The sequence below is a fragment of the Prunus avium genome, chromosome 1 (assembly GCF_965620075.1).
Source record: "Prunus avium chromosome 1, drPruAviu1.hap1.1, whole genome shotgun sequence".
Classification (NCBI taxonomy): Eukaryota; Viridiplantae; Streptophyta; class Magnoliopsida; order Rosales; family Rosaceae; genus Prunus; species Prunus avium.
In genome coordinates this window covers 54,334,889-54,399,336 of record NC_142284.1, presented here as the reverse complement: position 1 = coordinate 54,399,336, position 64,448 = coordinate 54,334,889, and the positions used below count along the sequence as shown (strand labels likewise).

Here is a 64,448-nt window from a genome sequence, read left to right as displayed (position 1 = left end):
CCCCTGACCTCTCTTAAGAAATGAGAGTGCCGAACCACTCACACCAACCACCTTTGTGTATTATTTAGAGTGTAATTAACTTCAACATATTAAGGTAAAAGTTTTTTGTAATATGAATTTTAAGTTAAAAATTATTTTACTAAAACTTTGCAAAATTGTATATACAGCAAAATATAATTTTTCGTTGATAAATGGGAGTTAGGTGAGTTCGTCAAAGGAGCGAATTCAATCCCTACACCCGAATTCAATCCCTACTTTGTCAACCAAAAGAAAGTTGAGTTTTTCTATTTAAACCTCACACTTTTCTTTGTGCACCCCAATATTTAAATCATTCAGCTATTAAGTTTTATTATTGTGTAAAAAGACAAAAAAAGTCCATCCAACTTAATACTTAACCTTAGTACCTCTATACACACACTCCACCACTCTTCATATTAAGTTTTAGAAAAACACAAACTCCTCTACACCCTATTATCAGATTACTCTTTTCTTTCAATCCAAAAAACCTACTACACTCTCGTCTTCTCTTCATAAACCCTAAATACGGTATGCAAATAGTGACTTGTGGGTCGTCAATTGAGGTATGTAATGTGAGATTATTTCTTGGTTTGAACTCCTCCTAGAATTATTGAGGATGTTGTGATTAAAGATTTGTTGTAATTCTAAGGTTGAGATTAACTTAGAGTGGTGAGGGGTAAGATAGCGAGGTGTATGGTTGATGAGTTTTTTTTTTAAAAAAAATATTTTTTTATGATGGGTGTGTATTTAGGGGTAATTTGGAAAGATAGTGGGGTTTTCTTAGAAATTGAGAAAATTTGAATTAAAAGTTGAGGTGAACTTAGATATGGGGTGAACAAAAAAAAGTGCGGAATTTAAATAGAAAAACTCAAGAAAGTATAGTTTAAGGTGCACCTCGTAAAATAAATAGAGGAATAGAAAAAGAAAAAAAACCTCGTCCAAGGGCATCTCTGTCCCCAACCAGAGTCCGCATTATTCCGCAACCAAACACCTTTCCCTCCTCTCAATCAATCTTAACTAACCAAAATCTGAGAACACGATCTGTGTCTTCCTCACAGCGACATTTCCACTCTCATGCTCCCGATCCTCTGCACTCACTCCCACGCCTAATCCCCGGACTCTCCGATCTCCGCCCAAAAATGGAGCCGGACGTCAGCATCGAAACCAGCTCCATGATCCGCGTGGCGGTCCTCCCCATCGGCCACGTGCCCCCCGTCCTCCTGCGCGACTACCACTCGATGCTGCTCCGCCACCAGACGATCCCTCTCTCCGCCATCAGCTCCTTCTACACTGAGCACCAGAAGTCCCCATTTTCAAATCAGCCATGGGACTCCGGCAGCCTCCGGTTTAAGTTCATCCTCGGTGGGGCCCCACCGTCCCCGTGGGAGGACTTTCAGTCCAATCGCAAAACCCTAGCAGTCATCGGCATCTGCCACTGCCCCTCGTCCCCCGATCTCGACTCGGTCATCGACCAATTCGACTCGGCTCGCCGCGCCTACGCCTCTGCCCTCGTCGATCGCTGCTTCGCCTTCTGCCCCGGCGATTCTCAGGTCTCGAGAATCAGAATCTAGACTTTTCTCCATTTTTTCCGGTTCTTTTTTTCTTGTTCTTAATTTGAAACTTTTTGGATTTTTTTGTTGTAGTTGGAGGATGGGAGCAAGAAAGGGGGGAATTTGATGCTGTTTCCGCCAGCAGATCGGGCGACGCAAGAGTTTCACTTGCAGACGATGATGCAGGACATAGCGGCGTCGTTGCTGATGGAGTTTGAGAAATGGGTGCTGAAAGCTGAGCCTGCAGGGACTATTGTCAAGACGCCTTTGGATTCTCAAGCTACTCTCAACTCAGAGGAGGTTCATGTCTAGGTGTCCTATAGAATTTTAAGCTGTTGTCATTATTATTATTGTTAATATATAGTTTTGTTGTATCTGAATTGGAGTGGTGGTATGTGAATTTCTTTCTTTGTGCTAAATGTTATGAATTCTATCATTTTTTGGTACTGAAAAGTAAAGTGCAAAATCAATGAAAATGACAGGTTATAAAGGCGAAGAAACGGAGGCTTGGGCGTGCCCAGAAGACAATGGGTGATTATTGCTTGTTGGCAGGGTCACCTGTTGATGCTAATGCTCATTATACCACTGCACTAGAACTTGCTAGGTTGACTGGAGATTTTTTCTGGTATGCTGGTGCATTAGAGGGAAATGTCTGTGCCTTACTGGTAATAGCTCCTTCTCTGGACTTTTGCATGGTTACCTGTGTTTATTAACGTAGACTTGCATGGTTTTCTGTTTACTTATTGCTTTATTTCCTAATGACTGATTTATATATACATGTTGTTAGATTGATCGAATGGGCGAAAAGGATTCGGCCGTGGAAGATGAAGTTAGATTTCGGTATGGTAGTGTCATCTCGCACTACAGGAAGTCATTTATACAAGAGCATGCTCAGAGGTAATTCATAGATTCTGTTGTGTTTAAATGGTTGTTACTTTAGTTATGTACTTATTCTTTTAACAGTTACTTTTATTAATCTATTCTGTGCAGAGTTTCACCCTTAACTTTTGAACTAGAGGCTACTTTGAAAATGGCAAGGTTTCTTTGCAGGTAAAATTTGTTCATGAGCATTATATGATTTGATAAAGGCAGCATGTATTACTTGTATCTCTCGACTCTCACTGGATAATGTTCTGGCTCAAAAAAAGTTGAATTAGATCACAAATACTAATATGAAGAGAGTTATTATTTACACTATTTCATCTTACGGATTTATTTTTGGTTTATTTTGGCAGACGAGAGCTGGCTAAGGAGGTAGTGGGATACCTAACAAGTGCAGCAGATGGTGCTAAGTCTCTTATTGATGCCAGTGACAGACTCGTATTATATGTTGAAATAGCTCGGTTATACGGAACTCTTGGTTATCAGCGAAAAGCTGCTTTTTTCTCGAGGCAGGTAGCTCAGTTATATTTGCAACAAGATAATAGACTGGCTGCTATTAGTGCAATGCAAGTTTTAGCAATGACCACAAGAGCATATCGTGTTCAAAGTAGAGCTTCCATCACAGAAGATTCTCCTTCCAAAGTGAGTATATAAGTATTAAGCAAAAGATTCCGGGTCACGTTTTGCATTTCGGTCTGTCTGCATGCTTATTTCCCTAGTAACTTTCTTGTGTAAACGTTCTTATATGTTGTGTGGCTTTCATTGTTTGTGAGCCTTAGTAAGTTTTCAGCTGCTCATTCTGGTTTTATTTCCGCACAGAAGGAAATTGGATCAAGTCTTGCCGAGGGTGGGAAAATGCTCCACCAGTCAGTAGTCTCTCTATTTGAGTCTCAGTGGAGCACATTACAGATGGTTGTACTAAGGGAAATTCTTCTATCTGCCGTCCGTGCAGGAGATCCTCTTGCTGCCTGGGGGGCAGCTGCAAGACTTCTAAGATCATATTATCCTTTAATTACACCAGCTGGGCAAAATGGCCTTGCTAGTGCACTTTCAAATTCAGCAGATAGATTGCCCTCAGGAACTCGCTGTGCTGACCCTGCTTTACCTTTCATTAGGTCTTCACCAGTACCCATGCATTTTTCCTGTTAGTACATGAACATTTTATTTCTTATGAAGCCTAACAACAATATTATTTGCTGTGCTATAGGTAATTTTTCCCCATCGTCTTTATTGCAAGACAAGTATATAGCTGCACAGAGACCATGATACCTAGGAGTTGAACAAATAATTATATGTTTACCATAATTATTATATATATTATTTAATTCTATTCAAAGGCAATTAATATGCTTAATCTAGCAGAGCAGCAATGAAACAGATCTTTCTGATACATGAATTACAGACAAATCTGAAGTAAACTCATTTGAAAGGTCCCTTTTTTTTTCTTCTAATCTTAGACTGCAGAGCAATGACAAGTGAATACCTGCTAGCTCTGCCCAACGTAATGATTTTTTTATGGATGCTAGAGTTTTTCTTATTTACTTTTTGTTTCTGTCAAGTTGAGGCTACTTGCTTTAGAGCCCCCTTTTTTTTTTAACAATGTTTTATATACCTTTATACTCTTTGTGGAACTATAATGTGCTTAGATCCTGTGGTAGAGCTAAGAAGTCTTCTATTCTTATTGCCGATGAGTAACAATCTTTTCCTTTTTGTAAAAAAATCTCCCATATCTAAGGTGATCCTGAATTGAATATTGATGTCAAAGATACAGGCAAATCATCATTATGTTCTTCATTTAATTCTCATCAATTTTTCTAGGATTTTTCTAATTTATTAATACTTGCTTCTAGATTGTATTCTTTTCCTATGCATCCTTCACAAATGGACATTGTAAAGCGCAATCCAGCAAGAGAAGACTGGTGGGCAGGAGCTGCTAATACTGGGCCTTTTATTTATACGCCATTCAGCAAGGGAGATGCAAATACTAACACCAAACAGGAGCTGATTTGGATTGTTGGAGAACCAGTTCAGATTTTGGTCGAACTGGCAAATCCATGCGGCTTTGATTTGAGGGTTGATAGTATATATCTCTCAGTGCCTTCAGGAAATTTTGATGCTTTTCCAGTTACTGTAAACCTTCCTCCCAATTCATCAAAGGTGGTCACTTTATCTGGGATCCCGACTTCGGTGGGGACAGTAACAATTCCTGGGTGCACTGTCCACTGCTTTGGTGTTATTACTGAACACCTGTTTAAGGATGTTGACAATCTGCTCCTTGGAGCAACACAAGGACTTGTGCTTTCTGACCCTTTCAGATGCTGTGGGTCTGCGAGGTTGAAAAATATATCTGTTCCAAACATTTCTGTGGTACCACCATTACCATTGCTGGTTTCACGTGTTGTCGGGGGTGACGGTGCAATCATTCTACATGAAGGTGAAATTCATGATTTATGGATAAGTCTGGCTAATGCAGGTACTGTTCCAGTTGAGCAAGCACATGTATCACTATCAGGAAAAAACCAAGATTCTGTTATCTCGATTGCATCTGAAACCCTAAACTCAGCCCTCCCATTGAGGCCTGGTGCGGAAGTGACTTTACCTGTGACCTTAAGAGCTTGGCGGCATGTCTTAGCAGATGCAGATACCGCCGGCAGGAGTGGCTCTGGAAGCACTGTGAGGCATTCTAAGGATGGAAGTAACCCCACATTGTTGATCCATTATGCAGGTATTGATAAATCTATATAATACTCTCTATCTCTGTCACGCACACAATCTAGAGTTTGGCTTTATTAGCTTTGATATGGGGAGGTTAGGTTACCCACACCACATATACTCTCACAGCATTTGGTACTGAAAGCTAAACCTTTATTTTTGTTGTTGATGTGTTCCTACTAATTGCTAAGGTTAATTGTTGGAGTTTTTTCATAGTGATGAGTTACAGCTCTCTGTATCTCTGTGGCACCTTGTTCCTGAGTAGTGAGTATGAGTATGAGTGCCATTAACTTCTCTTTCTGACAATAATGCTTTACATTTTACTTCTCAGGGCCTCTGTCAAATATTGGAGATCCTGCAACAAATAAATCTGCTGTTCCCCCTGGCAGGCGCCTGGTTGTTCCTTTGCAGATTTGTGTTTTGCAGGGTTTGTCGTTTGTAAAGGCTCGTCTGCTCTCAATGGAGATTCCTGCGCAAGTGGGTGAAAACCTTCCAAAACCAGTTCATATAGAAGATAGCCCTACTGAAGCTCTTAGTTCTCCAACTAAGATGGACAGATTGGTGAAGATTGATCCTTTCAGAGGAAGTTGGGGACTACGCTTTCTTGAACTTGAGCTGTCTAATCCCACTGATGTCGTCTTTGAAATTACTGTTTCAGTCCAGCTGGAGAACTCTAGTCATGATCATAGACTTTCTGGAGATCGAGATGCTGCTGAGTATGGTTACCCTAAAACAAGAATTGATCGAGATTGCTCCGCAAGGGTACTGATACCACTGGAGCATTTTAAATTACCGGTTCTTGATGATTCTTTCTTTGTGAAGGATAATCAGGCAGATGGGGCTAATAGTGGCAGAAATTCAAGCTTTTCAGAAAGGAATACTAAAGCAGAACTTAATGCTTCTATCAAGAACCTCATATCTAAAATAAAGGTTAGGTGGCAATCAGGGCGGAACAGCTCTGGGGAGTTAAATATCAAGGATGCTATACAGGCGGCCCTTCAGACATCAGTTATGGATGTACTGCTGCCAGACCCATTGACATTTTGCTTCAGGCTTTCTAGATATGCCCTTGAAGAACCTGAAAATTCTAGTTCGCACAATTCTCCCAATGTTCAAGTTCACTCTGCTGCAGCTAAGGGTTCTGTGCTAGCGCATGAAATGACTCCGATGGAAGTCGTGGTTCGTAATAACACAAAGGAGAAGATCAAGATGAGTCTTAGCATCACATGCAGAGATGTTGCTGGAGAGAATTGCGTAGAGGGTACAAAGGCAACTGTCTTGTGTTCTGGTAATGTTCTATGATGATGTCTTTCTTCAATCACCTCTTTAATCCTGCCTAGTTTTTGTTTATTTCTGAAACTGTTTGTTTGGCAATCAGTGTTATTAGAACTTCCATTGCAATTTTCATAGATGGAATACAATGTGTTACTGATGTGTTTTGTGATTGATTTGTATGTAGGTGTTTTGAGCGGGATCACTGTGGAGGTTCCTTCGCTTCAAGAAATCAAGCATTCTTTCTCTCTGTATTTTCTTGTCCCGGGAGAGTACACGCTGGTAGCGGCCTCGGTGATTGATGATGCTAATGATATTCTCAGGGCTCGCGCAAGAACTAGATCCTCTGATGAGCCGATTTTCTGCCGCGGGCCCCCATATCATGTTCGTGTTGTTGGGACTGCATGATGGTTCTTCCCACTAAAAACATCAGCTGGATTAGCTCCCAAAACGTACTATGGTAGAGTAGAGGAACAATGCTTTCAGTTTCATTAAACAATGCCAGCTTTTTATTGGCAGCGGCAGGATTTATAGTTGTGTTCTTGAGATTCGCCAGGGAACCCTCCCTCCATTTTATCGACTTCTGAAAACAAATTCTTATTATTAGGGTGTTATCTGTTGTACATTTATATTCATATTGTAATTTTGTACAATGTTGTGAAATAAGTTGTCACCCTGTTCAACCTATCGATTTGGCTTTACTTTTTTTTACACTGAAAGACATGATTGTAGATTGTTAATGTTCATTTTAGCAGGTGATTATTGTCGTCGGACTGATCATTCGTGGTCTCTTTATTTTTTAACAAACATTTGTGGTCTTATCTTACGTCATGTTTAATTTCAAAACCAGATCAATGATTATTTCCTAAAGAATGATGTGTTGGTGTTAACTGAAATATCAAATGTTTAAAAGCATTATTAAAATACACTAATATGTCTTGGGTATCAAACACAAAATATTATTATCTAGATAATTAAGTAAGGAATTTGAAAACGATTTGTAATGATATATCTCAAGCTTTGTCTTTTATTTTCCCCTCATTCCAATATCATTTGTATATAAAAAGGTATAAAAAGGTATAAAAACCTTGGGTCAAAACTAAATTTTCATTATGATTTTATGTATGAGTTATCAAAACTAGTCTCTATTTTGAAATGCCGTTACTCAAAAACCTTGCACGACTCTTGTTTCCCTCCTCATTTCCCCGCCGCCATACAGTGACATAAACTGAACAACTGGTAAAATTCCCAGTGATCCACTGATGCTACAATGAAAACTCAGGGACCCAAGTCACTCCTAGCTCTCATAGAAACCTGCACAAGCCTTAATCAACTGAAGCAAATCCATGCCAAATCTATAATCTCAGGCCTTTCCTACAACCATTTCATCCTCACCCAAATCGCCAATTCCTTCCTGTTCCCTCAGTCCCTGAACTACGCCACACGCATCTTGGTTCGAACCCAAGAGCCAAGCATCTTCATTTACAATTCCATGATCAAAGCATATTCTCAATCAGAAACCCCATTTGTTGCTTTATCAATGTATAACAATATGAGGGTACGCGAAAATGCGGTTGGCGACCAGTTCACGTACCCTTTTGTGTTCAAAGCTTGTGCTAGTGAATTGGCTGTGGAGAAAGGGAGGGAGGTTCATGGTGTGGTTGTTAGAATTGGGTTTGATTCTGATAGGTTTTTGTGTAGTTCTTTGCTAAACTTTTATGGGGTTTGCGGAAAAATTGAGAGTGCAAGGCAGGTGTTTGATGAATTTAAGGCGAAGGATGTTGTTTTCTGGAATGCCATGATAATGGGTTATGCGCGAAATGGGATGGCTTTGGAAGCTTGTGAGGTTTTTAGGGAGATAGTGAAAGTGGGAGAGGTTGCGCCCAATGAAGGCGCGGTTTTGGCATTGATATCGGCTTGCACGGTATTGAAAAACTTGAAACTTGGGAGAGAAATTCATGGGTATGTGAGAAAAGAGGTAACTTTTGGGTTAAGTGTGAAACTGGGAGCTGCAATGGTTGATTTGTATGCAAAATGTGGCTGTTTAGATTATGCAAAGAGAGTGTTTGAGGGAATGCCTGAGAAGAATTCTGTGGTGTGGAACTCATTGATAAGTGGTTATTCCCTTAATGGGTTTTCGAGGGAAGCAATTGTTCTTTTCAGGGATATGTGTTTTTGGGATGTTAAGCCTGATAGGTACACAATTTCAGGCTTGTTGTCTGCTTGTGCCCAAACCGGAGCTATTAATCTAGGAAATTGGGTTCGGAAATTTGCAGAGAAGAATGGACTTTGGGACGAGTTCATCGGGACCTCTTTGGTAGACCTGTATGCAAAATGCGGTTCTATTGAGGAAGCTAGAGAAGTGTTTGATCAAATGGATAAAAAAACTGTTGCAACATGGAACACTATTCTCTCTGGATATGCGTCAAATGGGCGGGCTGGATCTGCAATAGAGCTCTTTGACGAGATGAGAAAATCAGGTGCTATTCCGGATAGCATAACCTTTCTTTCGATTTTACATGCTTGTGCTCATGCTGGTTTGGTTGAAAAAGGCAAGCAATACTTTGATTTGATGGTGAAAAATGATAAGATCACCCCAAAAGTTGAGCATTATGGTTGCATGGTTGATCTTCTTGGCCGTGCTGGACTTCTAAAAGAAGCAAGAGAGCTCATTGAGAGGATGGATATTGAACCAAATGTAATTGTATGGGGATCACTGTTTAATGCTTGTAGCATTCATGGTGATATTGAGGTGGGAGAGTGGGCAGCTGACCATATTTTCAACTTAGAAGCAATGGATGGGGGTTCCTACGTGTTGTTAGCAAATATGTATGCTGCAGCTGGAAGGTTTGACAGGGTTAAAGCAGTTAGACAGGCAATGGTTGACGCAAGTTTTTGCAAGCTACCTGGATGTAGCATGATTGAGATTGGTGATGTAGTTCATGAGTTTCTTGTTGCTGACAAGACACCCCCTAAATCAGAAGAGATCTACTTGGTGTTGGATGAATTAAGCGACAAGCTCAAGACGGCGACAGGCTCCATGCGCTTGCCTGCTTTAGCTGGAGAGCATTTGGAAAGTAGCTGAGGGACAACCATTTCTCGGTGAAATTTTGTGAAATTGGGAAAGGGGCAAGGGAAGTGAGGGGAGCAGTTTGGTACTCTGACCCTGTTGCTGCACCTGTTACAGAAGTACAGGGCAATTTAAGCAATCTGAGATCCTTTAGCCATGGTTTGCATATTCCAGATTGCGGGGCGACAGACACATAATCTCACAGAAATGATTTTGAGATTTATTTGAAGGTTTCATTATTTCCTTGATAATGCTTCACAATTGACTTCTGAGCTTATTCATGGACATGTTTTGTTGAATATCTGTCAGTCTAAAATTAGTGATCTCTCTTGCAGATGTCCTTCTAATTCTTCTTCATGGAACATGCTGGTATGACAGGATACTTTTAGTATCATTCACACTGTTGAAGTTTAAGGTATAGAATTGTATACCTCAACTCAAGTGCAGCCATAGTTTCCATAATTTCATAATTTCAGATATTTTACTCAGCTGACATTTTCTGTTTCGGATTTTGGTGATCAAAATGCTTCCTCTAATTGCACATTCAACACAGCCAGCTTCTTATGTCTTCACTCAATTTGAAACATCTCCCGAGTCGACCGGAGTAATTTTTTTTTTGAACCTTCAGAACACGTTACTGATGATTTTATCAGTTGTTATTTCTATTTTTTTTTTTTCTGAAATAATTTTAGGCGTGTATACTTATTTAAAGTTGTACAACATCTTACTGAGCCTAAAATTATTATACTTCAACTGGACCCATGAGTTTTGCTACTCTCGGAGCTTTTGGAAAAAAGTTGTGAACAAATTTGGAAATTTTGGTGAGTTGATTGATGTTATTGTTTCTTGTTGTTTATACAAATTGACAAGAATAAGATTCGTTTCCACGGTCCCCTTGGCAATGGTATTATTAAGGGTCATATGCTGTAAAAGTGGCCTCCACCAGTAGCAAAACTGCTCAAGCCATCAAATTAAGAGGTTCCTCCAATCATATCTCAAATCACTTTCTTCCAATTTAATTTTCAAAGACAAAACCACATACAAAAGTAAAAGACAATTCATGTGCTGCTAAACAGTAAATAGTAAGATTCATTTCATTTGCTAGTGTCAAACGGCTCACCGCATGCGGTGGTGAAATACAACAATTCATAAATTGTACACTTTATATCAATCAGTGGTCAGAAATTGCTCATGCACGCATAAGGCGACATAAAATAGCTCTAGCAATCAATTCAACTTGCCGTGATACTTAAAATTTAGAACACGCCTCTCTGTGATGAAGATGTAATGAAAGTGAAAGATAGGATGAAAGCTTGACCCTGCAACTGTGTTAAGAGTTGGGAGAGAGACCTCCTTCCATTATGCGGTCACATTTGTATCCCATCACCAATTCAATTCTATGATGTTTGTACATCAAGCATTTCATAATTGCCCAATTGGTTCGCTATACGAGTCATTCTCTATCCAAAACAGAGTTACGTACATGGAAGAAAGGGAAAACAATAGTCATTTTTCTTATGTCAACCAGGACAAACGATTTGATTGATTATAACTTACATGCACGTGTAAGACAAGTTTTTCAGAATAAAACATTTTTTATAAGAAATGCTACTGTCGGTCGCCTACACGTATGTGTAAGAATTTTTTGTTTTGTACATGTAAGAGTGAAACTTGTTTTATGAGATGTGTTACGAACAATCGTTTATGCGTGCGTGAGTGACTGTCAGCCGTTGATGTAAGTAAATCCTATAATACGATTCGGATACAAGTGAGTATTTGTCATTAGGATACATCTCTTTTGATTAATAGTGCTAAACAGCTACGACCGTAAAAAAAAAAAAATTAAATAAATAAAATAAAAATAGAAGTTCTATAGAGATAGTTGGTATTTGGATTGTTCCTTAGGTTAGGTGGAAGGAGCAGTACACATGGGCTTGTTTGGTGGGCCTATGGCGCAAGTTGAACCCTGAAATTGGGTCCTCCTCTGGTTTGCAGTTGGGTGTATGGAAACAGTGTATAGATCGAGAAAATGAAACAATGCGATGCGACCCAGAAAAAATGTGGGAAATGTGATTCACTTAGAATGGTACACAAACGAAAGTGATTGATAATTTTGTAAATTTGTACGAATGTGTTTTTTAAATTGTGGTTTTTGATAACTCTTTATCTTTGCCTTATTAAATGCCATGTGTATCCTTGTTTCATGTCAAATGTCTTTAATATCTTAATGTGTAACATGTGAACTTGTTTTGTTGTATATGCCCCGTCTCCTTAAATTTATGTTAATCTTTTTTAAGACAATACAGTATGAGAGTTCGAAGTTAGAACATCTGAGTTTACGACTCGCTTCGTACTCACACTTTCTACTTGGGTCTCTTGTGATGAGCGGGGGATGCGTGAAACCTAGATCTTGCATGGGCTAACTAGCCCAGAATATACAAGGATGAATGAGGCTGAAGATTGAGGAGGGAGGAAGATGTCAGCACCCAACATTATGTTATGTTTGATGACAATTTTGTGTTGCCTTTCAAGGAAAGATAACTTTGAAGATGATATGCCAACACATTGGAAATAATACATATTAATTTTCAGAGTCGCATTTTTGGTGGTCAGCAATTTTATTTGACAACTTTCACCAAACAATGATAAAAATGTCAAAATGTTTTCAATTTCGATAGATACATACACAAATTTCTTCATGCATAGTAGTTTGAAAAATATTCCAAACTTATGATCACTGTGCCAATATCCCCTTAGCAGCCCTTCTGAACAAATTTTGTCAAAAACTAGACAATTTCCAAAAGTAGGTCAAGCTTCATCCCACAAGGCCTAGATTTATTCTTTGGCATGCATTGACAAATAGCATAAAATAAACTTCCCTAAAGTCCACAAATTTCAATCTCACTGGTGAGAAGAATTTGACAAAAACACTCTTGCAATATAGCAGCACACAAACTTAATTCATCATAAAAATAAAAATAAAAAAAAAGATAGGGTAATTTGAATTGAAACTCTTTGTGGAGGGAAAACTCATGCTCATTCAAGTTGGCAAGTGCCTCTGATTAATAATAAAAATTCAGAACGCTAATGGGATCTATCCCAATACAAAATGGCCTGGAATTACCAACTGAGGTCTTAGATTCGAGGCACCTGATGGCTGGTGTAATAAATAAATAAGAAATTTATATATTTATTTAAAAAGGGTTGTGAGGCACCTGATGGGTGGTGTGACATCACAGAAGAAAGGGCAATAAACAAAACATGATCAAATCAAAACCATGCTTTGCTTTGCTCTATTATATGTCCTTTTGTTGCTTTCTTTTCTTTTCTTTTCTTTTATTTTTCCTCAACATCTATCATATATATCGCCTACATTAGCTGAATAGAGGTGGTGGGGTATATATATATATATATATATGTAGTTGCTGTCCTTTTTCCTTTTTACCATTCTGGGTCTTTTGTTCCCTCTTCTTACAGCCTAAGATGGTAAGTTTTCACGCTTCCCCCGCGGAAGCTGTCCCTTGCAAATACAAAATATTATCTACTTTGCACTTTTTTACATGAGAAATTAATTAACTAGGCTAATTGTAGTTAGCAACTTTCTTAATCTCCTTCCTCTTTCTCCCTTTCTTTCTCTCATTCACTTGAAAATTCAAATCTCAATCATTCAACTTTACTTCAAGTATCTAGCGACTCAGACCCAAAAGCATTATTCACCCCTCGATCTGAAGTTTTGTGTTTGATTCCCTTGAGCATTCACCCGAAAACTCAATAGTAAAGAGAATTAGCAATTGGGTTTTGTTCAATGACCTTGACAGATATATATATATATATATATATAGATGGGATTTTAACAAAAAGATCAAGCTCCTTTCTTAACAATACCAAGTACAAATGCTATATAAAGATTGGGTGGAACATTGGCAGTTAAATATGCCTAGGTCAAGAATAGAGATTGGATTCCCACATATATCTTTCAAACATTTTGACAAATTTTTTTTGGGTCTTTTTTTCTTGGGGAGGGGTGGGGGGTGGGGGGTGGGGTTAGGGAGCACAGTGAAGTAGAGGTGAGTGGTTGAGTGGTCCATGCACGAAATGCTCAGTGTTTTTGTGGTCCATGCAAGAAAGCCTAACAAAGAGATAGAGGAGGAGGGGGGGGCCAGAGAGGAGGCAAAGGAACATGAAGTCGAAAAAGAAGGTGGGTAAAATTAGCAACTGCCTAATCCCATCATCAAATTAAAACCAGCTATTAATCTCCAAAACATGAAGTTCAAACAAGATGACATGATCCTATAATTACTTACAATCCTTAATTAAAACCCTCTCTAATTAACCCAAGATTACGTGCATGCATGCATTGACTGTGAAGATGTAGAAAAGCATCTTCTGAATTACACGTATCTAATCTAAGCACAGCAAATTGCATGTCTCAATTATGCGATTTCTGTATGATTTATAATTATTGTGAGCATTTTTTCCCGGACTCTCTCACTTTTTGCCAAATTCTCCCCTCTATAATTGTTCCCATCCCATATGATACCATTTTCTCAATGATTTCAGCCACAAGTGCGCCTCGATAAGCAAGCATCAACAAGGTACAACATTAAAATGTCTTCAATACCAACACAGAAAAACGTTTCTTCAAACTCTAGATAAGGCCACCCCATCCTTTGTGTGGGGTAACATCATCGTCACACGCGCACTATAACTAATTAAGATTGTACATCTGTCTTCTTGAGAGTATTATTCCACATAATGTTCTGAGTTGTTTCACTCACTACCTGTTGATTTTAGGGTTCGATGACAACTCAATGCCAGTAAATATTGGAAGGCAAGCACATCACAAAAGTTTGTGATCCCAACTGTTGGTCTAATTATCACGCTACGCATCAAGCACAAAATATTCCACTTAAACTTAATGCCCATTTAATCTGTTCGGCTAGCTAGCTAGCTAGGGTTAGCTAGGGTAGCTTGGTGATGCGAATGAATGGGAGAGAAAACGATTTGGCATAAATGGGAAAAGAAAAAGCATAATAATGATTTTGAATATATTTTCGTCAGTCAGATCATGAACTACTTTCATATATTCATGCATGGAGAGATGGAGTGGTCAAAACGAACCAATAATGGGGTATTTGATCAAATGAGAATCCACGAGTGGTTTTCACTCTTTTCTTTTTCCTAAACATCAATTGACAATGGGGTTCGCTTTTCCTACTTGCTTCCTTTGACCTTTTTGCCAAAGTCTCTTCCAAAAGAATGTTACCCCACACACACCATCTGATAACTACGAGTTTGGAAACCAACGAGGACTTCGTTTTCCAGCATTATTTGAAAATTACAAGTAACAAATTTTGTCAAATAAGCTTATTTGAGATATTCGCAACTGAAATTCTCGGTATATCATATTATATATTTATATATAAAGATAAAGGATCTGTCAAATTCAGAATCTTTTTGTTGGGGCTAATTGAGGGAGACTGATTCACCTCACCAAACTTGCTCTAATGAAGATACATATATGTCAAATTTAGGTTCACATAAATTGGCGTATATAAAGAGTTTCATGTTCCTAGAATTGAAGATACAGATGAAGAAAGTGAATTTCAATTATTTATGGAAACCTATCAATTGGAAGAACCATTGATCATTGATAAAAGAAAGAGAAGTGGTGGTGACAAAAATTACTACATATGAATTTGACAAGGGTATCGATCGAGAAGTGATGTATGCCAAAGATAATTTAGATTATCTTATAGTCATGTCACATATTTTCAAAAAGGTATTTCAAAAGTTTGAAGTTTTGTAAAGTAATGCATTTGTGTTACGAAACAGGACCTTGGGCTGTGGGTCTCAATTTACGTAGCATAACTTGCAATACATGAGATTAGCTATTGTCATTAATCCGTAACACTTCAAGACATGCATGTGTTTATGCTTTTTAGAATGTTTATAATAAGCCTACGTACACCTGATGTAAACATGCGCCTCGAAACTCCAATGAAATAACTCATCTAGGAGCACAATTGGGTAAATATGTTGCACGTTTCTTTTTCTTTTTCTTTGAGGGACTTGTTAAATAATTTTATTCGAGGGACATTTTTTAAAGTTCTTTTTTTTTATTGATCTAAATTGTCTATTTTTCAAGTCTTCATTTATAAATCATCTTTGTAAAAAATCAAGCAAATTGAAAATCATTAAGTCATGTAGTTGGAACCAACAAAATCGACAAACACAATGCTTCAAGAAAAGACTACAATAAATAACAATCATCTAATTGAGTGGTCAAATAATCTTTGAAAAAATATCTAAAAACTAGACGATTTGAAGAATTAAAATACAATATGATTTTACAAATGATCTTTTGAAAAGGGATTACAGTAGAAGTAGTCGACATACAATGAAAAAACAAATAACAGCTCGATAAACTTTATGAGAAGCCTACAAAATCCAAATCATCACAAATCCCATCTCCCATCTCACGTACGCCCTAATTATTAAGAATTGGATCCAAAAAATTATAAAGGACAAGGTCACAGACAAAACCCCTATACAATACCTTTTCCACTCCTCCTCCTAAATCCCTAATTAAATCTTGTCCCCCTCCATAATTATGTGGGCTCCACTTATAATTTAAAAAATAACGAACCTTAATCTTGGCAGACACAATCAACGCACACAAAATCCTAATCAACCCAGTCTACCAATCTACCAATCAACCTACGACTAATCACACGTTTTTCGCAAATCCATTTGCCCACAATTACTGAGTGTGGAAGTGTGTCGTATGCATGCATCATCCATTTGGGGACCACACTTGAGGTTTCACTTGTTGCCTCGTGTAAAACGTGTGGGCCCCCCGTGTGAAAACCGGTCCCGAAAGGAAACTTGTGGCGGGTTGTCATTCGCTGGACTTTGACAACCCCGCCAATTGCACGTTGGCAAGCTCACAGGTAACGGATGCCCTACGAAACCGTCTCACTGGATTCCTAACGATTGGGCTTGAAGCATGACACGTGTAGACTGCACAACCATTCACGAACTGTTTATATATTTTTTTTTGTCCTTGGAGAAAAATGAAAAATTATTTCTTCTCACCCTTTTAAATTGCATGCAACACACATTCGTAGTTTAATTTTTCCAGTCGTTATATTACAGATAATAACGTGAAGCTCACAAACTTTTTGATTCCCTTATGTGTTATTAAACAGGAAATCATATTTTCATACGCGCATGAGTAATTCTCAGTTGTATATTTGTGTGAATTCTATTGTGAAATTTACGTTAAACAACTAATAATCACTCACACACATATATGCGGTTGTCTCTACAAAATTCTTGCTTATGTGTTTGTTTGTTCCGTAAACAACTTATGACTTTAAGCTTGCAACTTGTTTTGTGTTCACAATTATCATAAGCTAATAGTACGAGTTTCGTTTAGTGATGGTTTTTTATTTTTTGCATTTTCAAAATACTCATCCTATTACCCATATTTTTTCTATTCTTTTTAACACAAATATTTACTCAACCAAGCCATTAATATTGATAAATACCCTTTATTCCAAACCAAAACTTTTGGCTTTATAAATTTGAATGTCGGTGGAAAATGATTAGTGAAAATTATATATATGCATATGATCCCTTAATAATATTATTATGAACCAACTTCCAAGTCATGATCAACAAAGCAATGAATAGGAATTTGGTGATTGCAGGTACACTCGATTGATTTTTTTTTTGGGTGCCGCAACAGAAAAAAGGATGGTGATTAAGATCTCTAATCCAAGGATTAGGTGTCACCACCAAAAGAAACTTCCATTAACAAATCTGCTTAATCCCCAACTAATGTTGGCGTTGTTGGGTTGATGCCAAAAAGAGAAATAGTGCCTTCTTCTTTTGCTTTTTCTTTTTGCCAAACCAAACACAAATAGTATCTGACAAGCAATTGAGATTGAGGTCTAGACATTAAAAAAAATTAAAACAAATTAAAACAAATTAAAAAAAGAAAAGAAATGACATATGAATATAAAAGGCACGCATGGCTTGGAACAGCGACTGACTCTTTGAGATGCGACAAGAGCCGTCTTAGCTGGGTTTCATATTGGTAAAATTGTCCCATTCATATGACACCTTACTTTTTTTTCTTTTTTTTTTTAACCGTGATAGTTTTCGTTTTCAATTCGAATCTAATCAAAGTGCATAGACTAATACACACATTAATCATCTAATCAATGATTTATGTTAACATTTTTTTGTCAAATAAGTCAAACTTTCTGACTGGAGAAGATTTGTCTTTCCAATTAGTTTGTGATAAAAACATCCGACCATAATCTCGTATGTTAGATAATTTGACGTATTATGTTATTGAGTTGTGAATAATTACAGTTGATTTTGAGAACTAATGCATAGATACGAAGTTCCTAGTCTAATAATATTTAGTATCATATATCAAGATTAAAACCCTAAAAGTATATTTTTATACCAGCCGTATTAGGTACAACTGCTCTTAAATACTTGAATTACAAAACCCTTACACGTAACAGTAGACTTTACTACTAAAAAGAGGTACCATTTATGAACCCGCTATAATAAAATGGTTTAATTCATACATAAGTCAAAACCCTAGAAGTAATTTACTCATTCATCGACCTTTCAACTAAAAATATTTGAGAATGGTTAGAGTAGAGTGCAGGTAATTCAATACTAATTAAGATAGTTGAGAAGGCAAGACAATGAGGTAAATGTAGGACCATATGAACATACATGGCTCTTATTTTAAATCATAATATTGTAAAGTATTAGGAAAATTAAAGTCATACTTGACATTAATTTTCTACTAGTCCTTATCCAAAGCCAAGACCGTATGCCATAGAATATACTTTCTTCTTTTGTCGCTTCGGAATTATATAAAATGGATTTAGGGTCTAATTGTTTTTTAATCATCTCGAGGCTTTATCTTAGTATGAGATTATGTCCCATAAAGTGAAGGTACGTACGTAGGAACCGCACAATATGTATCTATATATAGAACTATGAGCTTAAAAGATGGTAGCAAGAGGGAACAAAAGAAATCTATCTTCAATATTTTTTTTTTCAAATTAAATAAATAATTTTAAAATGGGTAAGAATCATATGATATGAAATGGGAATAAAATTAGTAAGGAGCTCAAGTAATTAAATAGTTACTCTTGTAACCGAGGTCTTATGTTCGAATCGCTTATATTAAAAATGAATTAAATTGAGAGGTCCTAGAGGTGAAAAAGAAAAATGAGGACAAGTATTCGTTCTGTGCAACATTAAAATTGCAATTACTACATTGCTTATTTTATTAGCAATAATGTAGTAAAGTTGTATAATAAGAGCCCGTTTGATAACGAGGATGTTGAAGTATATTTAAATCAACAACATTATGTTGACTTTATCTCCAAATGTATTTCCGCCATTGGTTGTCCCTATAGAATTAAATGGACAAATTTAGAGTCCGTTTGATAACCATTTCAATTTTAGTTTTTAGTTTTTTAGTTTTCATTTTTCATTCTTTGTGCTATAATATAGAGGAAAAAAAAGTGAGAATGAGAGGAAAGGTGAGAGTGGAAGATGGGAGAGAGAAGTAACAAAAGTAAAAACAAAAGTTAAAAATTGAAATCTATTTGAAATTGTTTTCATTTCAAGTTTTTGTTTTCACTTTTGTTACTCCTCCCTCCCATCCTCTCTCTCAATCTCATCCTTACTTCCATTATCTCTTTCATTTTATCATCCTAGCAAAAAAAATGAAAATGAAAAATAAAAAGAAAAATAGTTATCAAAGGGGCTTTTAGAAAGTAAATTTCAGCTCAATTTGTAATTGCGTGTAAATAGCTGACTCTATATAGAGTTCAAATTTTGGGATTTCCGCAAACAAAATATAATAGAAAATAAATTTTAAAATGAAAAATACAGAGAACAACTAGGGAGGGGACCATTTGCCTTTTAGTTTTATTAGCCATGTAGGTGAACAGTTGGCCATAAACGCCACACACAGCAGCACCCGCTCTCCCCCCAAGTGCGCCCCCACCGTTTTCATTTTGTATTTTTTTTTAGAACCCTTTTCCTAATCTTGCCATTTTGGGGCCCACCGGGCTCGAAAGTGGGGACCGCATCCCACAAAGGGGCCCACACCTCGAATTGATTAAGCCGGCGGCTGTCAGAGAAGTCAAAAAGTCTCAGTGGTCCCGCTTCTCACAGCACGCCACGTGTAGGGTTGCGATTCTCTCGTTTTGGCGCGTGCTTCGAGCGGGTCCCATCGCCGTGGTCCAAGCGAGCAGCGCACGACGCGTGTCGAGGCGTCGTTTTCCCGCGAGTGCCGGAGAGAGGAGCGACGTAATTCATGGTCCCCTCCTTGTACAATCCTCGGCTCCTCTTCTCCCCTTCACCGTCTGTAGGAGGTAGCCAGTAAGCCTGTGATTATACGGTGCCGTTTTGAGCAATACATCGCGCTTTGTGGTTGGACGGTCCAGATTGGTAGTTGGTCACCCTAGCTAGGGTGACGTGGACGGCACGCTCCAAGAGTTGTGGGATACTACTACTAATCAGTACAAATATAAACTAATAAGGGCGTTTTCTAGATACAGTTTGTGTACTTTCGTTGTTGGGAAGTTGCTTTTCTAGAACCATATGCATATGGTAGTGGAGTGAGAGAAGGGAGTGTGAAATTGCTTTTTCTATAATCTAAATTGTTTTGGCATCAAAATATTCGAGTATGACGGTCACGTGTGAGTAACTTTGGGGTGGTGAGTGTGTCCTTTCACAAAATCACTTTTAATTTTGCTATTCATTGAGAGGATTTCTACTTTGATGCAATTCTTACCATTTTAGGATTCTATAAGCAACTTCTTTACCGACAATTTTAGATTAAGCTGCATTTAATTACAGTATTATTTCATCTATGAGATTAGGTTATTGTCCCTTCTAATTGTAATCGCTATTTGAATATGTTTTTTTTTCGTGAGGATTAACATTCGGTATCATTCTAGACAAATATCTAATTCAATTCTAATAGTTCATCTAATTTCAAATCGCATACAATTTATGGATGTTTAAAAGTCTACGCAAATGGACAAAACTTTATGATCTTTATTTATTGGGGTTTCATACAAAAGTAAACATCATATCAGTGATTATTAAATTAATCCCCCATCAACGATAATAATATGCCAAGATTTTCATTGAGTTATTTTACTTTTTGTTCTTTTTTCCCATGCTAACTTTTCGTTGTGAGTTTTTTAAAATTATAAATAGATTAATGCTATACTTACCACATGTTTATCTCATATTTCTATACTGCATGACGTGGCATCTTCATATCATACGCCAAATTAATTAAATCAATGAAGTATATTTTAAGAAAGAAAAAAAAAAGTGTTAATCACATTAATTAGCTAATGTGGCATGCACACATCAACTGCCGCATCATGTAGTATAAAAATATGATAAGACTAGTATTATTCCCATAAAGTGAAAGGAGGATTGATCACAACTACTCAAATAGTAAATCTCATATATTATGTTAAATTGGAAAAAAAATATAATAAGTGGTCTTACAAAATTTCACACATTCAACCCAAACATTTTGCTTCTTATTTAAAGAAATCTTTGCTACCCTTAATTAGATTCAAAATACCATTATTTTTCTTTGTAAAGAAATTAAAATACCTTATATTCTAAAATCAACTATTTGATCCGAATTTTCTATTTTTTCAACTCCTATATCATATTGTGAAATAATAATAATAAAAAATTCTTTTAATAGTAATAGGGACCCTTGGGCTCCTTGGCTCCTTAATTAATAATAAAACCTGCCACAAAATCCCACCATTTTTTTCTTGCTAAAGCAGTTTCTCGAGCTCATTTTGCTCGCCTGAAAACCACTCTGTCCAAAAACCTCTCTCTCTCTAAACAGCTCCTCAATTTCATCATATACGTTTTTGGTACCATCCCATATATAAGCTCTCAAAGCTTTAAACTAAACCCTTTCAATCTCTCTCTCCCCAAAACTCAAAAAAGCTCTCATCTTTCTCTCTCTAAGTTTCTATACACACACAGACCGTGTATTCTCTCTCTACAGAGAGATATATATAATCAAATCCAACCACATATCTTTGTCTTGTCTCTCTCTCCTATCTTCTCAGACTCTCAGAAAGCTTCTAAATTTTCATATCCATGTCCTCAGAATCATCGTCTACAATTGCTCCTTTTTAATTTGTAAAACACAGAGAAACAGAGTGTCCTCTGTCTCTGTCTCTGCAATTACTTTAATACCCAGCTGATCATCGATCATGGCGTACCACAACCACCTCTCCCAGCAGGACCTTCCTCTCCACCACTTCACAGACCAAACCCAGCAACAGCACCAGCCATTTCAATCCGACCAACCCGACCCGAACTCCAAGCCCAGGGAGCCCCACCACCCATTTCAGCCCGCCCCAAATTGGCTCAACACCGCCCTCCTCCGCAACTACACCAACGCGGACGCCAACAACAACCATAACAACAGCCCAAACAACAACAACGGCGGCGGCGGCGCTTCCAATTTCCTCAACCTCCACGTCACCGCCTCCGACTCCACCACCTCCCAGGCCTCCAACCAATGGCTCTCACAGCCCCACCGCCCCATCCTCCACCGCAACCACAGCGACGTCATCGATGACGTCACCGCCGTCGGGGGCGACTCCATGATCGCCGCCACCATCTCCCACGACTCCGCCGACCTCAAGCCCGACAGCAGCCTCAACAAGACGGACATCGTCGTGGAGAGCGGCGGCGGCGGCGGAGATGGCGGAATGATCAACTGGCAGAACGCAAGGCACAAGGCGGAGATTCTGGCCCACCCGCTGTACGAGCCCCTGCTGTCGGCACACGTGGCGTGCCTGCGGATCGCCACGCCGGTGGACCAGCTGCCGAGGATCGACGCCCAGCTGGCTCAGTCGCAGAATGTGGTGGCTAAATACTCGGCTTTGGGCCACGGCATGGTCGGCGATGATAAGGAGCTTGATCAGTTCATGGTACGCCTTTTATATTTTTTTGATTGCTTGTGTGAATTTTGTGCTGACTTAATTTGCTGACTTGTGTCTCTTGGCTTTGAATTGTTAAAGAGTCATCAAATTTGGCCAATCGACTATAAAAAATATTTAAAAAAATTGGAACAATTATTAAGCCTCATAATTTCAATCACAACACAAACTAGTAAGATTATAGTAGGACAGACGAATTTTTTTTTTTTTTGGGTGAAATGGACAGACGAATTTTAGTATTTACAAATTTTGCACTTTGGAAATGAGAAATTCTTCTTCAATTTTGGGTAGTGTTAACGAGAATCGAGAAATTTTGTTTTGTGCTGCACGAGAAATTTTGTTTTGTGCTGCACGAGAAATTTTGTTTCGGTTAAGTTTAAATTGTTGAATTTAAAACAAAAAAGTTATGGGATTTAATTTTCAAGATGGTTTGGAGATGGTGGGTTTGCTAAAGCTGAGGAAACTAGTCTAGTGGTACGAGGGAAGGACTTGGCATGGTTGAAATGTTTCTGGCCATGAGAAGAAATAATGAGATTCCTGAAGATTTTGAAAAAATAGGGGTATAGGGATCTGAAAAAGCTTTAAGGCTTACAAGATATGGACAGTGGTGGTGGTGCTGACAGATATAATTTAAACATAATAAAAGTGAGTCTCGGGTGACACAACCCCAACTTTTTATAACAAAAGAAAAAAATAAACATGCGGGAAGACAAAAGCTGATATTCATGGCACAACAAGACAACTCTTGCTCTCTGCAAAGTTATTTGCTGATGTTCTTCTCTTGATCCTTAAGCTTAAACCCAATTACCATAATTAACAATCTGTTAACTTAATTTCTATAGTTTCTGATTGTTTCTGCTTGTTGATGATTTTATAGAGGCATTATGTTTTGTTGCTTTGTTCTTTTAAAGAACAACTGCAACAACATGTCCGGGTGCATGCCATGGAAGCAGTGATGGCTTGCTGGGAGATTGAGCAATCACTACAAAGCTTAACAGGTAATGTTTTTTTTTTCTGTAATGGTAGTGATCATGGCTCTTCAGCACCGAAGTTTTAGTTTCTTATACAAACTGGATGAACAGGAGTTTCCCCCGGTGAAGGCACGGGTGCTACAATGTCTGATGATGAAGACGACCAAGTCGACAGCGATGCAAACTTGTTTGATGGAAGCATGGATGGTCATGACAGCATGGGATTCGGCCCTCTTATCCCGACAGAGAGCGAAAGGTCGTTGATGGAGCGTGTGAGGCAAGAGTTGAAGCATGAGCTGAAGCAGGTAATAAAATTGAATTGTTGAGTGTAAATCTGTTGCATTTCCTCCGTTACCAATCTGAGCAAAGTTTTCACAGGGTTACAAGGAGAAAATCGTAGACATACGGGAGGAAATTTTGCGCAAGAGACGAGCTGGAAAGCTTCCTGGTGACACCACCTCTGTGCTAAAAGCTTGGTGGCAATCACATTCAAAGTGGCCATATCCAACTGTAAGTATAGGTCAATGAGAAGCTCTTTGAGTTTGCATGCTTATCATTTGAAAGTTTTTTAGCTTTCCTGCCACGCATGTAGGCTTGTGGGAGTCTTTAGAGTACTAACTTAAAGATGAACACATATAAACAAGTTTAATTGTAAAATTGTAGCCTAGCATACTAGCTGAAACTGCTTTGGCAATCCTTTAGTAAGCCAACTGCATTCACGTTTTGCTCATCGATACCTAACTATCGTAGTTTTCATATAAATTTTCAGGAGGAAGACAAGGCTAGGTTGGTACAGGAAACTGGTTTGCAATTAAAGCAGATAAACAATTGGTTCATCAATCAGAGGAAGAGGAACTGGCACAGCAATCCTTCAACCTCCACAGTTTTGAAGAGCAAACGCAAAAGGTATATTCATTGAACCTTGCATTCTTCTCAACTTTAAATTTCTCATGAGCGTCCCACCAACCTTAATTCAAAAAGAAGTAATGCAGGTGAAAACAGCGGTGATCGATTCGGATGAATGGAGAAAAGGAAACGAGGGCCATTCCTGGGATGATTATTTGTTCATGCTTCCACTACATCCATAATTTCAACATAGAAACTGTGATAGCATAGGACTTCATGGAAGAAGACAACAGGGTTGAAGTGAAAGAATCATATTTTGATTCTACAGAAAGAAAAAGGCTAACACTGATTATGAGCCGTTATACAGGTATGCTCAAAGGCTGCAGATGGAGTAGTATCATATATCGTTAGGAGTTCAGTATTTAGGAATTATGTTACTGAATCTGAATTGGATAGTCCACTAGAGGGCTTACAATTTTTTGTTTATGATCTTCATGTCTGTGAATAAGAACAGTGAGGGGTTGTGGTGGGTGTACAGTGCAATGACCTGAGCGTGGTTCCTTACATACATCACACTGGTGATTAAATTAAATTATAGCTTTTCTTTATGGCATTTTGTTGTAGAGATGAATTTGTAGTAAATAAAGGTATGTAAATTTTTAGAGTGGCATCGTTGACGCTCTTTCGTGCAACCAGATGGCATGGATCATGCTGCTTCAGGTTTCAATTTCTTTTGATTGTGTTGTGAAGTGACTTGGTATATATAAGTTCAGATGTATATGCAAAAACCATGCACCAGTTTCTCTAGATGGCATTGGTTTGGAGAAGCTGAGGCAACTACCATAGAAATTAGATAACAGAACATAAAAGAAACAGAACTTTAGAAAATATGCCCAGAGAATTATACACAACAAGTAACATAAAACAATCAAGTACTGGCAAAATTTAGCTGTTCATAAATTTGTCAGAAAGAGATCAAATGAAAGAATGAATAATAAACAAACAAGTAGGTCATTTTCATCTATATGTGAAACACGTATAAAACTGAGCAAGAGCAACAACAGCAAACATGAGGACAGGGAGAGTTAGCAAATCAGAACTTGGCATTGTTCATCCCTGGAGAAGCTGCAAATCCGGCATTCAAAAAATGAAGGTACGAAGTACCCTCTACTTCCCTGTCAAACCCCCCATCGTCGAAATTAAGCGCATAGCTTTGCGGATCATACTGAAATTGCACCCTTCTTTTCTTGTAAATTGTACTGAAGGAGCGGATGAAATTCTTCCACTTTGGTCCTGCCAAAACCTCCGAAAACTCTCGTATTTTCTTCGCATTCTCCACCAACCAAATTTCTTTTACTTGATCTCCTTCTTGTTGTTGTTGCAGTAGATATCTCTGTGTTCCAATGTTGCTTCTTCCACGCAGTGCTCTAAAGTAAAATCCCCATAAACAACCACAAGAAGAATATGGAGCTATTTCTTCCTCATCAAAGTCATCATAACTCTCTTCCGGTGGTGTCGAAACTTCGTGAATTGAGGCCAATTTCTCAGGTGGGTTTGCCATGGGGATTGAGAATTTGAGATCAAAGATGTGATTAATGCAAAAGGGGATGATCAAAATGAAGAGAAATGTGAGTTTTTATATTGATATTTAATTAGTAATTAAACACCTAAGCTCCTACCACGTAAATGCTAGCTAGCTATGAGCTTGAGCTCGAGTTTGAAGCTTTCTTTTTAATGTCTTTAATTTTTTTGACAGATCAGAGAGATTCAATCATTGAGTATCTTCTGGGTCGGTCTTCTTGTGTGCCGGCCGTTGCCAATTGCCACTTTGCCATTCGCCAACACCCCATTTGCAGCTGTGACTTGCATGGCATCTGTTAGTTGACAGTTAAAAACACCAAACTGCTATTTTGTTTTCTACAAGGGATCTTAGAAATAGTGGTTCTCCAACAGAAAGCTTTATATTGATTGTTAATATGCTCTGTCTTGTACTTGATTTCTTCGTGCTTGCCACTAATTGTTTAATTTCTCTTCTGCCTGTCACTCATCGTTAACCTCCGTTTGGACAAAGGAATTGAAAGTTGCATAGAATTCTTAAATGACAGAATTTAAATCTCCATCTGTTTAAATTTTTGGCTATTAATAATTTTAGTGTTTAAATTTATGTATGTCGAATTTTGTAAATGACAAAAATTACAGTGAAAAACGAATTTTGGCTTAATAGAAATTGCAAAATGACACTTCTTTTGGAGGAAATTAAACTCAAGAATCTTGATCCCTAATTTCTACGATTTTTTCCGCTTGTCATTTATTAAGTTTCATCCTTTAGTTGCTAAAAAATGGAAATAACAATGTATGCTCTTCAATTCCTAACTTTTAGCTAAATCCCAACTTATTTTCCTTCATCCAAACATATAGGGTAATGTCAATAAAATAAACGAAACTTAAACAATTTGCTAATTTCATACTACTTTTTAGGCACCATTTCTACTCATAAGAGTTTTTTTAGAAGCGCTTTTGTTTAAAGAACGTCAAATTTTTTTTAATATCGAAATTTTTGGAAATGATTCTTGAAGACTCACCTATAAAGTGCATTTGTGACTCCAAAGCACTTATAATTTTTTTTTTCTCAATGCTATTAGAAACGCTTTTAGCATTTTCATAAGTACTCCCAAACATGTAGTACCAAATAGCCCGAAAACAAAAATAATCAAATTAAAACAATTAAAAGAAATTTGAAATTGACCCAATTTGGACTCAAATCAAGACATTATCTATTAACTAAAGGATAATATAAATATAATATAAAAGTTTACAAGACGAGTTCATGGCCTCATCAGCCCAGATTATAAAATTAAAGAGAAATGGGCTTTATAATATATTTCCTTCATTGGCTTGCTTGTGCTTGCCTTGGTCAATGTGGGTCAACATTTGTTTCCATGGGCCGAACCAATAAGCATCTGCCCCGGCAGCGCCTTTCCCTATTTCTTTCGTCTCCTTCCCTTTTTGGAAGCTCAAAAGTCTAAATATTTTCACAATCCCGTTTGCAGAGCCCAAGCACATGACGAAATGAAACACTGGCCTGATCATACGAGCATATAAATAGAAAGCAACCGCATTTGAGCTTCAGCTAAACGCAGCAATCTCTGGACGCAAATTCGAACACTTGGCAGGCGGCGTAGCCCCCGCCGCTGCCGTCATCTTCGACGGCGATGGCTGGGCCAGCAGTCCGCCGAACTTCCTGAGAGAGATAAGCTCGTCGTCTCGGTTCACATCGTCCTCGAAATTCATCGCGTAGCTCGACGGGTCGTAGCTGAAGTCGACCGAAGTCGACGAGTGCCGGGTCCTCCCCCGCCTCCTTGAAGCGACGCCGTTTGCTTGGCTCGTCGTCCCCTTGTTCTCCGCCGTCGCGACAAAGCACTCCTCGTTCTCCAGAATTTCGTCGAGCTGGTTGGGGCTGGTCTTTTTCTCGTGCGACGTTGTAGGGATGGACGAGGCCGAGAGCCGAGCGGAGAAGCCGTGGAAGAGGAGCTGATCGTCGGCGCGGCTGGTGTCGTCTTCGAAGTTAAGGGCGTAGCTGGAGGGATCGTAGCTGAAGTCGGCGGAGCCGTGGCAGCGCCGCCCTCTTCCAGGCCTTGCGCCGCCGCCGATCCTGGAGATGAGGTTCAAGCACCGGTCTTTGATCTCCGGCAACGGCGACCGAGACCTGCTGCAGTTGTTGCAGTAGTCGCCCTCCCTCTGGAGAATGTCGAAGGGGTGAGTGCTCATGCTGGTGAAGCAGGCCGGGAGGCAAATCGACCTGGATTGACGCTTGTGGTGCGGAGTGCTCGTCGCAGATTGAGATCGATATCCCTGGTTCGACATTGAATTGAATTGGAGTGCAAGTTTCTTTTCTTTTCTTTTGGTTTTTCTCGGGAAACAAACAAACTGAATTTTGATTTTCGGTTGATGGTTGAGTGGTAGCGGGTAGTGAGGTATTTATAGGTTGAGGGTTGAGTGGTAGCGGCATTTGCGGTCTGGGGAGGTAGCTGGAACAAGCGGAGAAGCCGTGGGTCGTGCGTTGTTCTTAGCGGGTTTTGCCTATTTGCTTATATAATTATTTAAAAATAAAAAATGAATTATCTTTATTTTTGGGTGTAAAAGCCGCGTTTTGGAGAATTGGTGGAGTCGGGGAGTTACCTTGTATTTGTTATGTATCTGGCTTTTTTGCCTATTTATTAGTCTCTAAACTTAGAAAATCATTGTGTAAGCATAGTTGTATTTGAATATGGGTTTTAAAAAAGAAGAGGCAAACTAATTATGGGTTTAGATATTTAAATATGTCAAACTTATTTTCTAAGAATGCACTATTTCGAATAAAACGAATGTTAGAAAGATCACATTTATAAGCCGTGTTATGTAGCGAGAACATTACATCAAATTATTATAGTCAGTTGTTAATATTTATACTGAAGTTTATGATATGGTTGCTAAATATGGAAGAGGGATTATAGGTTGATTTACCAACCTGATTAAACAAAATATATACCGTAGAGACCAGAAGAAAGAAATAAGGAATGTGGATTGACTGGTTTATGAGAAACCGAGGACTGGTTTTCTTAGGGGAGTCAGCTTCTTAAAACCTGATCTTATCTACTAAAAGAATATGGCCAAAAGCAATGGTTTTTGCCTTTTTCGATCACGTGCATGCATGAGCATGAAGGTCATCACTTAATGCCAGGTGTTAGGATGTGATTTGTGGATATTATATTCAATGGATAAGCAATGAATAAATTATCAGCGCCACATGCCATGAAGGTGGAGGTGAAGCCTCTTCTTGTCTTGAGGCTCTTAGCTCATAACTTGCCTGCAGTTCAGCCGTCCAAGTATGGTTGATCATTAGATCAAACGCGAATTTGCTTGTATGGGAACACGTTTGTAGCCGTTAGATCAAATCGTTCATCATTCTATACTAGGGTTACATTAAGATGTACCTTTGCAGTTTTGAAACTCAAATGCAGTGTGGAACATACTTGCTACTCCTAGATATGCAAAGGATAGCACAATAACAAAAAAACCTCATCCGCTAATATGCTAAACCAACTAGCTATTGGTCTACTAGCTAATAACCACAGATACATTGATATGAGTCCACAAAAATGATTCTGAAATTCTAAAAAATAATAATAATAATTAGGATACGGATGCGATTTAAATAGTCTATGTAATAAATACATATATAATTTTGCTAACGAAATCTAACCCGAAAAAGAGCCTTGACTTGTAGACTAATGGTATTAGGTTCGAACTCTCATAGCATCTTAGCAGTGTATGAGAAAACCCCATTCCCCTTCATAAGTGCATTTCCACCCATTTGTCATGGCAAAAGGCAAGGAGAGGCAAGAGCAGTTACTATTCACATGAATAGTGTCAGCCCTAGCAATTTTTTTTGTTGGTTTTCCACTCATTGCCATGGCAACTACTATTCACATGAGATATGAGCAAAGGAATTTGTATAAACTTTTGGTGTGGGAAGCAAGGGCGGAACCATGAATTTTTCAACGGGTGGGCTAGCTAAAGTTATTAACTTAAAATTTAATGATTTTTTTTTTTTGGTACTTACAATTTCTATAGTCTTTGTAGAAATAAAAGTAAATATTAAATCATATAAACCACGCTAGTTCATAGCTCCATAAACTAATTTTCAATAAGTTTTAACATAAACCAAATAGGGTTTAACACCATTGTGGATTGAACATCTAAGGCTTTTTACTTAGATTGACATTAGTTCCTTCATGCATTCATATCATACATGAAAAATTGTTTTATGTAAAAACATTGACTAAGTATGAAAAATGGGTTTTCAAAATAATCATTTTCTGAAGATAATATTTGGCAGCTTTTATTCCTCACACATCAAATAAGAAAACTTGATTTTATGGGATTTTAGTATGAAGTATATATTGACTTAATGAGCCATCATTTTTAGCATAAATCGTATTTTGCACTAAAACCGATTTTTCATATTTTGATTTGGTGGGAATTTGATTTTCTAGTATTTTTATTTGAATCCAAACGGGGGGTACTTCTTTATTTACATTGTAAACTTAAGTAAATGGAGTAATATAAAAATAAATAAAAGTAAAATGACAAAGACATTTACTTAAATGTTGAAAGTGGAAATAAGGTAATCTGTACACCGTCACTGACTGGGCTAATATTGAAAATAAGTTAAATACATAAGTTTTATATTTTTTTCTTAAAAAACCACACTGGGCTACAGCCCACTGTAGCCCTTAGTGTGGTTCCGCCCTTGGTGGGAAGTGAATAATATGGGTAGGTATTTATTTTTTTTAAAAAAAAATCTAAAATATTTAGTATTTTTTCCTTCATTCGTTTTTTCAAATTTTTTTTGTTATTTAAATTGGCTATTGCAAAGGACCCACTAGTGTAGTTGTTTGGAGTATTTACTCCCTCAGGCAAGATCCTGGGTTCGAGTCTTAACATCCGTGTAGTGTATGTGAGTTTAGTATGCTATTGCCCCTTTCAATAGGAAAGGTCCTCAAAAAAAGAAAAAAAAGAAAAAAAAAAAAAGGCTGTTACATTAGGTCAGCTTGCCCACGCAAGTCATGCCTTTCGGCTTGCCCAGGTTGGTAGAACCCAGCTCTTGCCCTTGCAAGACTTGGGCCTTGAAAATACATTTGGGGGCTCTTGCTCGGGCCCATGCCTCTCAATTGAAATGCTCTAACATTAGCCAAAAAAAAAAATGAAGAAAAAATTGTTGAATTAACAAATTAATCTACCATACAGTAACTGGTATAGGCTATATTTTTTGGGAGCCTTTTGAAGTCTTTCTTATGGTCCTTTTGACGTCTTTGTTATGGCCCATTAGAGCATCTCCAACCGATATGTTAAAAGTGCCACATAGACATTTAACGACTAGAAATAACATCTCACATCACTCCAACTGAATTGTCAAAACTGATGTGGAATGAAGGCTGGAGGTTCAGCCGTTACTTTTGACATCCCAAAAGCAAGATGTCAAATGAATATTTTATTATTTTTTAAAGATAGCTGACTGTTACTTTCGTTTTTTTTATAAAAAAAATCTTGAATGATTTGACTGTTACAATAATTATTTATTTGACATATCGGGTGGAGTGTAAAAATGTGTCAATGTCAAATTGCCACATCAACCATCAAATTTAAATTTGATGTTTGGTATTTGACATCTCCCTTGAAGATGCTCTTACGTCGTGCAGGCCTAGTCCAATCAAGGATGATTTAGTACACGGTACTATAGAAAGCGACTATAATATTTTAAAAAATAAAAACTAAACACACCGAGTAAGAGTTCAGTTTTCATGTGACCGAACTCCCTGTGCCATCCTGTGACCTCCTTATTCTTTTGACACATGTCCCTTCACTTAACATAAAATTAACACCGTTAACTTCATTTGAAAATTAAAAAACAAAAAAATAATTCTTCATCCTCTTTCTCTTTGGTCTGTGCCCAGATATTCACTCTCAGTGACAATTATCATGCAAAACTTTTCCACAACAATAACCCATAAGTGGTAGATTTGTATGTGTATTTTTGTCTGGTCATCAACATCAATGAACCCATCTTAAATTCACAAGCTTTTCTTTGTTGTGTCTTTTTCATTGATCAAATCAGATTGTTGATATCGCCGAGGTAACGACCGCTGGCCTGGTTAATTTCCGACAACCGCACATCAATTGGCGACACCCACGGGCTCCGATTTATGAAATCCAAATGAAACCTAGGGGTGGGCACGGTACGGGATGACACGGGATGGAGGTCATCCCGGTGTCAGTCCCGAATAGGAGAATCGGGACGGTATGACACGGGATGGGGGATTTTCAAAACACGTTCAAACCATACCGGCCCCAATCGGGACCGGTATGGTTCGGTATCAAAACTGATACCGTTCACCTTAGGCTAAAACGAAACCAAGATCTTTTTCTCTGTGTTTCTCTCTTCTTATTTTTTTCTTCTCTTTTTTAATTTCTTCTTTTTCTTCTCATCTGTTATCCAAGAAAGAAACCCATTTGAATGAATGGTAAGGTCAAAGATGCAGATGAAGCAGCAGCCGAATGCGGTGGTAGGATTGGGATCTCGTCTCTACTGCCGGCTCAGGAACCCCGGCTTTGCTCCTGGTGGCCTCCCCACCACGACGATGACGACCGCGACTCCACATGCACACCATCCACACCAGAACCAAGTAGATTACGACCACCAAGATCTAAGATTTCCACGCTTTGATTTTGACTCTAGGCTGATTGCTTAGGCTCATCGAAGAGAGAAACATAGAGAAACAAATAAGGCTAAAGAAAAAAATAAGAAGAGAGAAACAGAGAGAAAAGAGAGAAGGAAAGAAGGGGGAAGAAAAAGAAGAGAGAAGAAATAAAAAAATTGGCGGAGAGAATAAAAAAAGTAGCGTGGTCTCGCTGGCCTCACCACATCCAAGCTTCAAATGTTGGAAATAATATTTTAATATTTATTATTTAATATTAATTAGTTACTGTACGGCACGGTATGACACCAAACGGGATCACAAATCTGATACCGGTGTCGTGCCAAACAGTAACGGGATGACACGGTTTCATCCCGTTTGAGCATCAACACCAAACGGTTTGGCATGAGTTTGACACGGAATGGCACGGTTTCGGGACGGTATCGGTATTCCGGTTTTGATGCCCACCCCTAATGAAACCACCGTCATCCAACACCTGAAAGTTGTCGAACTCGCCTTAGAAATCTTTGTCGAATTTGCAATTTGCCGAGTGCCGAGCTGCCGAGCTGCCCAGCAACAGAACCGCCATGCTCCGACGTACAAAACCCCGTCAACCTTTTAACCACCTTATGCCGGAAAACTGTTTTCCTTGCCCCTTCATCTTTCCTGCGCTCTAATACGAAAACTCAGTTTCATTCAAAAAAATAATTTGAAAACTCAGCCAGTTCTTGAAAAACAAACCTTTAATATAATTTTCTTAATTATTATTTTGATAAAAATTAAAGACTTAACATAGTTAAGTTTTAGTTAAATGAAGGGACATGTGTCAAAAGTATAAGAAGGTCACAGAGTGGCACAGGGAGTTTGGTCATAGGAAAATTGAACTCACCGAGTAATGCTGCGCGATTGTACCCTCTTTTTTTTTGGTTAAAAAGGACCCCCTACCAATTAGGGGCCATGTGTCAAAATATGTATAGCCGAGCGGATATACTATTTTTTTAAAACCAAATCGTAGGATTACCGCACAGGTATACTATTTAAATAAATTATATTTAAACCGTATAGCCGCACGGCTATACTATTTAATATAAAAAAAATTAAGGAAAAAACACCCTCCTAGTTGCATCAGTTTATACTTTATAGATATTAATTTGTTAGTTTCAACATATCTAAACCAAAGCAGATATTAATCGGCCACTATATAATACTTTAATATATATATTTTTTATTTAATAATATGTGAATTTTGTGTGTCTTATTGAAAATTTTGTAAAAAATAAGTGTATTGAACATGAGAAATACGTCTGTACATGTACAATACAAGTATTGTACATTTAATTTTTTTTTAAATTGAATTTTACCAAGTCTTTAAGACATGTACAGAACACAGATGTATTATTGAAAAATATGTACATATGTGTATAATAGAATATTAAATGTGGAAGTGCTAAATTTTTTATACGGGTATAACTTTGGAAAAGTAAAAATTTAAAAGAGGACAATAGAAACTTGGGTAGTGGCCTAATAGTAATGGATAATGCTATATACTACTCTTATTGATACTGTTTATTAAAGGCAAAAAAAACAGTAAAGCCGCACGGCTATTGTTAAAAAACAAATTTAAAAATCGAGTATAGCCGTGCGGCTATACTATTTATTATTTTTTTTAAAAGGAATTGCCGCACGGCGCCAGACGCCACGTGTCAAAACAGTATAGCCGCGCGGCTATACTAGTTTTAAAAAAATTGAAACCAACGAGTAAAGCCGATCGGCTGTACTGTTTTTTTAAAAAAAGAGGACCCCCGATCGATTAGGAGCCACATGTCAAAATAAGTATAGCTGCACGGCGATACTATTTATGAAAGGCAATCAGTAAAGCCGCACGGCTATACTATTTAAAAAAAAGGGGGTTTTGCTCACCCAAAATGGGGGCTGAAATTATAAAAAAACCCAACACCCAAAACACTTTATAAACACACCAAAAACCCATAATTATACATACTCAAAATCCATTTATAAACACACCCAAAAAATATACAATTGTTGATTTTGGGTGTGTTTTTATGTTTAAATAGTGTGTGGGTTGTTTTTATAAATACATGTTTAGGATTAGGTTTATTTATAATAATCTATTAAAAAAAACCAATTTAAAAAATCGAGTATAGGGCGAGTCCGGAAGCCTCCTGAAGTTCAAAAAACCCTCCAAAAATCTCCAGGTTTTTTTTCTGGTTTCCATTTCGGCCATCAAGTTTCTCCGCTTTCAATCTCTCATGGTAACCAAGCTAATCCCTCTATTCATCTCTCTATCGCTCTATTTCTATCTCTCTCACCCTCTCAAATTTCTTCATGTCTTTCTCTATTTCAGGAGCCCCAGCAAGACAAACAGTCTCCGCCGCTCGAAGACTGCTTGAAGCTGTTGAAGGGCGAGAGAGACGAGCAGCGACTCGCCGGCCTTCTTCTCGTCACCAAGTTTTTCAAAGGCGATGACTTATCCTCTCTCCAAACCATTTACAATGCCGTCGGCGTCGGCTTTCTCGATCGTCTGCTCAGGACTGGTAACACTACAAATTCTTTTTTGTTAAATTATCCCTTGCTGTCAAATTTTTGCAAATTAGAAGTAAATTCGAAGTAAATTTCGATCTTTAATGATGAAGCATAAGTGGAATTTTTGTTTTGTTTGGTTAGGGATGGGAAAAGGAAGCATTAGTAGCAGCGGAAGTGAAAATCGCGATGCATATTTGCAGTTATCTGTTACTGTTCTTGCTGCATTCTGTCATGTTCTGGAAATTGCTGCTTCAAACGACATGGTTTCGAAGATTCCACTGGTACTGGAAGTTTTATCCACAGAGTATGGTTCTTATATTGGATTGGGTGCTAGAGTGGTGTTATATTATATTCCAAATGGATTCATGATCAACATTTAATATGACATTGATTTCTGAATGACTTTGTTTTTTAGGTACTTTGGTTATTGCTGATTTTCATGTTCTTAATTAACCGTATCATTTTATTTGGCGAGAATACAGGCCAGGATCAGCTGTTCTTGAAGAATGCTATGAATTTCTGTATTTGGTGTCAACAGCTTCCGAAGACGGAATCATGACATTTTACACTTCTGGGGGCATGAATATGCTGGCTTCTCATATGTCAATTTTCCCAGACGGTAATTATTTTTATCTTCTACTGGACTTGCTTAACAAACCTATAGGAATCTTGATGATCTGTTATTGCATGCTACAACTATTGCATTATGGAAATGGGGGCAACTGTAAAGTATGTGTCATTGGTGATAGTTATCTGCTATACTGTTAGTATCTTTTTGTCCATTTTGATAAGAAAACAGTTTTCCTTGGTGATTTATGAGATTACTTCATCAGTCTCAAACTACAAAGGACTGATGAGATGAAAAACTTGTACAGGTTCTCATCAGATGGAGCTTTCTATGAAACTCGTGCAATTGATACTAAATAAACTGTCTCTTGAAATCATTAACCAAGACTACGTTCCAGAGCTCTCAAAGATTGTGAGTTCAGTTTCTAGATATGCTATTTACTATTCTTTAATATTGAATTTTTTTAACTCCTTCATTTTGTAGTCTTTCTGAAGTGGTATATGATCTTTAAGTTATTGCTGTTTTAATTTAGGTGGCTGCAATAACAAGACAATTTGCTGTCTTGCATAATGCTGTGAAATTTGATGCGCTCCACCTACTGTCTGCTATCCTCTCATCAAAATATTCGGTATGCAATCATTGTGCATCTCTCTTTTCCAGAAAAAAAGTTATTTGTCTGAACATTCTAACTTAATTGATGAATGGTTAAGTTTGATTGTTGGACAAAATAAGGTCTTTTATGTTCAATTAAATTACTGGGTGCAAAGTTTCTCCGTTGTCTTTTGTAATCCTTAACTATGCCTTATGTGCTGTTGATATCAGTAGTTTTAAAACTAGTTATGGTATTTTCAGGCACCAGTTTATGATTCTCTTCGTGTACTACCAGAAAAAGATTTGCCAAATTATATGCGTGATGGTATTGCGGCCATTCTACAAAACCGTGTTGGTATGTTGAACTAATTGTTTTCAATACTTTGGCATTTGGCATTCTCCGTAGTTTTTTTTTCTTATAAAAATTTTAGCTGGACTTACTTTTTTTTTCTTCCCCTGTTAATTTTATTTCTTAAAGGAATGAAAGTTGGAGGCTTATTGATGTTATTGTCTTGTCATTTAATGGCAGCACCTACTGAAAAGCTTCAGGCACTTATACTGGCTGATTCTATGATGACAATATTTGGGGAACGATGGTTAATAGGTCATATCAACTTACCAGGCATGAAAGAGCCTATTCCAGCTGACAGGTCTGCTTTGCCTGGTGATGGTTTTTTAAGCCATCTGCACAAATCTATATATATACATGTCTGCATGCCCAAGTGTGGAGTATCTTTATGTCTGGGCAGGCCTGACTCTCCATTCTTGTGCCTTAAATTTTTCAGGTGCTTAGTGCTTGTACTGGAGCAATCAAGGGTTGAAGTTGCAGTTCTCCTTAATGAGCTTGCCCAGTTGAAAGATGAAGCATCCAAGAGGTCTTCAGCCCCATCCAAGAGGTCTTCAGCCCCTGCAGAGACAATTGTTTCAAAGAAACGGAATGTGGCTATTGCCTTTTCCTTGCTTGAAAAGATAATTAGCTTAATATCAAATGCCAGCGAGAATGAAGGTATGTCATATTTGCCAGATTTGCATGCTTGGAAGTTCTGTCAATATCTAAAGTTTTTGAGGAAAACAATCGTAATCTTCTCATTATTCTGTTATAGGATTCTGAACTATGAAGCATGGGAATGTTTGTGAAACATTATTTTTAAAGTTTCTCTGCCTTTTATATATAGTAATTTCTTCAGTTTTCTCTCCTCATTTTTTTGTTGACTTGCAAGGGAGCTGTTTGTACTGTATACATTTTCTCTTGTTTCAGACAATGATGTTAATAATCTCTGTGCAATTTCAGGGGACATTATTGATGAAAATACTTTCATGAAGGTGATTAAGGGCCTTAATGAGACAATTGGTGTAGTTCTAGAGTATTTACAAGATGCAAAGGTAAGTGTATTGATTTTGTAGCATTAGAGATTACTTTCTATTCTCTAACCACATTATGATTCTACAGGAACATGGACAGAGGAAGGGAGATGATCTTCTTGCTTCAGTGCGGATTATTGGGAGGTATTATTGCATTTATCTGTTAATATATTGGCGAAATTCATGGAGAACATAGGCAACATTGTTTTGTTAAATTTTTTATTTGGAAAACTTCTGGTACTGATATCAGAGGTCGCTATACTTCTGCACATATGTATGTTCACATTTGAATGCCAAGTTTTAAAATAATGTTAATATTAGTATGGTCCAATTGAAATAAACAACCAAGAAAGTTCAGTCTAAGCTTTGAGAGTTATGGCATTCATGTTGGATCCATTCTGGGGCAGTTATTGGGTTCTGCCTATACATGTTATGAGGACCCATTTAGTATATGTCTCTGATCAAGACAAATTCCTGTCCTTAATTAATTGATATATGGATCAGCAATGATATACTGTTGAGCTAATATGTGTGTTTCAGCTATCTTGCAGAAACACCCGTTGCATGCAAAGAGAAAGTTAGAGAACTTTTAGAGTATATGCTTTCCATTGAAGGTGAAGATGAACCAAGGTATATTAACTCTGAATAGTTATTGTCTAATAGGCGGATAAACTTTAGGGGTTTATAATCTCTGAAAATGATCTTTATTTATAATATTGTCTAAATGACAGCCCCTTCTACTCTATATGCTTTTTGCTTCCTTTGCTGTGCCAAATGACAATGGAGATTGAAGGATGTAAAGCTTTGATTTCTTGTGGAGGCCATATTTCTGTAAGTCTGCCATTTTTATCCTATATAAAATCCTTGCTCTTTACTTTTTTCCTTTTTGCTATTTTTATTTTGGGCAAAAAGTCACTTTTAGTCCTTGTAGTTTGTCACTTTTACCACTTTGGTCCCTGTCGTTTCAATTTGGTCAATTTTATCCCTGTAGTTTCAATTTGAAGCAATTCAAGGACAATTCTCAATTTCTGTCAAATTTTTTTAACTTCCATTACTTCTAAAGGGGCAATTCGGTCCATAAATATAAATTAAGAAAAATAATTTTAAAATAAAAATAAAACCTCTATTTTCCCTTATCCTCAACACCAACACCCACCAAAAGTCCCCAGCAACCACCTCTTGTAACCCAACCACCACCCAAGCCAACCAAGCCTGCCCCAACCTCAAACGAAATCGTGATATGTCCTCGGAAAATCATGATCGGTGGCAAGGGAAGATCGACTTTGTTTTCGGGGAGCTTCTCTTCCAACCAGACGACGTTGCTATTGTTGTTAAGAGAGTGAGAGGCTGCGATTGCGGGATTGAGTGAGGGTTTGAGGGGCAGGGAAGGGCTAAGGAGCACCGGAGAAAACGAGAGAGAGCCAAGTCGCAGTGGAGATCAACAACGCGACGACGAAGATGATGGCGGTGGGCACATGGCTTTGATGGTGACGACGGTTTTTGGGTGATCGGGTGGCGTTGATGTCGTGGTCTTTGGGGTTTGTTGACGGCGTCGTCATCGTCCCCAACGTTCATGTTTGTACACCGATCGCCACATCAAAACCTCATCTCTGTGAATTTGATTAATTAGGGGTTTGGGTTTGGGACATTTGTTCTTTGTGATTTTTTTATTTTTTTATATTTGAAAATTTGAAGCTTTTTTGAATTTTGAAACAGCGAATGTTAACAGAGGCTTAGAGTTTTGGTAAATAGAGAGGTTGCTGTGTTGGTGGTTCTTGTGAAAAGGCGCAAAATCGTGGTTGTACAATTTTGCTATATCGAGGCCTGTTTATGTATCGTTAAGGGTTGGGGCAGGCTTGGGTGGCTAGGTTGGTGGTTGGTTACAGGGAGGTGGTGGTTGGCTGGGGTTGGCTGGGGTGGGGACTGTTGGTGGGCATCGGGGTTGGGAGGAGGAATGGAGAAAGATGTTTTATTTTTATTTTAAAATTATTTTTCTTATTTTAATAATTTGTGGACCGAATTACCCCTCTACAACTAACGGAAGTTAAAAAAAATTGACAGAAATTGAGAATTGTCCTTAAATTGCTTCAAATTGAAACTACAGGGACAAATTTGACCAAATTGAAATGACAGGGACCAAAGTGGTAAAAGTGATAAACTACAGGGACCAAAAGTGACCTTTTGCCTTTATTTTGTGTAAGAGCAACTCCAGCGTAGGAGCCCTACCTGGGCAAAAGGCCCCTCGCCAGCCCATTTCCCCCTCCAGCGCAGGAAATCCAGCCCGGGCAAGAGCTGGGTCCCATGAGCCCAGGCAAGCCCACAGGCAAATTCAGCCCGAGCTGCTGCCTGGGCAGGATGATGTAATGCTGACGTCATAATGACGTCAGCAACCAAAAAAATTTGAAAAAAAAGGGAAAAAAATACAAAAAATTCCAGAATTTTTTTAAATAAATACCTAGGCATATTCTTTACTTCCCACACCAAAAACTCTATACAAATTCATCTATTCATATCTCATGTGAATAGTATTTGCCATTGCCCTAGCCTTCCAAGGGTGGAACCAACTAAGGCAAGGCTGCCACTATTCACGTGAATAGTGGCAGCCCTTGCCTTGCCTTAGCCTTGCCTTAGCCTTCATGGGTGGACATGCTCTAAAGTGAATAGTGGCAGCCCTTGCCTTGCCTTAGCCTTGCCTTAGCCTTCATGGGTGGACATGCTCTAATGGCCTAACAAGCATATTCAAGTAGTCTCGAATTTTTTATATTTTTATGTTGTAAGTCTACAAAAGCAATTCAGCAGCATATTAAATCTACTTGCAGGTTGTTGATTGCCTTGTAAAATTGATTGGGCCACATGGTTATATGGTCAAGGATAATGGCTGCATCTTTTTGGCATGTGACACAATCTTGAATCTTCTTTTAAAGGTAGGGTAATCATCATTTTATACCAATATATTACTTATTATATGCAACTTATGAACATCTTATTTTTCTTTTCATAAATAGAAAGAGCAATTGCAAATCCCATTGGATGATTCAACTCTTGGTAATCTATTGAAAGCGTTGGCATATTGGACAGGTACTATTTTATTGACTTCCTTTACCTTTAATACGTGAATTGTAACGGCTTATTGTTGTGAAAATCAGATATCCTTTGGTTTCCGTACTGCTCTAGTGGTATTGTCGTTTTTGAAACATTAATAATGTTGATACTTTGTGCCTTTGGTGTTGCATTAAGATCATATTGGATAGGTATCCAGTTCATCTTTTAAAAGCATTAAGTTTTGGAGAGAGAGTACCCCATTTTTTTTCATCTCATGAAATTAGTTTACATTTTGGAGAGTACCCCGTTTACTCTCAACTCTTAAACCTGATATGTGATTTCAGGAGCAAAAGACTTGATAAATCCAGAAAAACGGAACCAAAAAACCTTTTTTTTCTTCTTGAAAACCAAAAAAACATTGGAAACATCTTTTTGTCTTTGCATTAGAAAACCTCAATCTCAAATTTCACTTTCTTTTGCCAAACTGTCTTAATTTCACTTTCTTGTTATGTCTTTCTGTCTTTGGAGTCTGATTCATTTTTTATCTTTGGGTTAACTTACAGATTCCCTACTTTTAAGGGGTTGTTTATTTGTTTCAAGTATTTCATTATCAGTGGTGGGCCCATTATGTTGTTTCAAAGTTGATAGTGAGCTTAGAGCTGTATTATCAGCATCCATTTTCATTCTACGTGTGCTCTAACCTCCTATATTTTCAGCTTTCTTTCATGCAAAAGAAATATCATTAGGTCTGCATCTTAATAATTATTGTACACTGATTTCAGAGGGTATAAATGACCCGTCAACTATTATGATGGCTTCAAGCATATGCGCACTGCTATTTGATTTTACATCAGAGAAGGCTCTTCTTAAGCATCCTAACTTTGATGACAGCACTCTTGATAGTTTGTCTCGGCTCATTGCAAGAAGTCTGGCTTCATGGGGACAGGTATACTGCATGATGTGATATGCTTTGCATATTATATATACATATATGTACACAATATTTATGTATATTTATATGTATGTGTACATGTTTAAGATAGAGACTGAGGCAGTTAGGCCTCCAACTTCTGGCCAGTAGTAGGATGGTTTATACAGCACATTGTTATTTCTCATTGAACAAGAGTTTTTAATTGTTGTAGCCAAATTGAAGTGTGCTTGGATCTTACCACTCTGTTTACGTTGTCAACTTCATTGTAGGGTATGTCTGATGCTGCTAAATCAGAAATGGATCTTCTTGAGATTGTAACACAAGGTTTGTTTCTTCGGAACCTTTAGAAAATTTACTCATCTGTTCTTGCGGGTGGGGGATAAATTTTTTAGTACCATCATCCTTGAAGCAAGAATTCTCACCCTTATATATTTTAAGAAGCCTGATTTTTACTTCTCTACGTGTTGCAGGATATTCTCAATGGGTGGATCGGTTCCCTCGTGTAAGGGAAACCGTTGAGAGATAGCGTGATCCTTCAGTGAAATCTTGATCTTCAAGCTTACTAATATGGTTAGCAACAATACTTTAGTAGTTCATTCATTTATTGGTTGATGCTTTTATTTTTATAAATTAGAAATTTCATAGATGAGAGAAGCTCTATAAAATGGGAGAATTAGATTTATTGACGTTTCTCCTTTGTTGAACCCAGTCAGATGGATGATGAAAATAGGGAAAGGGATTTATCCTTTGCTTTGCAATCAAATGGGCCAGCCGAAGGATAACCACGTCATGGTTATCTCAGCTTCCTCTCTCTCCCCCCATAATCGGTAGCTTGCTAACTTGTTTTCGCGAGTTGCATGTGTCAATTTCCTCTGTATGCCTTCAATTTATATAGTTAGGATTTTTGTATATTTTTAATTAATTATAACTTATAAGTAGTGTTTTGTTTGCCTCATAAAGTTGCGATTTTTGTACATATTAAATAAATACCAGTTAGTACTTACACATGTGCTTAGTTTTTTATTTTTATAGCCGCAACAATTTTATTAATAAAATGGCATTACAAGAACATAGTCCCATCCCATCCATAAAGGGCTCTTGCAAACAATAAAAACAACTATTGCAAGACAATGAGAAAAAATATCTGAGTGCTAAGTTAATACTTAATGCTTGAGTTTCTTTCAGGGCTATATCCAAGTTCCTAAACTTAAAAAAAAAATTAAAAAAATTAAAGTTAGATGTGTGTGGCTCCATTAAGCTAATTTGCCTTCTGTTGCAAAATTTATGGACCAAGAGGTGACATATCACATACCAAAGATTCTGGTGGATCATTTAGTTCGTGGCTTTCCCATACTTATTTATGAGAATGACCCTTTATGCCTGCCTATACACACAATTTCATTTTCAAAAATTTCAATGATTAATTGCTGCAATGGCTGTTGGGGCTGAAAAGTATTCCCATACTTCTCGATGTTGATGTTGGGTCATTGTAGTAACATTCTCTTAAACTCAAGGGACTACTAAGTGCACTTAACTATTGATTTTTTGTTTTTTTTCCGGGGCACTTAACTATTGATTAGTAATACATAAAAAAATAGAATTATTTAAAAAATACCCCTTTGTATAGCACGTTGACTTTACTAATCCATTCGGGGAGCTTCTCCAATAATAAAGATTTTTCATAAGAATTTGTTAAGAAATTCTATAATTAGTTAAGTTTGTATGGAACCTTGTATACAAATGTGGTAAAGAGTAGCATTACTCGTGTACATATAGTTAGTGAGTTAAATATTTTTCTAATATCCACAGATGCAATTCAATGACTGAGACTAAGATTAAAAGTCGTTAATAAATCTTTAACTTAAAATCCTTAATGGGCTAACGGGATCTAGCCTAGTGCAAAATGACTTTGACTTGCAGACTAGTGGTCTTAGGTTTGAACCCCCATAGTATCTTGGTTGTGTGTGTGTGAGAAACTCCATCTCCTAATAGTTTAGACAATCGCTTGTATTTTTTTTTTAAAAAAATCTTTAATGGAGTCAAACTCATCTATTCATACTGTAATATGTGTATACGTGACTATATCCCGTACTACATTAACACACAATAATTTATTTTGGATGCTATCTTGAGTTGTTGAATTATTTTTTTTCTTAATGCGACCTTGAGTTGTTGAATGCACCGAGAAGTTCATTAAGATAATAATTGTTTGTTTGGCATCTCTAAGTAATTAACTAACTAACATACAAACGAAAGGCCCAGGCCCAATAATATGTTTGGCAAGAAAGATGGTCCAGCCAGCCACTTTCTTCACCCGCTACTGATGAACACAACACAACGACGACTTTCTGAAGTCGCCATTTTTCTATCTTCTTCACCAGACACAGAGAAACAGCAAAACAGGAATTAGAGAGAGAAAGCTTCAGAGAGAGACGAAAATGAGTTGCGGAAATTTCTTCTTCACGATACTTGTGACCTTCTCTGTAGCTCTGATAACATACAACATAATAATCTCAGCCAATTCACCACTCCAGCAAGACCTTCCAGGCCCATCAAGATCATCGTCGTCGTCCATTTCTGTGGACCCCATAATCCAGATGCCATTGCACAGATCGAGAGGGAAATTAGGGAGCTCCAAGAGACTGTTCCACACGGCAGTGACAGCCTCCGACTCTGTGTACAACACGTGGCAGTGTAGGATCATGTACTACTGGTTCAAGAAGTTTCAGAACGAACCCAATTCAGGGATGGGTGGGTTCACTAGGATCTTGCACTCTGGGAAGCCTGACAAGTACATGGATGAGATCCCAACCTTTGTTGCTCAGCCTTTGCCTGCTGGAATGGATCGGGTTGGTCTTTCTATGCTTGGCTCTTCTTTTATTTTTGTATATTTATGAATGTTGTTCATCCATTTATTTTTTCTGGAAGGTGTTAATTGAATTGAATTTTTTATTTTCCATATTTTTTTTTATTTTGGTGAGGATTGTTCTTTGGTTTGGTATTTTGGGTTGTTGAACAAATGTCGCAAATGAAGAAATTAGATTCTAATTCTTAACATTGTTATGGTTCATGAGCAGAATAAGAAGGGTTTATGAGCAAAATAAGAAATTATAACTATGCTAATTTAGAGCGCTGTGATTTATAAAAGCCAGAGTAGCTTGGTTCAGGTTACATTTAAATTAAGCTCAAGTTGAGCTGTTGCTTTTGGAGACATTGTTATTTTAGTGAGGCATATTTGTTATACATGAACTTACCCCATGATATATATTATTCAATCTAAAGTTTTAAATTACAGAACCCAAAAGAATTTAAACTTTCCTTCAAGCAGCCTGTTTAAGAAAGAAATGGATAAGTTCTCATGGTGATTGAGTATAAATCCTCTGTAACTGTCATCTTACTAGAAATTACCTTCGTATCGTTGCTTACCTCCCATCTTGTAATCACAGGGTTATATAGTTCTGAATAGACCATGGGCATTTGTACAATGGCTTCAGCAAGCAGACATCAAAGAAGAGTACGAGATGCTTCACTGCCTAGTTTCTGAATTCAATAAATCAATCATCTTCAGTGTTTTTGTTAGGTTTGACTTATATCCTGCTATTCTTAACATGTATTGCAGTTATATACTGATGTCTGAGCCAGATCATATAATTGTCAAGCCCATACCAAACTTGTCCACTGATGGGCTTGGAGCTGCATTTCCTTTCTTTTACATTGAACCTAAAAAGTACGAGTCAGTACTCCGGAAATACTTCCCTGAGAACAAGGGACCAATAACTAACATTGATCCTATTGGAAATTCTCCCGTCATTGTTGGGAAGGTATTTAAACTTGTCATCTCTCAGTTATAATAAGTTTTCTTTAGGTTTCTGGTGGTTTGACTTTTTTTAAATCCATCATTGTTAGGAATCTCTTAAGAAGATTGCTCCCACCTGGATGAATGTTTCTTTGGCAATGAAGAAGGATCCTGAAACAGACAAAGCTTTTGGTTGGGTGCTTGAAATGTGAGCTCTCACTAGTTAGCTTAGTTCTTTGGTGACCTTACAGCATGTTCCTGACTTCTTAAACTTAGTTATCAAAAAGCTTCCTGACTAACTTTGCATCATGATATAGGTATGCTTATGCTGTTGCATCCGCTCTACATGGTGTTGGTAATATCTTGTACAAGGACTTCATGATTCAGGTTTAGCTGGGATATTATTCCCCGTTTCTTTCCTTATAATATATAGTCTTCATAATTGCAAGTTAGTATGTGATTCTAAATGTAGCCATTTCTTACCTTCTACAAGATCAATTGATTGCTTTACAAAGTTTGATTCTGCTACCGTTTAACTTACTAGTATTACTGTTTTTCTGATGTATATCAGCCTCCATGGGATAAAGAGATTGGCAAGAAGTTCATAATTCATTACACTTATGGCTGTGACTATAATATGAAGGTACCTGTTCGACAAGCACTTGTGTACTTTAATGTGCAGTGTCTATGGAGAAGAATATGGGGAAATTTTTTGTTTCTGACAGTTTGATGAAATGCCCAATCTGTTTTCAGTTTTCAAGAAATGAGAGCTAGCAGCTCTTTTTGTGCAATGCTTGGCTGCTGACTGATAATGTCTGATTTTGTCTTCTGATATCAGGGTGAATTAACATACGGAAAGATTGGAGAATGGAGATTTGACAAAAGATCTTACGATAGTGTTGCACCGCCTAGAAACCTTCCTATGCCTCCGGCTGGTGTTCCAGAAAGCGTGGTATGTATCATCTCACGTAGTAGTGTGGCTGCATAATTGGTTACACTAGTGAATGGAAAATAATTGATATAACTGGCGAGATTTTTTGGTTTAAGAGATTGGCCAGATATTTAAAAAATTGCTGAAACATGATATATAGAATCATTTAGTGCCGCTTAGCATTTAGGTATGACCGATAAATTTTATGTGAACTAGTGTACCAGTACCCAGTTCCGCTTGCACTTGAGCTCTAGTGATAAGTGGTGTTATGTGGTTGGGGTAGGTTGTCAATTGGTTCAAATCTTACCAAGAAATCAAAAAAGGGAAGAAAAAGAATAACTTTAAATTTCTGAGCTTTCCCCCTGCATATTCCATCTCATCTCATTGACCTGTAGAAAAAAATTTAAACATACACAGGTGACTCTGGTGAGAATGGTCAATGAAGCCACAGCAAACATTCCAAATTGGGGGGAATAGGTAAAAGAGCTGGTTGGAGCTGACGTAGACAGAGAGCCTGTATATACAAAGCTGTGCTGCCGTTTGGTACAGATGCCACTTATGAAAATGTTTGTGAAAGTTGTCATGTCTCACTATCAACTTGGGTTGCACACTCCATGTCACTCTCGAATTCAGTTGCACACATGACCCGATTGCGGGTGTGAAATTCGGCACAACACTTTATAGAAATGTAGCATACTTTGGTTTATAGTAGAAGAACAAAGTTAATAAATGCTTGCAATTGCGTTGTATTCCCAAGTTACATGGTCGATGGATGAGTTATCGAGCCACGACTTCGTGATCGATAAGAAAATTGTGAATCAAATTTTCTTTTTCCCTTGCTACGCTTTCTATTTAGTTTAGCTTACAAATGTTGGGATTTTCATCTTTGTTGGAATAGACACCTGAACGAGTTTCTTTGATTTAAATTGTGTGGCTGTATTATGTATGAACCTGTGTCTCCTTGTATACATTTGTTCAATTAATTTTAGAATCCCTTTTTACAACCCAATTTATTTCAGAAAGATCGGATTGGGCCGGTTTTATTTGGATCAGCCCCAGGCTAGGGGTCAAATGATGGTCGGCCCAACACTTTGGGCTTTCAGCCGGGCCAATTTGGCATACCCAGTTTCAAAAAAATTAAAGTTATCTTTCAATTCAATTCTTCCACTATAGTTGCTGCGTGTATATTTTATTTTCCTTTCGAAAAACAAACAGAGCTTATAGCAATAATCTTATTTCTTTATATCAAAGTGTACAAAGCTTGATATTACTTGCAAAATTCAAGTAAACTCAAGTGTGTTTTATGTTTGTAAAGGTTCAAATATATGAGCAATTCTTTGTGTTTGCGTTAGCAAAACTCGCTTTTGTTAATCAAACCCTCTTCATATTGTACTAATTCACATGCCATTACATATACTATGAGTACGAGTAATGCAACCGCCTACTTGAATTTTATTGTGATTTCACCCTATTTACCTGAAATCACAACTAACCCCTTACCTTACTCAAGTTTGGTGAAAATTTCTAATTTCGCCCATAATTCTTAAGATTTCAACTTTTAAAATTTTTAGTAGTGGTGTTAATGCATGCCAAAAATGACTTGGATACAAAGTACTATTTTTAGTCTTTAGTCTCTTTAGGCATCATGCTCGGATGAAAAAGGTTATCCAAATCCAAGACCTGGATTTCCCACCCCCAAAATTGGACGAGACTTTATAATTGCAATGCTTCCCCTCATCCAAACACAAACATAATCTTTCGGTGGTCCCCAACCCTTCTCCTACCCCACCAATCGTATCCTCCCACGTATCCACCACTTTTAATGTGTATTCGTGGGCCCTTGTGACACTACGGTATCTGACCAGAACAAGACCCTTGCGTTTTTTTTTCCCAACCAATGCAAACCACCGGATCCAAGCTGTCTTCACAATCGACGGTCCAGATCGCCCCGCTCTCCCACCCTTCACCAACCAGCAAATCTAACGGTTCAAAATTGTTTAAACCAGCACACGCGTCGACGTGTGAGTGTCCGTGCCATGTTAACCCCTGCCTCGAACCACTACACCACCAGAGATGCTCTCTCTCTAACTCTCGGCTTTTGCTTCTCAAAGCTTCACAGCTCCTCTGCTACTCTGCTACTCTGCAACTCTCTCTCTCTCTACTCTCTACCCTCTCCCCTCTCCGTTGAAACCTAGGGTTTCTCTGTTGCTTTTGACCTCACCGATTTCCTCGACCGCCGTGACCTTGTCTTAGTAGCCGTTAAAGGACATAATCGGTCTTTGATCGCCGATTTTCATTTCTGGGAGGTGTTTTGCTGCATTTGATGGTTCTGATGGAGGGAGGCTAGGGTTCTGAGAGCTCAGAATGATGGAGAACTCGTGGAAGACCAAATGTAGTTCGACATTGCAGTCGTCGGCACTGTCAATGGCTTCCTCTTCATCTCAGGAGCATCGGAATCGGGTACTATGTGTCCTTTTGATGATAATTTCTCTTTACTTTTTCTTTGTAGTTGCTGTTGATTGATTCTTGTGCTTTAATGTGTTGTACATTGAGATGGCTGTGTTAAAATGTCAGAGAAAGCACATTTCAGCCAGTGTAGAAAAAAAAGAAAAAAAGTAGTATGTGTATATAGTGCATTTGATAGAAGATATTGGAATGATCAAGTTTAAGACAATGTGAAGGGGCTACTACATTAGTTATCAAAAAATTTGTTTAGTGAAACTTTTCTCTTCTTTTTCCAAAGGATCTCTACTTGGCAATGAGTGTGTTAACAGTATTATAATTAGATATTTCTTAACTAGGATATTATGCTTCTAGTAGCTTCATTGCCCAGTAACTGTAATTCTGATTTTCTGATGTTATTACACCCTTGGAACAAAAATGTGTATTTGTGCATGCTTGCTAGGATAAGGAATGTGCATATACAATGCGATTATCAATCATGACAGTAACCTGTGGTGTGGAAACAACATCTCATATGAAATGATCCTTGTGGCACCAATTTTGAATTTTGTCCATGGAGTTGTGAAGGTGGCAGTCATTGGTGTAATGGTGTTCCTGAGATATCGTGCTTTGGTTTAAAATTACAGTGTTGACTGTAACAGACCTGTGTTCTAATGTACATGAAACCCATATATGCTTTGACTATTTATTAGTTTGTTGTACTATATACCATTGTGAAAATGTTTATTCCTCTATGCATTTAAAATTTCTTATATTGTGACCTTGGCATGTTTATTCTCACATTACTAAAATGGATTTTGATTTGCAATAAAGATGGAGACCAATACAGGTTATTATTCTTATCCACATGGCTCACAAGATTTAAGACCCACAATGATTGGTAGGTTACAAGATCCCCTACTTGCCAGCAAGCTGTATTCAGGTTCCCACAGATCAGAACATGCCAATTCGGGAAATTCTTTTCTAGCTCTTCTATCTGGGTCACCATCAGTATTCCAGTGTGATTTCCAAGAATTATCAAATCCAAAACCTATTAGTACATCTTGTAAGATTCTGCCTGATAGTAATAATTTTATAGTGAATGGTATTGGAAGTGCCATTCCAGTGACATCCAGTGGGGTACTGTCAGAAAATCTTAGTGGGCAAAACCTGCAAAGTGGAGCAGCCTCTTGTACTAAGGTTTCATCAAGGTCAGTGCCAAGTTCCAGTTGTGCGAGCAATTCTGTTTTGCACGATCTGCAGAGTTCAGACCTAGCCAAAGTAGTCACCCGTAACATGGTCCTGGGTAGTGAGAAAGTAAAGGGTTCTTTTTCCTTGAGTGGGGAATGGCGTGGTGTTAGCCCTGCAGATACTGGGAAGGCTTGTGGAGCAAATATTCAAACTTCAAAAAAATTGCCAGTGGAAGGAAACTTCGTTATATCTAACCAGGCATCGAGTTTTATGAATGGTTGCCCTCGTGTTTTTTGCTCGACTACTAGTGAGTGCTTTAAGGACATTGATCTTGTTATTGAAATATATCGATACCCTATTTGGTTGATACTCTTCTGAAATTTGATTTGATATTTTTATTATTTGAAAAGGTGGTTATCTACTTCTCAGCAATACAGGACTTGTTGGTATTGTTTGCTCATGCCATTGTCTCCACATGTCTGTCTTGAAATTTTGCGAGGTAGGTTAGTCATTCCATGATGCTACAGCTTTGCTAATTGTGATATCTATTTGCAAAGCATTTGGCTTGTAATTTTGCTTAAAAATTGCTATAACTTTTTTTTGTAGCATTCAGGATTATATGGTGTCAACCCAGGGGATGCTGTTTGTATGGACAATGGAGAGACCATTGCCCAGTGGTGCAAGCTCTACTTCCTAAATTCTGGGGTAAGATCTTCATGTTAAATACTTTCCCTATTGCTTTATGCCCTATTTCTCTGTGCGGGCACCTTTGCGTGCATGTCTAAGTGCAAGCACATGCATGCTTATTTACATATGCGTAGATGCATGGGCGCATTAGTGGGTTTGTCTGCCCTCTGTGTGTGTGTAGACGGTGTGTGTGATGCAAAGAACTATTCCTGTAGGTAAGATCACATCACAGGTGTTTACTCTAGGAACCTCAATCATATCCACTTTACTTAGACCCATCATATACAGTCCTACTTAGAAAAGGAATAACCATTTTCCACAAGAAAAATAGTATTTGCTTTAAGTTTATGAATCAGGAGTTTTATGAACTCTTTTCTGCCTAAGGTAGATCCAATGGTGTGTAAGTATTCTTAGGTTTTTCCACACGGGTGCCTACCTTCTTACCCTTAGGGCCTTGGATTAAGTGGTAAAGGGGTGAGGTGAGTATGAAATGGTGGTGTTTTCCTTGTTGTATTTGATAGAACCATAGTTATTGAGCTTAGAAATTTATTGCCATGTTGTCAGTTACAATGCTTTGCCCCCATCTTTTGACTAATTTATCATTGTCTTTTGAATTGAGAATTGGATTTCTTATTTGCATGTGTTTGAACTTTGAAGCAACGACAACAATGGATCGTGATATTTTTATGATGCTTTAGATTAGGGTTCCGGGAGATCGGAGTGAATGGGACTGGCCTGAAGGATTATCAACAACTGCCGGTTTGGTGAAATCTAGTGTGTCTATGCCCAACATATCCAATGACTTGTCTCATATGGTTCGTTCATCTGGAGGTTCGGCAAGTTCTCAACAGTCTTTAGATGGTGTTGCACTATCAAAGAACCTTTTTACAAACCAAAATTTAGTTGTTGGTGCTGTAGAAAATAAACAGCAAAGGAACATTCAGGATGGTAACACCATTTTTCTCAAAGGTTTTACTGGCACTCCACAGAGCAATTTTCATGGTATGGCTGACAACCTGATATTGGAGCGCCCTATGTCAATGTCAAAATTGGTTGGTAGTGGACTGCAAGATGGTGGTCAGTCCGTTTCTGCTTACATTGAATCCATGAAAAATGGAAATTCATCCATTATCTACCCCGCCATGAAAATTGGAAATTCATCTATTACCCACCCCTCTTTAAAGGATCGAAGAATCATGGGTAAAGAGTCAAACTTTTGCAGAACTGTAAATGCGAAGGATGGTGCCTTCCGGGATGCTGCAATTTCAAATATTGAGCTGAGGCTTGGTCAACCATACCAGTTGGGTCAAAGTTCAGGAAATTCAAATCTTCCGGCCGTAGGTCCACAGCTATTGGACACACTTGTAAATCCACTGAAGTCTCTCTTCCCTGAACAGATGATTCCTAACAGTGCGTCAAAGCTCTTCTTCTTTTTCTTCCCCTTAAGCCTAATACCTTTGGTGCATATTTTATTCTATTATTTATTTTCTCTCTCCCGCCCATTATGGCTAATCAACCATATAACATTTAACTTCAGTTTTTTTTCTTTCTTCGCAGCCAATTGCAGGGAAGAGATGGAATTTAGGCAATCTCTTTATTTTTCTGCTGTTCCATCTCCCAGCACAAAGAGAGATCACAAACAGTTAAACCGTGGAAATAATGCTTTTGTAATCGGTAATGCCATAGATGCTGCAAGAGTTGAGAAATCCACTAGCAACCAGGGCCAGGATTCTGTGATTTCATTTCTTACCAATCTCAATGCTCCACCTGAGGATAATACACGACCAAAAGCCAATAAGTATATATGTAATGTTGGTGAGCATGCTATGCAAAATGCACTACATTATGAACCTCAGTCTGCCAAGTATGGCATCGCTAATGTGCCCAGGAATGGAAGTAATAGCGTAGAAAGGCAATTGGACATGTCTCAGTTGGGTTCCTACAGACTGATTGACAAGGCTAAAGGGGTGAGTTTTGTTACTGACGACTCTCACCTTTCAAAGGATTTAGGGTTTAGAATTCGCAAGGAGATGGAGATCTCAAGCTCTTTCAATGGATTGAGTGGAACCAGTGATCCTCGTTTCTTAACAGCACATAAAAATAGCTGCTACTCACACCAGTTGTCTGGTGTAGCACCTGATGGACCTGATTCCAGAAAATATTCCAATTTTCCTGACAAGGTTCTTTATTTTGGAAATAGGGGACAAGTTGGTCATGTTAACCATCGACCCTTGGCTTCATCAGTAGGATCTGGCCTAATTTTTCCATCACAGACTGTCTCGAAAGGTATTCCTCCTGTGAGTGCGTCAATCTCTGTATCAGATCAGACACCTGCAGCGTCTAGAGAAAATTTAATTGAAGTAAGCGCTCAGTTGCCCGATGATAATTCACGATTGCTTGCACTGAGGGAAATAATGGAGTTATCGAAGCAACACCATGCATTGCCTTCCCTTCCCATGAACCGAGGGAAAGGGATATTTGATTGCTCTTCTTATATGCAGAATTCTCTGGTGGACACTTCAGCATCTGGGAAGCAAGAGCGAAAACTTAGTCTTACCCGTAAAAATGCTGTTTCTGAAGCTACCATTAAATCACACCAATCAGGTGCTAGCTGTAGGAATGGAAGTGATGAAGGTTTTACTTCCCTGACTGGCAAGTGCAATATTTGTTTTTTGAATGCCAATGTAAAAGTTTGGTTAAGCAGGAATCTTTTTTTCCACCGTTGTAGTGTGAATCTTACAATGGCTTTGTTTATTCAGGTGTTAACACCTGCTGTCATTTCTCAACATTGAAACAAGGAAATGCATTACATTCTAAAGAAGTTGATCTGAAACATCAAATTTCCTTTGTTCCTCTATGTAATGAGCAACCTTCACTGAGGTTAGTTTAGTATCTAGAATGGCAAATTGGTTGTAGAGTTTTTAACATTTTGTTCTGTATCACATTTTATTGGAGTTGTTCTTATTGTTTTGACTGGGATGATTTCACTGGTTCTGCTTTATGGTTTCTTGACACTGAAATGTTGGTCGAATTTGTTGACATCAAGTAAAAGTTGCAAGATTTGAAAGTTCTTAAAGATTGTTAAATGAGGTGAACTTGGTACAGATCTCATGCAGTTTGTTGTGAAAAAATTTGTTGAAAATTTGAAGGTATTGATTGATTGTCAGAACGTATTGTACGTCTGAACACCCTTTTATCTGTTAATGGATTTACATTTGTGACTGCATGTGAATGGGTGCTCTTGAAGATGTTGAATCATGTTAGCAAATACTTGGCATGTTAGCTGTTATAAGTTCAGTGATAGTCCTGAGTGTCTTATATTTTGCAATTCAGATGTGCTCTCTTAAGCAATTTGGTTTACTCACCTGCTCTCATCTTACTCTGTTGCATATGCAATATACTTTTCCTTAAACAAGTCAGTTCGAGATTTGCTCTCTCTAACAGTTATCTTCCTTTATTGTTTGTGACAGTAGAAGTGGGAAGAACATCATTGAGCCTAGCGAGCATGAAAGGTGTTGTCACAAAGTTCCCTATGGTTATTTTCGTGGAAGCTGCAGTTGTGCAGCCAGCATAAACTGTTTAGGAAGGGATTTTGAGTCAAGAGTTGGATGTTTTCCTGATGCCTTTAAGGAACAAATGGGAACAGTCAATGGTGAAGCCTCCATGATATTTGCTCCAAAATTTGCTAACAACCATATTGTTCCAAAGGATAAAGCTACTTCCTTAGATCCCAGGGGACAGGTTAATGGGAAAATACCCAAGAACGTCTGTCATGCTTCACAGTGGAGAGATGTTCCGAGTAAGGTCAAAGGGGTTTCTGATGTGACACGTGTGGACCGTTTAGCTAATCTGTTTGATGCAAGAAGACGAGATAGTGAGCAGCTTGGAGATAATTATGTTAATCACTTCAATGGCACTGTGCAGATGGTGGACTCCTCGAAAGATCATGAAATTTATAATAATTCTTCTGGAGGTTCTGCACCGGCCGTTATCCAGGCATCAATTGAGGTTAATAAGATGGACTCTTCAACTGTTGATGCTGGGGATACTGTATGCGTAAGCAATCTTATTGTTGATGAAGGATCAGGCGTTGATAAATGCTGGTCATCAGATGATGCACTTGAAAGTGAAAAGAGTGCCGAGTTCCTTACCTCTACTGGTAATACCAGCTTGAGAAAAGTTGGCTCTTTTAAGAATTTAAATCATCAATCATCCTGTAGTCTTCTTGACGAGCTTAAACTGTTAAATTCTTTAACATGGCTGAAGGGTCAAAATAAACTCCCAGCTGGGCTTGCCCTTCATGAAAAAGACGAATATCCCCAGAACTTTGAGAGAGGCTTGGAAGATGGGAAGAAAAAGAGAGAAATGGGTTCCGAGTCATGTCCCACTTCAGGTCCTTATACAGTACAAGAAGAAAACCCCGAATGTAATGACAGTGCACAGTTCCCCTCCTGTCCATCAAAAAGTGTGAAGACGCTCTTTCCATTGAGGCAATCCAAAACTCTTACCTTTGGAACCTGTGTTACTCAGCCCAGTTCCAAACTCAGACTGCCTAAATGTTCGGCAAAGAAGCTTTCACGTAAAAGAGATCTCCGCAGACTGTATGATGACAATGACAGAGAGGTAAATGATGTTAACCAGACAGAACTAAATGGGGGAACTGACAATTGTGAAATTTCCGAAGTTTCTGGGGGAAAGAAATGTAAAAGGGATTTCAGTTCTAATGGTTTTAGGCAGTTCCTGACACGAGAATCAGGTCATGAAGGTGCTAGAAAAAGAAAGCACAATTCTGTAGGTTTGAAATCATGTTCTAGTCAGCAGGTGAATATTTGTTATAGGAAGGCAAGACCGATAGTATGTGGAAAATACGGTGAACTAGCTAATGGAAATTTGGATGGAGACGTGCCAAAACCAGCAAAAGTTGTTCCTCTCAGCAGGGTCCTGAATTCTGCCAGAAAGTGCACACTCCCAAAAAATTGTAATCCTAAATCAACTTCCATGAGAGAGTTGAAGAAGACAAGCCCCAATGGAGCTGTTGTATCCTCTGATGTATGCCATAATGATACAGGTTGTGGTAAAATAAATGATACTCCCATGGAAAAAGCGAAGAAAGAATGCTCCGTTGGAGATAAAAAAATTCGTAAAGAGTTGACCAAGTTGGACCATTTGGGAGATGATCAAAGTGAAAAAGATCATAGTAAGCTAGGTGGTATTGGCCCTGCTCAATTGAAGCTGAAGTCAAAGGAAATTCGCAAGCGCAGCATTTATGAGTTGACAGATAAAGGTAAACATACAAATGTATTCCATTTTTATTGTTAGTTAGTATACTAGAAATTCAAAATTCTCCCCTGAATATAGAAAGAGTTCTAGTTTATGGTAGAAATGCAAGCCTAAGCTTCTTATAAGGCATCCTGTCCCAAGCGTGGCCTACCTGTATGGTTTGTGGAAAGCCATGGCACAAGCTTTTCTTTTTTAAAGATTGTAGCTTGTATTAGCAAAAAAGAAAAGGAAATAGAAAATGTAAGTCCCCATATCTTGACATATTTTAAATTGTAATCTTGTTGAGTGGTGTCCGTATATGTAATTAATTGTGTCTGCAAGGGTAAATTCAGAAACCATTAAGAGTTTCTTTCATTAGTAAAGTGAATGCAAATGAGCTGTAGTTAAGCAAAATATTTACCTTCATTTGGTATGCAAAACAGGAATGGGAAGGGGAATGTGGTACACCACTTACTCCAGAATACGGACGATGTGGGAAGGCTTTTGAGTTTGATAAGATAACCTTAGTTCACATATTTTTTACTTTTGGTTTCCTTAAAACATCATAATCTACATAAAATTTCTAGTATTGTTTATCTTATTTCCTTTCAAAAAGACATAAAAGGGATGAAATAGAAGGGAATTTCAAAAGTAGCGTATTGGATAGAAGTGTTACATTTCCGATCAATTTATCCTGGATTTTCACCATGTTAGTAGTGTATTCTTGTAACTTTTGCGAGAGTCGTAATATAAAGTCACTGACATGGGTTGGAATCAGTTGTACGAATTGTGATGGTTAAGAAAGGAGCCTTGTGAAATGATTGCAAATTAATGTTGTTCACCTGCGTATAAAAACATAAGTGATGGGCTATGAGGCTGTACTTGGTTCAACAGTTTAATTCTTCCAATAGTACTTATTCAAGGTCCAGTAATTTATAATTTTGGAAGAACAATTGATGCCTATTTTGCTGTGTGATGATACTTATTTGTTAATTGTTCCATACTTAATAGACATGCGTATCAACATTATCATATTATGTTCTATTTTTTTTGGTGTTTGTCCTTGGCTCTAATTGTTTTACATAAATGATACTTGTTCATCAGGGAAGGATCCCAGCTTTGACAGTTCTTCCTTTTCGAAGATTTCAAATTGTCTGCCGGCAAAGAAAGAGGGGAAACTTCTAAAGACTGCTGAAGATAGTAAGCTTGGATTGTGCAAACTTAGTTCTAAAAGGTGAGCGAGCAAATTGATCCTCTAATTATTTTGCTTCAAAAGTTGTCTTATTTCTTTCTTGGAAGGCAGTATAAATAATGATCTTTCCTTTCTTGGCACCTTATATAAATGGTGATTAAGAATGTAAATTATAAATACTGATGATTGGTTTTGAATTTTGGTAAATTCTGTTACAGTTCTACTCTAGAGCACCAATGCCATTCTGATTTGGATTCAGATGCATTCTGCTGTGTTTGTGGTAGTTCAAACAAAGATGAAATCAATAATTTACTGACGTGTAGTCAATGTTCTATCAAAGTATGTGGCTACCCAGAGCATATTCAACTTGAATTTCATCCTATTTCTTATGCAATCATTTGGTGATATTCAGAAGTTTCATGATGAACAGGTGCATCAGGCTTGTTACGGTGTCTCAAAACTACCTAAAGGCCATTGGTGTTGCAGGCCATGCCGGACCAGTTCAAAAGATATTGTAAGAGGAAGGCTATTATTTTAGTATAACTTTCATTTAGAAAAAAACTTCTTATATGTTTGGTTTCTTACCCACACTATAGCCAGTGGTAAATTGCTTATTTTATTGAGACTACTCTTATAAGACTCTTGTCTTCTATTTTTGCCTTTTTTTTTTGTTTCTTGTTCAAATTATTGTTGCCAGTAATTCAAATGTGAACTTTTTTCAGTTGGAATTTTATTCCAACAATCTAAATGGTCCTACAAGTGGAATTTAGTTATTACATGTGTTGTTAAGGCTATAATTGAATTGGAAATCAAAGGTAATTCTAATAGGTGATCTGGACAATTCATAGTTGAGTTGGACTAAAATCTTGTCTGCCCATCTTACTGCTAGAAACTTTTGCTTTCAACCCAAATTTTGTGAGACACGGGAGAGAATGGAAGATGGATTTTCTTTCCTCTTAACCTTTTTTAACTCGTGGTTTTGTAATGTATTTGTTTCTTCATCTAGGTTTGCGTTCTATGTGGTTATGGTGGTGGTGCCATGACTCAAGCGCTCCGAAGTCGCACAGTTGCGAAAAGCCTTCTGAGAGCTTGGAATGCTGAAACAGAATGCATGGCCAAGAACAAGCTTTCTTCTGTTAAAACTTTGCAAAAAGACTCAAGTGGGTTGCATTACTCTGGCTATGGACATCAAGATAATTCCTCCTTCTTTGTGCTCCAACGTGAAAACGGTCAGCCCTTGGTCTCAGCTGTCTGTAAGATGGGTATGTCCTACAAATTTGATGTCATGCATAACAGCATTACAGTGGGATTACTTGATTCGGCAACTAAGCAGTGGGTTCATATGGTTTGTGGGCTTTGGACTCCTGGAACACGATGCCCAAATGTTGACACAATGAGTGCTTTTGATGTCTCTGGTGCACATCCTAGAGCAGATGTGGTAAGCATTAAAATCAATAATTGAGGCAAAAATAGATGTATCAATATTGATTGAGGATGTCAATGAAGATTTCTTTGCTTTGGAAGACTTGGGTTCTGGATATGTAACAAATGGAACTGGAGTTTGGCACATTAGAGTGCATTTTTCAGTCTGACTAGAAATCAAGAAAAATTAGACAGACCATCAGGATTGGGCATGGCAAAACTTGTAAATCACAATTTGGTTTAGGGAGTCACTCCCTGGGAGAGAAGAAGTCATAACATGACAACCTATTGCAACCCTTTGAAATTAATTAACCTTTGCCAAACATACCATTTTATACAAAAGTAAACACAATATAGTAAGAAGACATTCCTAGTATTAATTACCAATTATATATGTTTATGTCAACCCCCTCCCCCGGGATTTTGTCATGTGTGGTTGGACATTAGTTCTCATTTTCATTTATTTTTTATTCAGGTTTGCTGTATATGTAAGCGAGCAGGCGGTTCATGTATACAGTGCAGAGTTGCAAATTGTTCTGCTCAATTTCACCCTTGGTGTGCTCATCAGAAGGTCTTGACTCTTCCTAATTGTTGATCCTTACACTCACACAAAATTCATGATCTTTGCTTTATGTTCTCAGTGAGAAATTGAGAATATGAAGATGAACAAAAACTTTGCTTGATTGATATAGGGTCAATCCAACATAATGCTGCTATTTTTTGAATTGGCATTGTCAAATATATGCAAGTGTCAACCTGTCATGCTTAAGCATCTAACATTTTCTTTAAAATAGGCTATTGGTGCCTACTTTTAAAAGGCAATTTATTTTTATAGTTTAGACGTTGAAGCATTGACTGGTCAATATTAACATTATTCTTTGTGTTTGTTGTCATTGGTTTTTTGTGCATGCCGCATTCAGGGTCTGTTGCAAAGTGAACTTGAAGGTGTTGACAATGAAAATATTGGTTTTTATGGAATATGTGTGCTTCATGCTACACACCCAACATGTGAATCAAATCATGACCCTGTTAACACTGAAGCTGGTTGCATCGAGGAAGAAGAATTAACATGCGCTAGAACTGAGGTATTTGACCTTTCTTTGAGGTTTTTTTGTTCTGTCATTTTTCTTTGTTGGTATTGTATGTGTGAGGGTGTCACTTGGTTACCTGCAGTCTTAGGCTTTCATATTGTGCTTTTTCTAAATTAGTTCTTTGTATTTTGCTGTTTTGTTGTGAGTAGGGTTACAAGGGCCGTAAACGTGATGGGTTCAGACATAATTATTGTGATAAGTCAAAGGGCAATGGCGGATGCCTTGTTCCTCAGGAGCAGTTAAATGCTTGGGTTCATATTAATGGGCAGAAATCATCCACTCAGGGGCTTCCAAAACTGCCAGTATCAGATATAGAGCATGATTGTCGGGTATGTTCATTAGGGATGAGGCTGCTTTACCTCATGATTGTTTTTGGTTATTCATTTTGTTTTGTATAAAGAGCGATGTATTAAAACTCTATGGCTAACACATTTTGCAAATGTAGACTTATGTTTCATTTCTTGATAGTAGTGTTAGACATAGAAAACAGGGTGTCAGTTTTTAATTATGTGATTTGACTGATATGATCCATGCAACATATTAATGCAAAAGTTTGCAATTAAATGAGATACCCAGTTTTTGATTGTTCAGTCTAATGGTGAGATAAAACGCTTCAGCTGTTTGTGTTGCATCTATGATATTTTATTTTACCTTTCTAAGACTACTTAACCACATAGTGTTACTGTCACTTGCAGAAAGAATATGCACGCTATAAGCAGGCAAAGTTCTGGAAGCATCTTGTAGTGTACAAGTCTGGCATACATGCCCTTGGCCTTTACACGTCTCGGTTCATTTCCCGCAGTGAAATGGTTTGATGTTCTCATATTTAAAGATCGAGGCACATACATGCTTCCTATAATTCCAAATATGATGTATCCTTGTGCTTCTGTTCTGTAGGTTGTTGAGTATGTTGGAGAGATTGTGGGGCTACGTGTTGCTGATAAAAGGGAAAATGAATACCAATCTGGGAAAAAGCTTCAGTACAAGAGCGCTTGCTACTTCTTCAGGATAGATAAAGAGCATATTATTGATGCTACATGCAAAGGAGGGATTGCTCGTTTTGTCAACCATTCATGCGTGGTAATTCTCTCTTCTTAAGTTTGAGTCGTGAACCAGTTGTTGCTGGTTTTCTTGGGTCTCAGCTTCTTGTTAAGCCCAGAGCCAATCTTTTTTTTTTTTTTTCTTCAAAATTTTCATGTTCAAGAATGAATGTTTGTTGGGCTCTGCTTATGCATTTGGGTTTGGATAATTTTACAGTTCATCGCAATTAGAAAACTTAGGAAGCAATTTTGTCTGAGCATGGAAAGCACAACAAAGAATTTTGAGGTTTATTTATTATTTTTCGATGTTACTGACTGCATTTGGCTTTCCTAAATTTATGAAAGATTAGAGTAATTTCTTAGCTTTATGTACTTCACTCAGTTTTCTTACTTTGTTGTTGGTGTACCTGGGACCAGCCAAACTGCGTTGCCAAAGTGATATCTGTGAGGAATGAGAAGAAGGTAATTGGATATTCTATTATGATACTGATTTTTTCTTCTCTTTTGAAAATTGGCTATGCCTGGCCACTTGAGTTCACCTAGTAGAAGTGGTTTCTCAATTTTGTGATGTACAGAATTTACGTTTGTTGGGAGTATTTACTGATTTTACCAATTCGCTGCAGGTGGTATTTTTCGCAGAGCGGGACATATTTCCTGGAGAAGAGATAACATATGACTACCATTTTAACCATGAGGATGAAGGTAAGAAGATTCCATGTTTTTGCAATTCAAAGAATTGCAGGCGCTTCTTGAATTGAGGCTGAATCATGTAATTAATACCTTTTGTTTGTTGTAAATGTTACTGGAAAGACTATCAATTCAAAGAATGACCTGCGGTTGTTTATGATGGAAGTAAGGCTTAAATGCAAAATCCCTGTTAGCTGCTTTTGTTCTCTTTCTCCCTCACCCGGCAGCCATGCCATGTTAATATTATTATTAGTCATGGGTTCTCCAGTCTAGGTCAGGAATATTTCTTTCTCAAGTCTGTAATTTCTTTCGTAAATCCATTGCATCATGCAATCTCGTGTACCAAAAGTCAAAAAAGGTTCCACACCATTAAGCAAATAGTATCCCATCAACAAATAGAATAAAGCAAATAGAAAAAGTTGTACGAAACTAGTTATACCTGTGACCATCTCTTTATAACAGAAACAAAAATGGAGAACTTAAAAGAATTTAGGTGCTATCGAGAGTCGAGTTGGTAGAAGGAGAATTGGACAAAGTGCCCATCCAAGACGGAGGCAACATGCCAGTTTGTTCATGAACTGTCTTCAACAATGGTGGCAACATCTTGTAAACTCCAGCAACCTCCTTGAAGGCCCCATTGGCACTGCTGTCTCCGCCGCCATTATTCCAAACGCTAATGTTGGGTTTAAGTCCCCTAATAGCATCGGCGTTAATCTTAGCAATTTCTTGAAACGTGCCATTCTTGAGCATCATGAAGTCCCTGGTGGCATTGTAGTTGCCTCCAACTGCTTCCAGAAGACTACGAAGATACGCACCTTCAGCCTGCCCAAGAGCCATGAGCCCCTCGGCCTCGAGTTTCTTGGCATAAAGTTGTGCCTCTGCGATTGCCTTCTGTGCCTCGGCCTCTTGGCATAAAGTTGGGACTCTGCAATTGCCTTTTGTGCCTCGGCTTCTAGTTTCTTGGCATAGAGTCGTGCTTCAGCTTCTAGTTTCTTGGTAAAAAGCTCTGCCTCTGCTGCTTTTTGTTTTTGGAACAGCGCTCCATCTGCCTCTAGTTTCTTTGTTCATAAATATATAAATATATATGTTAGAAAAAGCAAGCATTATACTAATTAATATATAATTATCCAACAGCATTAGATTCAGACTTTTGTTTTGTACAAGAATACAGATTAATAAAATGAACTAATTCTACAATATCAACCACATTTACTAATAATCATCGATTGATCATGTTCGTACTTACGACATAAATTATTAGGGTTAATGGTGATTGTGATTCACTTGATATATAGTAAATACATCAACTGTCACATAATATATTTTTCTATGATCAATGTAACACTAATTTTGTTTCATACAGATCACCAACCAACTCAGTTTTTATATATGCATTCAATTTTATATTTTCAAAAGAAAGGAAAGAAAAAGGACAAGTACAAGACGTACCTTGGTTTCATACTCAACAGTGGCCTCACTCAAGAGATCAGCCTTAAGCTTCTCCGTCTTAGACAAGGCATGCATCTTCTCCACCTCCTGTTGTAGCTCTGCATCCCTCAACGCCACAGCCTTCGCTGCCTCCACCTCCGCCACCTGCGCCTCCTTAGTCCACACGGCCTTCTTCTTAGCCAGCTCAGCATTTGCCTCCGCCACCTCAGCCTCCCTCATGTTCTCATACACCTTCACCTCCGACTTCACCTTTATCTCCTCCTTCTTCCCCTCTCCTTCCCTCTTCGTTGCATAGATCTTAGTCTCCGCATTAATCTTCGCCGCGTTCTGCAGGGTCATCCCCTCCCTCTCCTTGGACCCTATCTCCCCTTTCTTCTTCGCCTCCGCCACATCAACCCTAGCCTTGTTCGCCGCCTCCATCTGTATCTTCTGCCCCAAGTAACTAAAATACTCATGCCCTGGGACGTCCACCAACTGTTTCACATTCGCATTGTATATCAGAAGCCCGAATTGGTTCAGCTCCAACTGAACCTTATCAAACACCTCTTGCTTAAACTCTTTGGTCCCCTTGAACACGTCCTCCATCGTCATCGAGGCAGCGAGAACCCGCGTCTCTCCCTCGATGATGCCCTGGACGAGCTCTTGGACGTGGTTGGAGGCCATGTCGTGGCTGCAAAGGAGCTTGGCGTATTTATGGAGGCCGGGCATGTCGTCCTCGCGGGGGCCAATGGTGAAGACGGCGGGGAGGACGAAGGGGAGCTTCTCGGAGCTCATGGCTTGGACTTCGAAGGTGTAGTTGACTGGGGACAAGTCGAAGACGGTGTAGGATTGTCCGGGGAGGATCCATGCCTTCTTTGCAAGCTTTATGTCGTCGATCCCTGCCCCGGTGATCACTAGATACTCTGAAGCTTTCGCAACTCTGTACCACATGGTTGGTTCTTCTGTGTTTCTCTTGTTTGTAGACGGCAGTAGATATTAGGGTTTTGATATGAGAGAGATGTTGAACAAAAAAATAAGCTATGAGAGAGATGAAAAAAGAATACTCGTATATAGTTTAGGATAAGAATTTGGATATTAATAATGGGAGACTTGTAATACCACGTCGACATATTACAAGGTGGTCATGTCACATCCAACTTCTTTTACTCCTCCATTTTTTACGGCTTGAAATTGTCAACAATGTGTTTGATTTATGGATATTCCTATATCATCAAAACCTGATAATCATGTCATGTGCATGGGATGAGACAGGAAACCTTCAAAACCTGGCAGTACCGTTCTCTTCGTCCACGGGGACCAAGGAGTTTCTTGGGCAACTGTCATTGGATTAAATCCAACGGTGGATAGGAGTCTAAACAATAAACTCAGTTTATAGCTTTTAATGTCAATATTTTTCGGTAAAAAATATTTAAAGCAATTTTTTTTTTTGGTCTGAACCATGAGGTGGTCCTGGATAGGCCCCAACTATGGGTGGCACCTTTAAGCCTTAATCACAACCTAGACTAATCCCCACTCACACCGGGTCGGCCCGTAAGGGGTAAAGTGTTGGCCAAAGTGGTGACTCCGTACGAGAGCAGGGATCGAACCCCTGACCTCTCTTAAGGAATGAGAGTGCC

The 64,448-nt window shown here is 38.1% G+C and overlaps 7 protein-coding genes and 2 pseudogenes across 23 annotated transcripts; 6 read left to right on the top strand and 3 right to left on the bottom strand.

Moving 5' to 3' along the window:
- The first annotated feature begins 946 nt into the window (after nucleotides 1-946).
- TRS120 (transport protein TRS120) lies at nucleotides 947-7,121 on the top strand. 3 transcript variants are annotated; one of them, XM_021969714.2, is made up of 10 exons: nucleotides 947-1,568; nucleotides 1,662-1,868; nucleotides 2,051-2,233; nucleotides 2,356-2,465; nucleotides 2,559-2,618; nucleotides 2,804-3,092; nucleotides 3,273-3,565; nucleotides 4,301-5,175; nucleotides 5,494-6,450; nucleotides 6,622-7,121. In XM_021969714.2, exons 1-10 carry the CDS (start codon nucleotides 1,158-1,160, stop codon nucleotides 6,840-6,842), a joined length of 3,606 nt encoding a protein of 1,201 aa, XP_021825406.2. In that variant the 5' UTR covers nucleotides 947-1,157; the 3' UTR covers nucleotides 6,843-7,121. The 3 variants fall into 3 exon arrangements, with proteins under 3 accessions (XP_021825406.2, XP_021825404.2, XP_021825407.2); XM_021969712.2 differs by having other exon boundaries at nucleotides 3,270-3,565; XM_021969715.2 differs by lacking the exon at nucleotides 947-1,568 and having other exon boundaries at nucleotides 1,725-1,880; nucleotides 3,270-3,565.
- A 330-nt stretch (nucleotides 7,122-7,451) lies between these two features.
- LOC110766393 (pentatricopeptide repeat-containing protein At1g08070, chloroplastic pseudogene) lies at nucleotides 7,452-10,321 on the top strand (annotated as a pseudogene). Of its 3 annotated transcripts, none has more exons than XR_015836610.1 (3): nucleotides 7,452-9,734; nucleotides 9,840-9,919; nucleotides 10,062-10,321. The product of XR_015836610.1 is annotated as a pentatricopeptide repeat-containing protein At1g08070, chloroplastic pseudogene, transcript variant X3 (transcript). The 3 variants fall into 3 exon arrangements; XR_015836609.1 differs by having other exon boundaries at nucleotides 10,058-10,321; XR_015836607.1 differs by having other exon boundaries at nucleotides 9,840-10,321.
- Nucleotides 10,322-21,369: 11,048 nt separating this feature from the next.
- LOC110766396 (homeobox protein knotted-1-like 3) lies at nucleotides 21,370-25,040 on the top strand. Of its 3 annotated transcripts, none has more exons than XM_021969721.2 (6): nucleotides 21,370-22,544; nucleotides 23,431-23,551; nucleotides 23,636-23,829; nucleotides 23,903-24,034; nucleotides 24,294-24,430; nucleotides 24,509-25,040. In XM_021969721.2, the coding sequence occupies exons 1-6, from the start codon at nucleotides 21,819-21,821 to the stop codon at nucleotides 24,543-24,545; spliced, it is 1,347 nt and encodes a 448-aa protein (XP_021825413.2). In that variant the 5' UTR covers nucleotides 21,370-21,818; the 3' UTR covers nucleotides 24,546-25,040. The 3 variants fall into 3 exon arrangements, with proteins under 3 accessions (XP_021825413.2, XP_021825412.2, XP_021825414.2); XM_021969720.2 differs by having other exon boundaries at nucleotides 24,506-25,040; XM_021969722.2 differs by having other exon boundaries at nucleotides 21,371-22,544; nucleotides 24,517-25,040.
- Nucleotides 25,041-25,306: 266 nt separating this feature from the next.
- Nucleotides 25,307-25,971, bottom strand: LOC110766398 (uncharacterized). The gene has a single exon (XM_021969723.2). It carries the CDS (start codon nucleotides 25,929-25,931, stop codon nucleotides 25,464-25,466), a length of 468 nt encoding a protein of 155 aa, XP_021825415.1. The 5' UTR covers nucleotides 25,932-25,971; the 3' UTR covers nucleotides 25,307-25,463.
- A 1,149-nt stretch (nucleotides 25,972-27,120) lies between these two features.
- Nucleotides 27,121-28,453, bottom strand: LOC110766442 (uncharacterized). The gene has a single exon (XM_088255062.1). It carries the CDS (start codon nucleotides 28,232-28,234, stop codon nucleotides 27,497-27,499), a length of 738 nt encoding a protein of 245 aa, XP_088111188.1. The 5' UTR covers nucleotides 28,235-28,453; the 3' UTR covers nucleotides 27,121-27,496.
- A 6,304-nt stretch (nucleotides 28,454-34,757) lies between these two features.
- On the top strand, nucleotides 34,758-42,648 carry LOC110766436 (neurochondrin family protein). 3 transcript variants are annotated; one of them, XM_021969768.2, is made up of 19 exons: nucleotides 34,758-34,880; nucleotides 34,973-35,162; nucleotides 35,293-35,455; nucleotides 35,634-35,770; nucleotides 36,027-36,130; nucleotides 36,252-36,347; nucleotides 36,572-36,665; nucleotides 36,840-36,960; nucleotides 37,096-37,316; nucleotides 37,602-37,693; nucleotides 37,761-37,816; nucleotides 38,213-38,302; nucleotides 38,404-38,503; nucleotides 40,492-40,596; nucleotides 40,678-40,750; nucleotides 41,497-41,660; nucleotides 41,915-41,969; nucleotides 42,116-42,215; nucleotides 42,359-42,648. In XM_021969768.2, the coding sequence occupies exons 1-18, from the start codon at nucleotides 34,878-34,880 to the stop codon at nucleotides 42,169-42,171; spliced, it is 1,920 nt and encodes a 639-aa protein (XP_021825460.2). In that variant the 5' UTR covers nucleotides 34,758-34,877; the 3' UTR covers nucleotides 42,172-42,215; nucleotides 42,359-42,648. The 3 variants fall into 3 exon arrangements, with proteins under 3 accessions (XP_021825460.2, XP_021825459.2, XP_088103703.1); XM_021969767.2 differs by having other exon boundaries at nucleotides 42,355-42,648; XM_088247577.1 differs by lacking the exons at nucleotides 34,758-34,880; nucleotides 34,973-35,162 and having other exon boundaries at nucleotides 35,298-35,432; nucleotides 42,355-42,648.
- A 1,302-nt stretch (nucleotides 42,649-43,950) lies between these two features.
- LOC110766412 (Hyp O-arabinosyltransferase-like protein) lies at nucleotides 43,951-47,298 on the top strand. Its single transcript, XM_021969745.2, has 8 exons — nucleotides 43,951-44,494; nucleotides 45,092-45,159; nucleotides 45,265-45,466; nucleotides 45,552-45,649; nucleotides 45,759-45,828; nucleotides 46,013-46,084; nucleotides 46,280-46,393; nucleotides 46,790-47,298. Exons 1-8 carry the CDS (start codon nucleotides 44,084-44,086, stop codon nucleotides 46,847-46,849), a joined length of 1,095 nt encoding a protein of 364 aa, XP_021825437.1. The 5' UTR covers nucleotides 43,951-44,083; the 3' UTR covers nucleotides 46,850-47,298.
- Nucleotides 47,299-48,412: 1,114 nt separating this feature from the next.
- On the top strand, nucleotides 48,413-61,548 carry LOC110766400 (uncharacterized). Of its 7 annotated transcripts, none has more exons than XM_088244247.1 (20): nucleotides 48,413-48,832; nucleotides 49,649-50,312; nucleotides 50,416-50,504; nucleotides 50,612-50,710; nucleotides 51,391-52,102; nucleotides 52,250-53,344; nucleotides 53,452-53,572; nucleotides 54,166-55,976; nucleotides 57,056-57,185; nucleotides 57,362-57,482; nucleotides 57,556-57,657; nucleotides 58,150-58,581; nucleotides 59,041-59,136; nucleotides 59,486-59,650; nucleotides 59,806-59,985; nucleotides 60,352-60,465; nucleotides 60,554-60,736; nucleotides 60,914-60,982; nucleotides 61,114-61,158; nucleotides 61,320-61,548. In XM_088244247.1, the coding sequence occupies exons 1-20, from the start codon at nucleotides 48,737-48,739 to the stop codon at nucleotides 61,452-61,454; spliced, it is 6,459 nt and encodes a 2,152-aa protein (XP_088100373.1). In that variant the 5' UTR covers nucleotides 48,413-48,736; the 3' UTR covers nucleotides 61,455-61,548. The 7 variants fall into 7 exon arrangements, with proteins under 7 accessions (XP_088100373.1, XP_021825418.2, XP_088100370.1 ...); XM_021969726.2 differs by having other exon boundaries at nucleotides 54,163-55,976; nucleotides 57,574-57,657; XM_088244244.1 differs by having other exon boundaries at nucleotides 54,163-55,976.
- Nucleotides 61,549-61,705: 157 nt separating this feature from the next.
- LOC148298034 (flotillin-like protein 4) lies at nucleotides 61,706-63,819 on the bottom strand (annotated as a pseudogene). The gene is made up of 2 exons (XR_015825704.1): nucleotides 62,833-63,819; nucleotides 61,706-62,441 (listed from the first exon to the last, which is right to left on the bottom strand). The product of XR_015825704.1 is annotated as a flotillin-like protein 4 (transcript).
- Between the last annotated feature and the right edge of the window lie 629 nt (nucleotides 63,820-64,448).

Coding starts and splice junctions, on each gene's coding strand:
- TRS120 (XM_021969712.2), top strand. CDS start 1,158: ATGGAGCCGGACGTCAGCATCGAAACCAGCTCCATGATCCGCGTGGCG. Junction 2,234..2,355: donor GAAATGTCTGTGCCTTACTG/GTAATAGCTCCT, acceptor ACATGTTGTTAG/ATTGATCGAATGGGCGAAAA. Junction 3,566..4,300: donor CCTGCTTTACCTTTCATTAG/GTCTTCACCAGT, acceptor ACTTGCTTCTAG/ATTGTATTCTTTTCCTATGC.
- LOC110766396 (XM_021969720.2), top strand. CDS start 21,819: ATGGCGTACCACAACCACCTCTCCCAGCAGGACCTTCCTCTCCACCAC. Junction 23,830..23,902: donor TGAAGCATGAGCTGAAGCAG/GTAATAAAATTG, acceptor AAGTTTTCACAG/GGTTACAAGGAGAAAATCGT. Junction 24,035..24,293: donor CAAAGTGGCCATATCCAACT/GTAAGTATAGGT, acceptor ATAAATTTTCAG/GAGGAAGACAAGGCTAGGTT.
- LOC110766398 (XM_021969723.2), bottom strand. CDS start 25,931: ATGGCAAACCCACCTGAGAAATTGGCCTCAATTCACGAAGTTTCGACA.
- LOC110766442 (XM_088255062.1), bottom strand. CDS start 28,234: ATGTCGAACCAGGGATATCGATCTCAATCTGCGACGAGCACTCCGCAC.
- LOC110766436 (XM_021969768.2), top strand. Junction 36,131..36,251: donor TTCCAGAGCTCTCAAAGATT/GTGAGTTCAGTT, acceptor GTTTTAATTTAG/GTGGCTGCAATAACAAGACA. Junction 40,597..40,677: donor TCTTGAATCTTCTTTTAAAG/GTAGGGTAATCA, acceptor TTTCATAAATAG/AAAGAGCAATTGCAAATCCC.
- LOC110766412 (XM_021969745.2), top strand. CDS start 44,084: ATGAGTTGCGGAAATTTCTTCTTCACGATACTTGTGACCTTCTCTGTA. Junction 45,160..45,264: donor CAAGCAGACATCAAAGAAGA/GTACGAGATGCT, acceptor CATGTATTGCAG/TTATATACTGATGTCTGAGC. Junction 45,829..46,012: donor ACAAGGACTTCATGATTCAG/GTTTAGCTGGGA, acceptor GATGTATATCAG/CCTCCATGGGATAAAGAGAT.
- LOC110766400 (XM_088244244.1), top strand. CDS start 48,737: ATGATGGAGAACTCGTGGAAGACCAAATGTAGTTCGACATTGCAGTCG. Junction 50,313..50,415: donor TGTTTTTTGCTCGACTACTA/GTGAGTGCTTTA, acceptor TTATTTGAAAAG/GTGGTTATCTACTTCTCAGC. Junction 57,483..57,555: donor GTAGTCAATGTTCTATCAAA/GTATGTGGCTAC, acceptor GGTGATATTCAG/AAGTTTCATGATGAACAGGT.